Source organism: Panthera uncia, chromosome D1 (assembly GCF_023721935.1).
Source record: "Panthera uncia isolate 11264 chromosome D1, Puncia_PCG_1.0, whole genome shotgun sequence".
In the NCBI taxonomy this organism is placed as follows: Eukaryota; Metazoa; Chordata; class Mammalia; order Carnivora; family Felidae; genus Panthera; species Panthera uncia.
The window spans coordinates 99,204,763-99,276,618 of NC_064808.1; the positions used below are offsets into that span (position 1 = coordinate 99,204,763).

The 71,856-nt window shown below is 41.9% G+C and overlaps 3 protein-coding genes and 1 long non-coding RNA gene across 4 annotated transcripts; 2 read left to right on the top strand and 2 right to left on the bottom strand.

The window, feature by feature from the left end:
• Positions 1 to 5,412: 5,412 nt before the first annotated feature.
• On the bottom strand, positions 5,413 to 15,870 carry REXO2 (RNA exonuclease 2). The gene is made up of 7 exons (XM_049612857.1): positions 15,657 to 15,870; positions 14,547 to 14,630; positions 11,548 to 11,625; positions 10,826 to 10,937; positions 9,266 to 9,374; positions 7,841 to 7,894; positions 5,413 to 5,868 (listed from the first exon to the last, which is right to left on the bottom strand). Exons 1-7 carry the CDS (start codon positions 15,801 to 15,803, stop codon positions 5,739 to 5,741), a joined length of 714 nt encoding a protein of 237 aa, XP_049468814.1. The 5' UTR covers positions 15,804 to 15,870; the 3' UTR covers positions 5,413 to 5,738.
• A 22,016-nt stretch (positions 15,871 to 37,886) lies between these two features.
• Positions 37,887 to 45,004, bottom strand: RBM7 (RNA binding motif protein 7). Its single transcript, XM_049612844.1, has 5 exons — positions 44,909 to 45,004; positions 43,999 to 44,161; positions 42,921 to 43,008; positions 39,978 to 40,068; positions 37,887 to 38,385 (listed from the first exon to the last, which is right to left on the bottom strand). The coding sequence occupies exons 1-5, from the start codon at positions 45,002 to 45,004 to the stop codon at positions 38,023 to 38,025; spliced, it is 801 nt and encodes a 266-aa protein (XP_049468801.1). The 3' UTR covers positions 37,887 to 38,022.
• A 334-nt stretch (positions 45,005 to 45,338) lies between these two features.
• CD1H11orf71 (chromosome D1 C11orf71 homolog) lies at positions 45,339 to 45,791 on the top strand. Its single transcript, XM_049612869.1, has one exon. The coding sequence runs from the start codon at positions 45,339 to 45,341 to the stop codon at positions 45,732 to 45,734; it is 396 nt and encodes a 131-aa protein (XP_049468826.1). The 3' UTR covers positions 45,735 to 45,791.
• A 19,271-nt stretch (positions 45,792 to 65,062) lies between these two features.
• LOC125909604 (uncharacterized) lies at positions 65,063 to 70,780 on the top strand. The gene is made up of 3 exons (XR_007453740.1): positions 65,063 to 65,312; positions 66,726 to 66,809; positions 70,273 to 70,780. It is a non-coding gene; the product is annotated as an uncharacterized LOC125909604 (long non-coding RNA).
• The last annotated feature ends 1,076 nt before the right edge of the window (positions 70,781 to 71,856 follow it).

Consider the following 71,856-nt stretch of genomic DNA (forward strand, 5'->3'; position numbering starts at 1 on the left):
AACAATTTCTGAATGTCAAAACTGGAAAAACAAAGTTTCAAATAAGAAAAGAATTCACAGCATTCTGAGAATCACCTGGAAAGACTGTACAAGATCAAGAATAGAATAAAACACATGGACAAAGCCCTTGCTTTGATGTTCTGATCATTAACCCATCCCACAACTTCACCTCAATATAGACCACAGCAAGTCTTTTTGCCTATCTTTCAATTCCTTTCACTTAATAGCTGTCAAAAAAAAAAAAAAAAGAATTATTTGGGTAGTATAGAATGTACCTTCTTTCTCTCTTCTCTCTTCCAGGAGTGCTTTGGACAGATGTCCCATGCATAAATACACCAGTGATTCCCAAACTCCAATCTGGGAACTGATACAGGCCAAGGATGAAAATGGTGTGTTTTTTAATCTAAAGTGCAATGGAAACAAGGACACAATTGGATTTTTCACAAAGCTAAATGTATTCCACTTAAAGTACCTGTCCCTTATCCTGAAAGTACGTACCTTTGTTAGGTTTTAAAATGACTTTTCTTTTATGAAATGATGGATAGAAGATGGTGTTTTTAACATCCTCATCTGGCAAAATAAAAGTTGGCGATCTCTAGAGAGAGTTAAGAATAACTTAACATTTTTACTGTTTATAAAACCAAAACCGTGTAAAACAAACACTGACAGTCTGAGGGAAAAAAACAAGGTTTTCTAGTATGAGCAGGCCCTGGAACATGTAATGCCAACCAGACATTTCTGGAAGCTTCTATTTAACACATAGTTCTAACAGGCGCTCCCTTTGCCCCTATTCCCTTCTAGGGATGGCTAGGAATTCCCTTCGCCATGTCTCCAACATTTGTCCTACTTTTCTTCTGAAATTGCTTTCTGCTAGCTGTTAAATGCGAACATAAAATGATGGGGCTACCCTATCAACCTGTCTCACGAAGCACGCTAAGGACAGAATAAGGTAGAAGGTAGAAGAAAGTGGTTTAGAACCCCTAGAATAGTACACAAGTGTGTAAGAAAAATAAATGAATGACCTGGGCAAAGTACAACCAAGGGAGAATCAAAGTATTTACTGGATACAGTCTCTAATTTAACAGTGAATCCTATTGCCCAGGGCAGAGAGCTGGTGAGGCAGAATGAAAAGTGGAAAAGGTTTCCCTCAGAAGCAAAACAGGCCTGGACGCCAGGGCAGCCTCCGTGAATGCACAGGACGTCCAGCTGACTCAGGAAGCAGAAGCATCTCTCTGCCACCTCATGTGGCGGGAAGAGGGCTGGATGCTCCTAAAGAGTATTTGTCAAATTTCCTTTGTCCGTAAAAACAGCCATCCCTTATGGCACCTGGATGCACACCTAAGAGAACGCAGCTCCCTAAACTGTCCACTTCCTGCCATTCCAAACCAGGAAAGAAGTTCTTCTTCCCAAGGGGGAACTTTGTCCCCAAGCTCAGCTCCTCCAGGCCGACTTTCATCCACACATTCGTCCTCAGACAGGATCATTCTGAAAATGGGTTGTGTCAAGTTACTCATCTTTGTGTGTGTGCGCGCGCGTGCGTGTGTGTGTGTGTGTGTGTGTGTGTGTGGTAAAATATACCTAAAATTTACCATTTTTGCCATAAGTGTAGAGAGTTCAGTGACATTAAGTACAGTTGACTCTTGAACACATGTCCGCTTATACTGAAATGAATATGTTGGACAATTTTTGGAGATTTGCGACAATTTGAAATAACTCACAAGTGAACTGCATAGCCTACAAATATGAAAAAAATTAAGAAAAAGTTATGTCCCAAATGCGTAGAATATACGTAGTTTTCATCCTTTACTACCACAAAATGTACACAAATCTATTATAAAAAGTTAAAATTTGTCAACACCTACACACTTACAGGTTGTACACAGCACCATCCATAGTTGTATGAATGTATTAAATCATAATTGCATAAAACTGTACTACTGCAGTAATTCCGCAGCCATCTTGGCTATCGTGGTGAGCTCCAGCATTGCGAGCATCCACGTAGAATGTTGTGTGGCACTCAACATCCCTGCATGAGTTCTGCAACAAAAAGTGACCTCTAGAGATTCTATTAGTAAAGTTGTGGGGCAGTAAAGAGTTATATGCAGATTTTGGCTGGGCAGGGGTTGGCACCCCCAAGCCCCGTGTTGTTCGAGGGTCAACTGCACATTCATATTGTTAGGCAGCCCAAATTGTGCAACTTATCGTGGGTCCCCAAAGATTCCACAGGCTGCCGGTGGCAGGATTTCATTTGCACAGGAACGTGTTTTTGGTCCACACTCCCCAACCTTCCCATTTCCAAGGGCTTATTTCTAAATGACAGACTCTTGTTTTCTGTATCATAGAATACCAGTGGTATTACAACTCATGAGCAAAACTAAACGGATTAAATTATCCTGGAGGCCAAGTTAAGTCTCAGGTCAGATGCACTCAACGTGACAAGTCAGTTATGAAAGCAACTCTTCTGTCTGTCTGCATTCTGGCGGAATGGAGATTTATAAATCCCTTCTTTTTGGCAGCCTTTTAAACATATACCTATCAGCAACTTTACTGAGATCTCTGACACACAGTAATGATATATTGAAGGGGTACATCTTTGTATTTTTATATATATGTATACATTGTGAAAAAACCACTGTCAAGCTAAATATCCATACACAGTAACCCTTCTGTGTGTGTCGAGTAGACTGAAGATCTGTCCTCCTAGAAAATTTCAAGTATTCCTCTACTCAGTACAAAATACTCAACTAGGGAGAAACTCTTCATTTACATTACCACCACAGCTGTGGAATAAATCAGGAGCCACCTAAAATTAAAAGGCTTTGTTCACATAACCAAAACTCAATACTCACAACAGACATACAGCACATATCAAAGTATACAGCATTAGTTTGTGCCTCATCAAAAGATACACATTAACAGCTTTTGCTTCCATCAATCTGCTACAAATGGCTTACCCTAAAAATCAATTCTCCACTGTCCCTGCTGCTTATTAATTTTTCAAGATGTAAACACCCGAGTGTACCTAAGACTCTCATGCACTATCACAAGGCAATCAATATATCAAAATTTATTGAACGACAAAATTGCACATGAACATTACAACTAGCTATTATTTTTTTTTCTTTTAGGCTTACGTATCTGAGAACACCGCTTCTCCCAAAGGAAACTATCAATTTCCCCTACGAATTTGTTAACTGGTTTATTGATAAAGAGATCTACTGTTTTGTAAATGAGGAAGCACAGGTGTCTCAGGCTGCATTCTTATCTCCTATGGCTAAGCCACTGGAAAAAAGGTGTCTTTCCTGCCCATACACTCACTCTAAGGGCAAGATTACCATGAGCACTCAAGGAATGCTGACTGGAGACTATCACCACTGTACTAATTCATTCACCTCAGGAGTTTAATGCAGGGGATATATACCTGAATAATCCTAAGAATATAGCTTGCAGGGTAATTATAGCACAGCCCGAAGAACCACCAAATGAAAAGCCCTCAGGAGCACTGGAGCAGCAAACTCTGCTCAACAAACATACTGATCATTCTTAAGGCTGTAGATATATTTAAACCAATTTGCATGGCAGTTCATTTCACAGAAATTACTTCATAGCTTCAGGAATCCCCTGTGAAATCAGTTACCAGCACTACAAATTTAAATTTCTTCTTCTTCTTCTTTTTTTTAAAGCCGACTAATAAATAATGAACAAATCACTGAACCATCATGCCTTCATACAGACCTGCAGCAGACCAGATTTGCTCCTCTCCCAGGCTGCCAATTATTTTGCTAAAACTTAACGTGTGTTCGCTCCATTAGGAGGAGACACTGCGACATTATGGAGATAAAGAACAGAGGATTAAATCAGTGAGCAGGGTCACTTACATGATGGAAGGTTTAAAATGAACACCAGGAGTTAAAATTCTTAAGAAAGCCAAACAGTAGGGCTCAAACCATTAACCTGCTTCCTATGAACGTTGCTCAAGCCCAGTGTTTACATACCCATCCTTGCACTAGAATCTGTAACGTTCCTGAGAGCTGAGTAAGGACAAAGACTCTCTTGCCAAATTTCAGCTGGAAGCCCGAAGACGAGGCAAGGTCACACTGGTAGTGAAACGATCTTCAGCAGCATATAGTCAGTCATAGGTCATTTGAGTGAATACCAATTTACAGTAATGCCCCCAACCACCATAGCTCATCAATCACAGCAACTTCACTCTGCATTAGCTATCACGCGTGCTCGCTGCATGCCAAGCACTGAGCCCAGAACAATAAGAGAAGTATTTCATTCTAACATTATTCTTTGAGTTAGGTACCATCATTCTCATTTTATAAATAAAAAAAATTAAGGCTTAGAGAAATGAACCCGGCAGAGCCACTCAGTAAGTCTCAGAGCTCGGGTTTGAAGCCAGAGTTTGATTCAAGAACCCTGTCTTCAACTATCATACAATCCTGTCGTCCAAACCACTGAAGTCGGCACCTAGGCTGAAACCCATGCTACTCCAGACCGCAGAAAGAACACTGGTCAGAACAGTCAGCAGACTTATGTTTTCATCAGCTTACACTTAACTGCACTTATGAATTTGAGAATTAACTTATTCATTTGGAAAAAGTTACACTAAAGGCTTTCGCCACTCATAAGGTTGTTGCAAAGCTCAAACAACTTGGTAAATAAAGTTATGATAATTCTGTTCTACATTCTAGTGATTTCTTTATCTGCAACTTTCACACATTAGGATCACACTGCTACCTATGTTCACATAATGACCATAATGGACTTAGAAATGCAATTTGAGTCTGCCATGGAAAGTCGTTCAAGTACAGTGGTTCTCTAGGTCAGGCAGAAATCACCTGTAGGCCTTTCCCAATTCTGATTTCTTGCCTTAAGAGGAGTTTGTCAGAATGAGTTGTGTTCTACAGACAGATGATTCTGATATAGCCTCTGGCTAAGGATTCACCTTAGCATCGTGCTGTAAAATAGGCAAATTCAGAGTTAGCATATTCAGACTGAAATCCTTTCTCAAATACTTACTGACCATGAAACCTAGGGCAGCCGACGTTCCACAAAACTAGCAGTGATTGCCTTACACACAGTATCTGTTCAATAAACCTTAGTTATTACTTACAGAATCCCTGTGGGACGACTGACTTGAATTTCTCGGACGCCGTTAAAAGTAGCTATTGCAGAGCTCTGTTAGTTTGGTAACTGTAACAATGAAATTTGCTTCTCTGGATCTATCTCCAGTTATTCTAGTCTTGATGTATGAAGCAAGACAGAACAAGTTCACTTCCTGTTTAACATAAGAGAGTTAATCCATCCCTAATGTCATTATGAGAATTGAAACATTAGCCATACCACTTAGAAAACGCCACCATTTTCCGGTAATCAAACTATGAAAGAATAGATGGTACAAAAAGGTTTGCATTTCAATAGAACTAGCTTTATTATTCTTCTTCTTATTATTATTTTAAACAAAAGAAATGGTCTAAAAGCAAATGCAGATATGTACCAAGGGATGGACGTGACCCGGTACTTACAAAGGAGCTGCTGTGTCATAAATGAAAACAGAGTGTTAGGGGAAAAGTAAGATTTCAGGTGCTGTCTGTTTGGATAATCTGGAGACGCAAGGTAACTGAAAGAAGGCGCTGTACCAAGCAATCAGCAGGAACAGAAAACAAAATGAAACAAAACTGCCAGCAGCTGCTTTTCCAGAGAACTACGTGCTGGCAGTGTGAGAACTGGCATCAACTCACGGTCTTCTCATTTTCCCCATTTTCTATAATTTTCCTCTTCTTCTCATCTGTTTTCTTCTTGAAGATGTTATTGCGGTAAAACTGAAGCTCTTTGATGCTTTCGCTAATGTCATCCAGTGCCCTACAAGCAAACACATCACGCTGAACTGAAATGTCCACGGAGGTTATGAGCAATGGACTAAAGAACTTAAGAACAGGTATTACTGTAAATGCCACTATCTGATATCATTAAGAAGAGGAACATTTCAATAAATCAAATTTAAGGGCTTCATCTAATAAAAAATAAGTTTGCTGAAAAATATTTTTCTAAAACATATCAGATGATAAAGTCTCCCAAACTGTCCTAGAAAATGGTGGAGGGTTCCATGGGGAAAAAAGAACTCTGGGGTCAAGTAAGTTTAGTTGAAAATCTAGGTCAAATATTTCTTGTCTGAACTTCTTTGCAAAGCATTTCATGTACCCATGTGTACCGCGAGTTTCCAAAGGGAGGCTGTACTACATACACAGTGTTTCTAAAACTGAATCGGCCACATTTGTGGAACACTCATTAACAGCTCATGGAACAAAGTCTGGGAAACACTGTGCAATACTTAATGACATCCCTACACCAAATATATACTGGCATGCTCAAACATAACTCGTGACTCAGTCATAATGCACATCGATCACCAGACAGCACCTAACCATGAAAGATCTACTTCTCTCTCTGGTGGAGATTTGTGCTATAACCAGGGGCAGCCTGACTCCATCTAACAGCCTCTCTTCTCCTCCAACATGCTGTTTCTCGTCTGTCGTGGCCTGAGAAATCGGGTAACCGAGATTATTAGAACAGTGTGCAGGTCAATCAGTAAGCCCTGAATGATAAGCCAAGGGCCTCTTCTAGAGAATAAACTGCACAAACGTTAGAGCAGGAGTTTCACGGCGGTTATTGTGGCTAACCTAACAGTTCTGCTTTCCTCCCAGGTCTTGGATATCCAGTGGACAGCTCAAACGATCAAAACTAAAGCCTCTGACTAAATCAAGGTATACAACATCTTATCCACAACACTTAAGTCCATAAAAGATCTTAAAACCCAAAGTACTTTTATGACTCACTGTGTGGCAAAACCTGATTAATCTTGATACAAGGCTATTCATACTCAGTAGTTAGGCTATTTGGTGTGAATATCCCTATGTTTCACTGCAGAAATATCAATGTGTTTGATCAGGGGATGCTTCCTCTGACCTTATTAGGCATGTTATATAATAGTAAACACTACAGATACACTATTACCTTTCTAAAGCTTGAAAAATTCTGAAATCTGAAAGACATCAAACCCTGTTTCAGATAAGGTATTCTAAACCTGTATTATTGTGCTGTAGCCCATTTAATCCTTCCCCCCCAAAAAACACTAGAACACCACACCCTCTAGAGCAGGGATTTGGTCTGTTTGCCTAAAACTGTGCGTGGCACATGGTGGGGACTCCATAAAGGAATGAACCAAATGCTGCCCTTAGAAGCTGCCTGCTAAATCCCCCATCAAATTTTATGTTCCTCCTGAATGATGACAAAATTTAAAAAAAACAAACAAAAAAAACAAAAAAAAACTTTTTTAAAGAGCCAGTAAGTACAGGACACTAGACAAACAAGATCTTCAAATTTCTTTGGTTCCTGGGCCTAAGTCTATAGACATAAAAGAAAGGATCTGAAAAACTAAAAAGTATCAAAGTTAGGCTATATTAATACAACTGTCCACAAAGTGTTGTAATTAATTTCAAATGGCTACAAGTTCATGCTCTTGCTGGGAGGAATATTAATATTGCTCATTACTAGAAAGATTATAGACTGTTTCATCATACCTACACACTAAGCTATCTAAAAGTTTTAAAACTGCAATAAAGACATACGATACTACATATCTCAGAATGGAATAACAGAATCCTGAACAGAGCTCCAGATCATCTTAGCAAAAGAAAGTTGTCTTTACGCTGGTGGACCTTTATTTTTCCCCCAAGAAAACAAGAGCAGAGAACAGACATTATTGTAGGCAGTCAGGAGTTCAAGAGTTATGTGCTCGTCAGACAGCCAAGCTCTTGGAAGGACCCAAACTTACCTGTGAGAAGCAGCCTTCTTTGGTGCAAATTCATATTCTTCTGGATACCAGCGTCTATACACAGCAAAAACGGAACTCTCAAAGGAAACTGTCTCAAATATACTGGATAATTACCTCCTTCAAGCAATTTATCAACATGGAAAAAGGCATTTGGGTCAACTATCAAGTTGCCTCCTTGCCTGGGACTCTCTCTTCCACCCACGCTTCACCCTAGATATTCTCTTTAGGCAAGCTCGTCAATGTGTAAGATTCCTAGATTCACACCATCTCAGCCCTCCCCCAGTTGGTCATGGGCAGCCAACCACCTGCTGGACATCACACTTCTAATCAACATATATAAAACCATACTTATCCTCAAGGCCTCCCTTCTCCCATCCACCAAATCGGCTTTTCCTATCTTCCCCTTTTTCTTTGAACAGTTCCATCAACTGCCTAACTGCCCAAACCAGAAACACTAGAATTGCTTTACCGCTCTTCCTTCCCCCACTCCTTCGTTCATTCGATACCGTGCCAAGGGATGTTCTCAGGTATTTTATCTCCGTACCCTTCTCTGCCACCCAAATGCCATTTCCCTTGCTCATTCTCCTCTCTCCAAGATGAGGGAAAAGCCTCCTTTCTGATCTCCCTCTTTTCTTGCCACCTTCTAATCAGAATGATCTAATTGTTATCACTCATTTCTCTACTTGAACTTTTTTAAAGGAACCCATCCCTTACAATGTTAACCATCTCAGCAAGGCATACAAGCCCTTTGCAAATGGCCTCACCTCCCACCTTTACCAAACATCATGCTTTGCCCTCCAGCATTAGTGAACTGTTTGTAAGGCCTCAACTATATTTTGCCCGTATCTTCCTGTGCCTCTATTTCTTCATACTTGTGCCCATTCTAAAGAATCTTCCCACCTCACCTAGATGCCTAGAAAATGTCCACTCTTCTTTAAATAACAACTTAAAACTTATTTCCTATGCAAAGCTTTCCCCAACTTCCCATTCCTCAATCCGGTACATTTCAGGGCTCCTTCCCCCTTGTGCCCTCGATATTCTCTATGCACATTTCCACGACAGGAGTCATCATAGAGTATATTTGGAGGGTGTGTGCTTTACACATCTGTCACCCCATTAGATTCTAAGCTATTTAAAGGCTTTTCATCTGTATGTTCCCAGCACACAGGCCAACGCGTGGCACAGGATGGGTGCTCAACATGTTTTCTCAACTAACGAAATTTATACAGAAGATTTCTGGCATAATTCCTCGCAATTCTTACCAGTCCAGAATCAATTAAGCAACTGTCCCAGCGAGCGAGGGACAATGTTGCACACCCACCTGGCACCCTCAAGTTCTAGAGTTCTCTTCAATTACTTTCCACAAATTCTCAATTAAAACATGCTAAATGGGGCAATTCAATGGATCCTAAATATAGCCCTTACCTGCACAGTTCTTTAACAGTGCTCACATCAATTATTCTATAATGAAGATGTTTCATGAACTGGGGCATGTATTTGTCAAGAAACTTCTTATCTGCATGAACTGAATTTCCTAGAAAGACACCAAGCATACCGCATCTGTGTATTTCTAGCAATATACAACAGGATATAAAAACTCATTAACTATTTTTGAAATGGAAAGGATTTTTTTTTTTTTTTTAATTTAAACAATTCCTAAAAGCATCTCAAAATCTCTAAATCAGGTTTGAGGGCATGTGATTAGGTTACAAGTGCAGATTTCTGAGTACTTAGTCAGGCTCAAGGTAAATTTATTAATGGCCTCTCTCCGGAAAAAAAGGATAAATCTACCACTCCACATACTTAACACACACATCTATTCGTTACTTTTTCGGATCATACCAGATGTGCAAATTTTCTCCCGTGTCATGAAATCCACACTACTAACACTAAAAACTTAACTGAATCACATTAAGTACATAAACCTTTATTCACATTCCAATTTTAACAAATCATATCCATATTCATGTTTCCATACAGTAATTTATATTAAAAACACTAAATTTTAAATACGTACTTTAAAATAGACACCAACGACACTAGCTAGAGGGAGATTACATATACAACATATGCTCTAGTACTTAATGTCAGAACTTTTTAATGAAATTCAAGGAAAGCATAAGCTATCACATCAATTCACATATACAAATACAAACGCATCTCCACAGACCATTAACTGTCCTCTGACAATGGCAGTGCTTTCAAAACCTAGAACTGGCCTGGTCTCTTTAAAAAGTCAATGTCACACGGGGTGGGGGATGAGGGGGGAGGGGGGAAGGGTGGGCGGGGAGAAACAGGTAAACTTGTGCATGAGTCTTGATTGAGTCCTGGTTCAAAAACAATTAGACATTTCCACATGGACTAGATATCAAATGATGTTACTGAATTATTTTTAATTACCTTAAATGTGATAATGACACTGTGGCTACCAAAGAAAACATCCTTATTCTTAGGAAATACTTAACTGAGAACAAACTGAGGGTTGATGGGGGGTGGGCGGGAGGGGAGGGTGGGTGATGGGCATTGAGGAGGGCACCTGTTGGGATGAGCACTGGGTGCTGTATGGAAACCAATGTGACAATCAATTTCATATTAAAAAAAAAAAAGGAAATGCTTAATGAAGTATTGAGAAATGAGGTTTCAGAATGCCTGCAATTTACTTTCAAATGTCCAAAACATACATGGCACAAGGTTAACCATTATAAATCCCGCTTTTCTGCACATATGAAATTTCCCATAGTAAAAATCGGAGGGAAAATTTTATTAAGTCCGTGTACCCTCGATCTCACACTGGGTTTCAGGGTATTTTTCCAATACTCATGTTATAACGTACACAAGGAAAACAGAACACGAAATTAAGATGTATACTCTAAATCGGGGTAAGTAGAAGGCATGATGGTCTTAGTGGATCTTTCTGGAACTGCGGTCTCTTGAACTACCACAATGGAAGACTATCTACGAGATATACATAGGATCGGATTTTACCTGCAAGCGGACAGAGCCCCGGAGGAGTCTGCTGTCGTACAAAGGACAGAAATTCATACTCTGCCTGTTGCAATGTCATTGTACTCTCCTTCACTGCCTTGGTTAGACCAGACTGCAAGAGAGAATCCCCAGCCCCCACCAGAAACACATCAAGTCAGTTTTCAAAGGCATCCAGAAATGAAACTTCACTTCTAAAACGGGCAAATATAACCACAGATGGACTATTCGTAAAGCTCAAGTTCAAAGTGAAACTGCCATCCTTGCACTGATTTTTTTTTTTTTTTTCTTAAAGAATCCAGGCCCAAAAGGCTATGTTCCTGATTGTTAATAGCATTTCCACACAGTCAGAAAAGACGGTGCTCAGAGTCCGAGGATATAAGCTCTGGGAAGAAACAACTATGAACAGGAGAGCAGCATTCCCCCTTTTCTGAGAGTTGACGTCTAACCTTATCCAAAAGACTGACTTGAGCAATACTTGACAATCCGCAATGCGTTCGCGACAGACTGAATGCAGGAGAGGAAAAGAGAGAACATTCAGGAGATGATCTCGACAGGTCCCAAAGATGACAGGTAAACAAGCAAGTGGTCTCCCAGGCTTGCCAAGCAATCTTCCTCTAACCCTTTTTAAAATCCCATCCAACAATGGTATAGGATTCAGATGTGGGAGCAACACGCTCGTTACTGATCCCCAAAGCAGCACTCCTGTTATTTGGTAATGTTACCTTCCCATGATGCTCCTTACACCAATCTGACATGCTGTCCAGTAACTCATCTGGCTGTTTTATAATCAGGTTAGGACCCTGTGGATGGGAAAAGCCATTAGTCATCCAGAATCAACAGGGACAACCTTGGTGTCTGAGGTAAAGTCTAACCTCACTTTGTGAGGATTAAACACACAGGTAGCAGAGAAAGAGTTGAGGGCCCTTTGTTATCTCTGTAAGTGGTCCTCGTTCATGCCAGCACTGTGTACAATGGTGAAAAGGAATGCACACACGCGTGCGCACGCACACACAAACGCACATACACACACACGCACGGCTCAGATGAGTGAAATGCCCTAATAAGAAGACACTAGTTGCCTATCAAAGGTCAGCAAACCCAGCCCTGACCTTTGGCTTTTTTCTTTTCTTTTTTTTTTTTTTTAACCAGTGAGCTAAGAATGATTTTTACATCGCGAAGAGTTGTACAACAAACAAACATGTGACGGGTATGTGGCACTCTGAGCCTAAAATATTTACTGTTCAGTCTTTTTTAGCAAAGCTTGCCAACCTTTAATTAGGAGTTCAGTTTGGAAAGTGTCTATATTGCCAAGTGAAAGAAGCAAATTGCACAACAGCAAGTATGTGCATGTGATTTCATTTACACTGTATAAAAACAAATAAATAAAAATACACACATTTGTATATGCATACAAAGTATCAAGAAAGTACACAGAGTTTGGGAAGTAGGAGGCAGCAGCAGAAAGGGGCAAAAAACTAACAGGTGACTAGACATACACTTTAGATAAAGTTACACTGTTGAATTTTAATGATATTTTTATATCAAAAAGTTAAAAGGGTAACTGGTAACATCTGGGGGGGTGGGAAACACGTGGCCCTCTAATTCTCCTCTCCATTTAACAGAACATTCAACTTCTGAGTGTCTCAGACACAGTCCCAGCAGAAACAGAAGCCTCACTTGTGGCATTAAAACAGGTCATTTTGGGCGTCGTTTCTCTGTACAATGGAGATAACAAACCACCCCCTTCCCTCAAAGGGCTGCTTAACAGGGTAAAAGAAATTACAGATATCAAAGTTTCTGAACCTTTTTGGAAGAAAAGTACTCTATGAATCCAAGGTATTATTACAATTAAGGTGATAAAAATAGTTTGCAATCACTGAGAGAAAAGGCTAGAGTTTGACTATTAGACATCTTACAACTAACAAGGACTTTCAGCCAAACAAGAAAACTGGTAAAGGCAATCTCCAAGAAGCAAAAAATTCACTGATTACATATATTAAAACACATACACACAACACACACACAAAACCCTCCTATTGTTTAAAAAAAAAAACAAAAAACACACATTCAACAACAACAACAAAAAAACAATTCTAACAAACTCTGATGGGAAAAGCAAACTATTAATCTAAGGCTCTATAACTTATTCTAGGTCCTGGCTCAGAACCCTGCACTATCTACAGAAAAATTTTCAGGGTAGGATGTTTTTTCCTCTACCAGCATAAAACTTTTTCCACAGACTCATATACAAAAATAAAACATATTTTCCACAGAAATGACACTTAAGTGCCAATAGTCCATAAGCATTTTTTTTTTTTTTTAACATTCTTATCCTCATCTGACTGAGTCTATTTACAAATGCCACAGTCATCTGCAGCTGTGTGAATACAGACCCAAATTTCCTCCAGGGTACATATTAACTAACTGGTCCATTAAACTGTCAGTATTTCACATTATATCAACAGACTAAGGGAAAAACTCTTCTTCAGCCAAGAGTAAGGAGGGCTGACAAAATAAAGACACTTCGCTTCACTATTCATTTGCAGTAAATCCCAAGTGACAAAAAAAAAAAAAAACCCAAAACACAGAACTGTATTTAATAAAGTTAAAAAAAAAAAGAGCTAGTTGTTATGATGAGAAACACAAAGTCTCATGATTCTCCTCCAGCTGATGTATCAAGAGGTACTCCAGGATGTGTGCCTAGTACTCCACAAAAGTAGTAATTCATCTATAAATGCCTTCTCCCGTCTCTTACCTACCAAGAGAAGTAGAGGTCTTACTGGAGATTTATGAAATGTATCCAATGTCAGTAACACATCACTACCACCCTCCAGGAACTGACTTTAACAGAACCGCCTTTTCCACAAGCATCCCTACTGTGTTCCTGGAGTTTCTTACTACCTCTGAAACTGCTGACAGTATGAGACCAGGGACCAATTCAAGACCAGGATTTCACCGTCTACCAATCAGAAGCTCTCTCCCACACTTCTCAAATGCTTCACAAGGGGCCAAAGGGCAACAGGTGTGTTGTTTTGCTTAATGTTTCGGTTAAAAGCAGCATGTGAATCATGCCCAATATATCAATAGGAGAATATGCCGATTCTGCATCACCAAATTCTAAAATCTGAATATAGATCTAGGTAACCACACATCCTAGTGGAGAAGGCAGAAAGTGGACATACAGACTCAAGTTAAAATTAAGGTGATGATACAAAGATGACAGTTTGGCATGAGGCACTAATCCTGATGAGACAACAGCTGGTTGTCTGGTTGGTTACCAGTTCTTTACCTCAAATGCCTGGGTGAAACTCCTGGCTCCCCCAAATAACAAGCCAGGTGGCCTTGGGCAAATTACCCAAGATCCCTGCCAAAATGTCCTCTTCTAGAAAATGAGTGTAATCTCCTACCTCGCAGTCGCTGTGAGGACTGAGAGTACGTACATGTAAAGCACTTAGAACTGTGCGTGGTGCACAGTAGGGTCTCAGTAAACGAGAGCAATTCCCTTTGCCATTTGGTGCATGGAATATTGAAAACTAAATAGGTTGTGAGAGACTACTTCGGTTCTACAACCAACCCTACCATGACCTAGCACATTACTTTGGAACTTAACCTATATATGGGCCTCAGGTTTCCTATTTCTCACATAAAGAGATGGGGAAACAATGATTTAGATTTCCAATACACTCCAAATAGTATGACTGTATTACACGGCATCACCTACTTCAGCCAAAATGTTGAGATCAGAGTCAGTTATCAGACACGCCATCTCAATAATCTGGTCCTTCTCAATGTCCAATCCTGTCATCTGCAATCAAAAGTAAATATGTAACACACACAGAACCAACTCTCTATTTACCCAATTTTATTTAACTGGAATCCCCCCAAACATATTCATCTCCCATAGCCAGGATAAAAGAGACAATGATGCTTCCCGGGCTAGCCCTCCAGGCACTAAACATGAGTCATTTATTCAATAAATATTTACCAAGGGCCTACTTTATGTGAGGCACCCCAGTTCTACTGTAGGACAGATGCAAAGTCAGCAAAATTGAGGGCTGACACCATTCAATTTGGTCAAGAGTTAGGCAACTCACATCGCTACATCTCTGCAAGCTTACAAAGTTTTCACATTAATTACACCACTTGATCTTGACCACAATCTAATGGAGAAAGCACGGTTATTAACCACCACTCCCCCCCCCCCCCTCCATTTCATATATAAGAAAACTCAGATTCAGCGGAGGGGGGAGTCCTCGGCATGGGTTTGGAAAACCTAAAGGGATCAAAAGTAGGTTCTAGTCCCAAGTGAGACCCTAACAGCATGACCTTGAATGGGACGAACTCTCTCTCTCGGCCTCAGTTTTCTCGTTTATGGAATGAGAAGTAAGGCTGAGTCATCTCCGGAGTCCCGTCCAGCTCGAACAACCTAGGGTCCCATAAGGCTGCGGAAGGGGAGTGTGGAGGCTGGCACAGCCGGTGCCCCAACCCCCCACCCCGGTGACCCTAAGCCCAGAAGAACCAAAGCGTTAGGGAGGTCACACCCGAGCGGAGTTCGGGGGTTGGGGCGGGGGGAGGGGGCGGGATGCAGCCATATGGATGACTCTTCCCTTTTGAAAAGACACCCCACAAGTCCACCACGGTCCCCAACACCCGCAGGAGTCCAGCCTGTCGACCTGCCCCGCGCAGCCCGCAGCCCGGCGGCGCTCACCTGCCACACCTGAGACCCAGAGACCCGCCGCCGTCCGCGGACAGGCTCAGCTGCTCGGTCTCCGCGCCGAACCCCACTTGCCTCCCCTCATCCCCCCTCCCCCGCCCCGCCGACCGCACTCACCTCCAGGTCCACCCAAACCATCCGCTGAGCCATGCTCTCCCCTGCCGCCATGGCTGCGCCACCTTCGCGGACACCCCGCGCCCCGAACTGCCCGCGACTCCCACCCACACCTCGCAACAGCCTGGAGCCCAGGGAGCCGCCTAGCATCACCCGGCACGAGCCGCCACGGCCCCAACCTCTCAGCCGGCGCTGGCGCAGGCGCGATGGTCGCTAAACGTCGCAAACCCGCGGGGAAGCGCAGGAGCGAAAACCACAAGTCCCAGCATCCAGTGCGCCGGCTCGCCGTGAGCAGCCCGGCTTAGCTGCCGAATGGGATGATGGTATTTGGAGTCTCGCCTGGTGTTCCGACCGCTTTCCCCACCCCCGCCACGTGTTTTCGGATGTTACTGGACGCGCATGTTTTTCAGAACTAAGTTTATTCGTTTCACAGAGTTATTTCCTGAGTTTGGATTAGTTGCGAACCGCCTGGTTGAGAAAGAAGTCTCTTACTTTGTTTGGTCAAGGGAGATATGGTTATCTATTTATACATGTATACATATACTTTTTCAAACAGATCTTTCCTCTTTTTGCCTCTCCCCCTCCCACCCCCAACCTTGTTACTTACCTGCCCCTCCACGCAGGGTATTTTTCTCGTTGACGTAATGCAGCAGGGCGGTGTGCTATTTTTAGGCCAGAAGGCCAATTCCACTGTCAAATCCTTTAGAAATCCTTGAGATCTTGTATCAGTGATCACTTAGCATGTATTAGGTGTTCAATAAGACTTCCTTGGCAAAGGGTCGCTCCTTATTCCTTGTGAAGGGAGGTGGTCGGTGTTTCAGTTCAGCTGTGGTGTATCAGTGCTAATGAAGACGTCCTGCTCCACTCTTACAAGTCCCTCCAAGTTTAAATCTTGTCCTTTTATAACGAATCTGCAGCAAATTAAAATGAACTAAAAACGGCTCTGCCTGGTCTGAAATCTGCTTTGGTTTTGATCAAAGTATCTGTTATCTCCTCTGGGCATAGCTACAGTTTCCATCATTTCCAGGAGCAAAGATGGTCACCAACAGGACCTTTCCACCTTGTAGTGTCAAATTGCAGGAATCCCTTAAAGCTTTGCTATACAGTAGCAAATTCCTTGTGCAGAGTGCAATGTTGTCGCAAACATTGATCTTAGCCTGGAATTATATCCTCTACATTTTTTTTTTTTTTTTTCTGAAAGCCATATTGACACTAATTACTGGAGCTTGTGGTCCATCACATAGTAATTCGTACCCGGTGAGCTGGTTTTGTGAGAGAGAAACTTTGTTGCCTCATCAGAGCTGTAAGGATACTGTAGCGTGCTGGATGCCACGTTCAGCCAACCCCCCACCTGCTCGGGCATATGGAAACAAAATTGTGTGCACAGATTGTATACTTATAAAGATTTTTATTGTGCACAATGTGTATATATTATAACTGCATTGCCTGATGAGTCACATTGTTTCGCTGTAGCTTTTTATTCATTTGTAGCCTACGTTATAAGAGATAGTCTACATTTCTTCCTTCCCCCCCCCCCTCAGTTTTTACCTTGATTCATAAAAAGTAGAATCAGTTGAAGTACAGAAACTTTTACCAATTGGGCTTTTTATCATCATTCTAAAGTATTATTATTTCTTTAAACTTTCACAGAACACTTGTGTTTTCAAAGTTCCCCGGAACACTGTTCAGTTTTCTTAGAAATTCCAAATTAGAAAATGCTATTTAGATTTAAGAACTTATATTCTGAAAATTTATGACCTTAATTTTAAAATGATGTGTAGTTAAAATTATGCGTGGACATTTTTGAAACTTAAGTTTTCGTAGCAATTTACTTTATAACAAGAAAGACCCATTTTAGGTGATTGGCGCTATAATGTAAGGAGACTTAATAGCTTATTGGGTTTTGTGTACAATATCATTACATTGGTGGTCTTAAAGATTAGCATCCCAAAAGCAAACGCTCCAAAATCACAAATCCACACCATGTAAATAAGGAGGACAGACATAAGAACATGGGACCCTAATATTTGAAGGCAGCCTCATCCCATAGTGGACTCAATAATTTATTTCTCTTTTCCACACCATTTTGCTCAGAGACTTTGCTTTCTCAGTTCTATTTGGATCCTATAAAAACTGCTTTTGTTAACTAACAACACGGTTATAGTGCTAAGAAATCTTGTTCTCTGATATCATAGACTATGATAAGCTTTGCTGTGTGAAGTCATTTTAGTGACAATAGACCATGTCTTCTCACTTTAAAGAATCTGAGCCATGTGAGTCAGTGACACAGAAAAGCTGCCTCAATTTCCAATCCAGGGGCAGAGATTCAGATAAAAGGTTGTCAGACACAGCATTCCACATTCATCTTGACTTTTTAGTTTCTAAATGAATAGGGCTCTGATTCAGCTTCTCAACACTGCTGGTAGTCAGACTATGATGTTTCTAACAGAATCAATGACAATGTTTCTAACAGAACACGGCCAAGGCCACACAAACTCCCCTCACTGAGAGATCACTACTTCTTTTTTACATGTTTTTTACTTTTATTTTCTTCTTGGGATAAAATATGCCAAACATAAAATTTCCCATTTTAACCATTTTTAAGTATGCAGTTCAGTGCATTAGAAACAACCACATCATTATGCAGCCATTACTGCCATCCATCTCCAGAACTTATTCATCTTCCCAAACTGAAACTACATATCCCTTGAACACTAACTCCCCATTCCCAACCTCCCTGGCCCTCTCCCCCAGCCCTCAGCAGCCACCACTTTCTGCCTCTCTGAATCTGACTACACTAAGTACCTCATATAAGTAGAATCCTACAGTATTTGTCCTTTTGTGTTTGGCTTATTCCACTTAGCATAATGTCCTCAAATTTCATCCATGTTATATAGCATGCATCAGAATTTTCTTCCTTTCTAAGGCTGAATAATATTGCATTACACACACACACACACACACACACACACACACACCATCTTGTTTATCCTTGATGGACCCTTAGGTTGTTTCCATCCATTGGTTACTGTGAACACTGACATTATTGTTAATATTATTTTTTAAATTGAGCTTTCTTACCAGGACTTCCCCAAGCCTGCCTTGGTCTCTCACTTTATAAGGAAAGATTACAATGATAATCAATCCAGAGGTGATCCCCGCTCCCCCTGGTCCCTCTTTAGAATCATCCCAAATCCTGTCTTTTAAAATGTCCTTTCCTATTACTCCCTCTTAGGAGAGACCCCTGGTTCCTCCTGTTAACTATAGCAGTGGGTTCATAAAACTAACATTGTTAAAATTGTGTTCTAGTAAACTTTATCTGCTATGCTTTATCACCATCCTGTTAAAGTAGACTTTTTATTTCCAAAATCCATTTATTTTTGTACTTTCATAGGACTAGCATGGAGCCACAGAGCAATGGTGGCCGTACCAATCAGTGGTCCCCAAAGTAATGAAACTAGCTCACACCTGTAAACTGTCCAACAGCTTATAAAATATTTTTAAACAGGCAGAAGGTACCTCATGAATACTTAACCGTTGATGATACCATCTCTTCCTTTCCACTGCCTTATGCAACCTTGTCTTGAGAAATACTGACATCAGGTTCACTGCTGATAACTGCAGATAAGTGCTGTTTACTTCCTGCCAGTGGTCTGGGGAGAACTAAAGGATGATAAATCTTTTGCCTTTACCCTTTATCACTGCAAAATAAAGGGGAAAAAAGGTAAAAACAAGGTAAAAATAAAAGCCAAACATAATCTTCAAAATCCACCTTGCACAAAATGGACACTTTATAAAGGCTTTCATGAAATTTGAATCACACTTTATCTCAATTCAGCTCAAAAAACACAAATACTTGGTGTGTATCAAATACTGTGCTAGAATACCAAAGTAAAAACACGCTTATTAAGATAATATTTACTGTACCAGAAACTGTAAGTATGTAAGATATTAAGATAGTCTTAGCTCCAAGAATAAGATGATTCATTTTGAGTTTAGAGTTCTTTATTTTGCAGATAAGGAAACAGCTTTAATTTTTCCATCTGTAAAATGGGTTGTATGATGATTAAACCAAAGCATATACACTATCTAATATATAATAAGTACTCATTGATTTCTGTAAGCAAATCAGAGAATGCAAAACTTAATACAAGAGAGTTGTGCCAATGCCTTAAAGAATTATAAAGTACTATGGGAATATAGGGGAAAGGGATCCATCTTTTCTGAAGAGATACAGGAGGATGGAAACTGAATTAGATCTTTAAAGAAGGTAACTTTGACAACAAATATTATGGGTAAGCCTATTCCAGATAGAGTATCTTGGACCTAAGCAACTAGAGTCATGGGTCTCTAAGAGAGAAACCCAAAGGAGAGTCCAAGTGCAAGAAGAACAGGTAAGAGTTCTGTTTAAGAAAGGCTGAAATCTCACTTTGAGAGGGACAATACATGGAGGGACCCAGCAGGCAGATAGGAAGAGTGCAGGGATGGAGACATGAACTTGGAAGTCGTCCACACAGAGAGGGTAGATGAAGCAACGGGAGGGAAGAAGGTGGCAGGTTGTCCAAACACTGCACCTATAGGCTCAGGCCAGCCCTAAGGTCTTCAGTTTATGCAAACCTAATTTGCAAACCTGGTTAGCATATAAAGAAGATTCTCAGGGCACCTGGGTGGCTCAGTCGGTTAAGCGTCTGACTCTTGATTTCGGCTCAGGTCATGATCTCACAGTTCATGGGATCGAGCCCTGCATTGGGCTCTGAGCTGACAGTGTGGAACCTACTTCAGATTCTCTCTCTCCATCTCTCTCTACCCCCCCCCCAATCTTGCTCGCTCTCTCTCAAAATAAGCTTTAAATTAAAAAAAAAAAAATTCTCAGCTGGATTTGAACATGTTGGCATACATTGAACAAACTGGTGAGGCAAGCCTACCAGAAGACCATTTCTTGGAAAAGTAAGGAGTATCCCGGGAGAGAAATCAACTAAAGGAATAAGTTGCCAGAAACAAAGAGCACAGTGCAGAGAAGAAGCTGACCAAGTTAGAAGGAGGGAAAGGGTAATTCTGACAGCACAGCAACTATCATGTAGTAGATTTGTCTCCTGGCTTAGTCTCTACTGGATGTGTGTGTAAGGTCCACGGAGAACAGAGCGGCTGCACGTATTCTAAAAGAGCTCTTTCAATGAAAAGTACGTATGATAATGGTATGGCACAACACTGCTTGAGTTCTCCACTAGCACAACAAAAAACCAAACAACAACAACAAACTGAAGCAAGGTAGGAGCAGGGATGGGGAATGAAGAGGGGTATTTCTTCTCACTCCTGACTTCCCTTCCATGTGGAGGATGTACCACAGGCCTGACAGTCCTGGCCTCTTGCACCTGGCCTGTCTTATTTCTCACGAAAACATGAAGTAAAATTTCAAGATTTGGAACAGGGCCACCCCATGCAAAGGCAGTGTCCCAGGGGGTGGGCTTGTTTAGCAAGCCTACAGGTACTTGGGGCCTGAGGCTTTGCAGACCTGAGGTCCTGAGTGACTCGGGTAGAGGGCCCCAGGATGAAGTGTGAGTCCTTCCTGTGGGTTCCTCATTGGCACCCACAGCTTGTTCAGAGTTAACTACCTCCCTGTGCTACCAATGTACGTGGTGGTCTGCAGCTATCTTGATGACAAACTTGGATTGATTAGTAATCGTCATGGCAACCAAATTTAGACAACTCTAGTTCTGAATAGTCCAAGGTACATGCTACTGGAAATTATGACATCCAGTTAGAGCAGTCTAATGAATTATTGGACAAAAGAATATGGGCATCAATATTCAGCGTGGGCCATGTATAATGAAAAAGACAATAGGCTTTGGAGACAAACGAGCTGAATTCAAACCCTACCTCAGCTAATTTCTGCCTATATTTCCTTAAACAAGTTGACTCTAATCTCTCTGAGACTCCCTTTCCTCATCTTCGAAACACTGAGAGCACCAACTACTTCCTTTGAAGAATTATTGTAAGAGTTTGAGATACTAGGCACAAAGGCAGCACAATGCCTGGCATGTGGCAAGTCCTTAATAGGATAAATAAATCATTGTTATTATTATTTAAAAGGCCCACCCCACTCACTATTTATAAATACTGATCACGTCCGGTCACGTAGCCAGCATCTGAGAAAACAGACTGTGGCCGACACTAATCATTAACTATCAAATACATTTCTCTCTTGGGGCACTTGGATGGCTAAGTCAAGTAAGCATGTGACTCTTGATTGCAGCTCAGATCATGATCTCATGGTCGTGGGATCAAGCCTGGTGTCAGGCCCTGCATGGATTGTGGAGCCTGCTTGGGATTCCCTCTCTCCCTCTCTCTCTGCCCCTCCCCCACATGCATGTGTGCCTGCTCACATTCTCTCTCTCAAAATAAATAAATAAACATTGAAAAAAATACACTTCTTCATGCATAACATATCTCTGAGTTTCAGCAGGCACTTTGTGGCTAGCTATGGTCATGCGGCTAAGTTCTAGCCAATGATACTATTGGATTTCCACAAGGTTTCTTGATAGGAATTAACTGGGAAGTGTTCTTTGCCCTTTCTGATACCTGGAATTTTGGCGCAGTGGTCAAAGCCTTAGCATCTATGATGTGATCTTGAGCAGGAATAGTGATGAAAATGGTAAAGCAGAAAGATAGGAGCAATGTTGGTGTCTCTATGCATGGTAACTTAGGGGAGCTTCCATATTAGCCGGAAACCTGGGTTAGGTGAAAGAAAAATCCTTACTTTGTTATGACACTATTTTTGAGCCTCCGTTCTTGATAACCTAAAACAATCCCTAACCCCTATAGAACATGCTTTGGAGATTGCCTATATTTAAATGTGAGTGAAGAAAGGAAATCAGAGACAGATAACCATTGGTCAAAACGGTAGGAATGGGAAAAGTGTCAAGAAAATGCAGCATTACAGGGGCGCCTGGGTGGGTCAGGTGGTTAAGCACCAGACTTTGACTCAGGTCAAGATCTCATGGTTCGAGGGTTCGAGCCCCATGTTGAGCCCAGAATGAGCACAGATCCCGCTTCAGATCCTCTATCACCCTCTCTCTCTGCCTCTCCCCTGCTCTCTCTCTCTCTCTCTCTCTCTCAGAAAAAAAGAAAGGAAGGAAGGAAGAAGAAAAATAAAATGCAGCATTACAGAAAATAAAGGAAGAAAAAATATGAAGGAAGGTGTGAAGTCATTGGTATCAAACTCAGGATGAGGCCGGAAAGATGTCATTGTATTTGGCCATTAGAACACAAAATTCTGTTGCAGCTTGAGAAACAAATCAGAGAATTGCAAGTTAACAAAGCGAGTAATAAAGGTTTTTTTCTTGGTGTCTCAGAGAGAATGGAAGAGAAGCAGTCTAGGAGCAAACAAGTTTGTTGAGAAGAAGAACCATGTTGCCACCGATAGCAGGAAGCTTGGGAAATAAAGGGAAAGAGGTGGGGAAGAATGAAACTGAGAAAAGGGTATCTGCACGAGGTTCCAGAAGAACAATCAGAAACAGAGTGGCTGGGACAAGTCTTAGGATGATCACTTTAACAAATGAAACCTTCGAATGAACAGTTTTTTTAAATAATTGTATTGTCCTGACAAAATTTTTCAAACATAAGTGCTGACAGCAATAATTCCCTTTCTACGTGGCAAATTAAGTGCCATCCTCAAACACTTGCATTAAATTTTAAATGAGCATAACAGCACTCAGAATGTAATTTTGAAAGGGGAGAAATCTTGCAACACAGACAAGAAAACTTCATGCGGAAGAAAAGTGATTGTTGGGAAAATTGCATAATTAGCTTAAGTCAAATGGGTTTTCTATACTTTTTAAATTGTCATTAACAGCAAATAAACTAAGAGCAAACTAATACACCAGAAGTGTGTTCATAAAATTAGACTCTCTTCAGAGCTCTCATCATTTACCTTTGGATGTTAGTCACCTCGTGCCACAGCCCAAGCTTTAATGACCTATTTCTCTTTCATCTAATTGTACATCTCTCCTTTTATTTTATAAAACTTATTATTGATACAGCTAAAGTAAGCATTGCTTTAAAAACAAACTCTACAAACCCCTTAGGACTCGTTCATTCTTGGAATTTTTTGTATCTATTTTGCTTCCTAGGAAATGTAGTAAGAAATATGCACTTCACTTTAGAGAATACTTTGATGACTAATCCTAACTATTCAAATAGGAAGACCTCTTCCATTTCCTATCATCTGTTTCTGTGCTGACCTCAAAGTAGCCTTTGAATTCCATCTTGAGAAGAAAAGGTTATGGATGTAGAAGTTATGGACACAAAAAACTAATCAATTATCCCCCCCCCTTTTTTTTTTTTTTGCCCCATTTGTACAGTTATTTCCAAACCATAACACTTCATCTTGGGAGGGTGGCAGAGGGGGATAACTGTGGTACTAGGGTGTCTGAGACCTACATTCAAATTCTGACATACCTGTGGGGCGCCTGGGTGGCTCGGTTGGTTAAGTGTCCAACTTCGGCTCAGGTCATGATCTAATGGTTCGTGAGTTCAAGTCCCACGTGGGGCCCTGTGCTGACAGCTCAGAGCCTGGAGCCTGCTTCAGATTCTGTCTCCTTCTCTCTCTGCCCCTCCCCACTTGTGCTCTGTCTCTCTGTCTCTCAAAACTAAACATTAAAAAAAAATTAAATAATAGCAACAACTGCTTCCTACAACTATTCCCTTAATTAGGCTAAATGAAATCAGCCAGACAGAAAGGGACATATGATGCATTATTTCACTCATATGAAATATCTAGAAAAGGCAAATTCATAAAGACCAAATGTCTGTGGGCTGAATTGTCGGCGGGGGGTGGGAGGGTGATGAGGGGGGAGAGTGGCGGGACCGGGCAGTGTTGGGAAGGACAGCAGAACTGGATGTTACTACTTACTGAGTAAAGAGTGAGTTTGGGATGACAAGGAAGTTTTGGAAATACGGTGACGGTTGCCGAGTGTGAATATACTAAATGCTACTGAACTGTACAGTTTAAAAGGGCTAAAGTGCCAAATTTAATGTATTTCACCACAAAAAAAAATTTTTAATAGAATTATTCCTTTATGAACAGGAACTAAAATTTTTAATTTAAAGTTTACAGATCTCGGGGCACCTGGGTGGCTCAGTCGGTTAAGCGTCCAACTTCGGCTCAGGTCATGATCTCACGGTCCATGGGTTCGAGCCCCGCATCAGTCTCCATGCTGACAGCTTGGAGCCTGGAGCCTGGAGCCTGCTTCGGATTCTGTGTCTCCCTCTTCTCTCTGTCCCTCCCCTGCTCATGCTCTGTCTCTCTCAGTCTCTCAAAAATAAATAAAAGTTAAAAAAGAAATTTTAAATAAAGTTTACAGATCACCAAAGCTGGTGGGAGGGCCATCTTCTTAAAATAGAAACTAAAGGACGTCAAGTCTGTGACCTGAATGTGCTTATAGTCCAGCAATGAGTCATTTCACATTGAGGCCTGAGTAGCAGTTCTGGCTGTTATTAGTGCAAGATTTCACACAATTAAAGTCAAAATCATAATTGGATTCTTCTTCCAACTTGAAAAATTATGTGTTCTTGATTATATTTTGAACTCTGAAAAACAGTTAAATAAAAGCATTTGTTTAATAGTGTTGGGGGGCGCCTGGGTGGCGCAGTCGGTTAAGCGTCCGACTTCAGCCAGGTCACGATCTCGCGGTCCGTGAGTTCGAGCCCCGCGTCGGGCTCTGGGCTGATGGCTCGGAGCCTGGAGCCTGTTTCCGATTCTGTGTCTCCCTCTCTCTCTGCCCCTCCCCCGTTCATGCTCTGTCTCTCTCTGTCCCAAAAATAAATAAAAAACGTTAAAAAAAAAATTTTAATAGTGTTGGAAAGATAGACTAGCAAAAAACTGGTTTGGTCAGAATTTCACACAATACACTGAAAAAAATTTTAAATGGATTAAACACTTCAATATAAAAACAAGGTCACAAAAAAATCCTGAAAAACTATGGCTGTTTGGGGGGTAGGCAAAGAATGCATAAATCTCAAACTAGCAGAAGAAACCACTCAAGAAAAGATAGCTTTCACTCCCTCTGCCCACTTATGTGTGTGCGCGCACACACACACACACACACATTTACTATTTATTTCAGTACTTAAAAAAAACCTCAGAAGCAAAACCACAGCAGTCCTCACTTATCTGCAAGAGATATGTCCCAAGAACCCCAGTGGATGTCAGATAGTGCCTAACCGTATATATGTTATGTTTTTTCTTTCACAAAACATCTGTGATAAGTTTAATTTATAACTTAGGCACAGTAAGAGGTTAACAATAATAACTAATAAGATAGAACAATCATGATATACTATAATAAAAGTTATGTGCATGTGTTCTCTCTCTTCCTCAAAACATCTTATTTTTCTGTACTCACCTTTCTTCTTGCAATGATGTAAGATGAAAACATGCCTACATGAAGACATGAAGTGAGGGGAATGCCGTAGGCACTGTGACGTAGCACTAGGCTCTACTCACACATTGTCAGAGAGGACAGTCTGGTTTCTGAACACCGATGACTGTAGAAAACTGAAACCACAGAAAGAAAAACCACAGATAGAATTGGACTACCATAATTGGGGAAAACATTTACAAGAAACATTTCAAACAAAGCTCTGGTATTCCCAAATACGAAGAGTGTTCACAGTTCGATAAGAAGAATCAAAACCCTAGTAGAAAAATGGTCAAAGAATATGAACGTTTCATGAAGAAATATTATTGGCTGACACAAAGAAGCCAAAAATACCCAGTTTCATTCATGGTAAGAGTGATTTAAAATTAGTAATCACTATTTTGATGGAAATACCAACAGACTGGTTTAGAACTAGACAAGCTAAGTTGATACAGAAAAGTTTACAAAGAAAAATAAGCATCCAAGAATGAGCCAGCAAAATTTGGTGGTGGGGGGGCTAGAAAAACAATTGGTGGGGTGGGCGTGGAAGAAACTAGTCCTGCAATAATTCGGTTCTAGGGTAGGAAGAGCCAGACATTTATAGGTTGTTAGGCCAGAAACAGACAAAACAAAGGGGAAAGTTAGAATCTGGTAATGATACCATTTCTTATAAGTGATGAAAGATGGATTGATAACAAATTGTGTTAGTGACTAGGCAGCTATACCTGAAGAAAAACTTAAATTGGCTCCTGACTTCAAAACTTACACCGAAATAAAATCTAAATGGAGTAAACATTTAAGTGGGAAAATGTTTAAATAAAATAGCTAGAAGAAAACAACAGTAGTTGTTTTTAGTTGTGCTGTTTACCGAATCTAGGTCCTGGAAGAATTGTCTGGTAGATTTAGCTTTTAAAAAATGGTCACAACCATGGTTCCTATCCCACATTCTTCTCTTACAATATGATCTTAAAACTCCTCTCATTGACCATTGGGCTCTCGTTGTCCCCCCTCCATGAACCAGGGTGGACCACTGTGACTTTTTTGACCAACAGAATGCAGCAGAAGTGACTTCTCAGGCTAGATTATTTAGTGCTGTGCATTTGCTCTCTTGGGATGCTCACTGCTAGAACGCAGTCACTGTGCTGAAAGGATGCCCAAGCAGACCTGTATGGAGAGGAACAAAACCACCCAGCTCACCACCCCGGCTGAGGTCGCAGCCAATAGTCACCACCAACTTGACAGCTGCATGAGTAATCCAATCTCAAAGGGGATCATTCAGCCCCAAACTGAGTCACCCCAATGTTGCTAAGCAGAGAAGAGCCATCCCTGTTGAGTCCCGGACAAATGTTGGGGGTTTAACAATGAGTTTTAGGGTAGTTTATTAAACAGCAGTAGAAAACTAGAACAAACGGGATACATGCAAAAGTTTTTACCTTCACCAACAGGAATTGAGTCACATTTTTGTGACTCTTTTAGGCAAAGAAATACTAACCAATGCATTTGAGGAACATTGTAATTATTTGTTCTTAAAAAGAAAGTATAATGCACATTGATGTTGAAATAAAGCACATTAATAAGGCGCATAAAAATGATAATAATTCTGTAAATTTCCCAAAGGAGGTTCTTTATCACATCCATGAAAATTTCATTCAAATAATCACAATTCAAGATCTCCACGTTAGGGGCGCCTGGGTGGCTCATTCAGTTAAGTGGCTGCCTTCCGCTCTGGTCATGATCTCGTGGTTCATGGGTTTAAGCCCCACTTCAGGCTCTCTGCGGTCTGTGGGGAGCCTGCTTAGGATCCTCTGTCCCCCTTTCTCTCTGCTCCTTTCCCACTTGTTCTCTGCCTGTCTCCATCTCAAAAATAAATAAATAAAAATTTAAAAAAGATCTCCAGGTTATGTTAGCAACATTAATAAAAACATTTTAGGCAGTACACTAGTATATCTTTGTATTTCAAGTACCAATATCAAGATAAATGTAATAAAGAGCCTATCCATTTAGTTTTTCATTAAATGAGAATAAAAACTATCTACTACTATAACTCTTGTGAAGCAGTTACACTCCTGGTATCTGCTCTATTATCATTTACAGAAAGAAAAAAATACCAAACTTATAAAAATAAGTAATTTCTTATTTTAAGCACAAAATACAAGCATTCCAAACATCAACCATAAAAGCAATACGGTCTACCTTTGGTGCTGTCACACATAACTAAAGAAGCATAGGGGCACCTGGGTGGCTTAGTCATTAAGCATCTGACTTCAGCTCAGGTCATGATCTCACAGGTCCATGAGTTTGAGGCCTACATTGGGTAACCTCGTGCCCTGCTTGGGGTGAGCTTGAGCCCTGCTTCTGGTGAGCCCCACTTCTCTCTCTGCCCCTCTTGGGATTCTCTCTCTCTCGCTCTGTGTCTGACCCTTGCTCACTTGTGCCCTCTCTCTCTCTCTCTCAAAAAAAAAAAAGGGGTGGGGAGGGCACCTGGGTGGCTCAGTCAGTTGGGCGTCCGACTTCAGCTCAGGTCGTGATCTCATGGTTCGTGGGTTAGTCGGGCTCTGTGCTGACAGCTCAGAGCCCAGAGCCTGCTTCGGATTCGGTGTCCCCCTTGCTCTCTGCCCTTCCCCCCGCTCACGCTCTGTCTCTCCTTCAAAAATAAATAAACATTAAAAAAAAAAAAGAAGAAGAAAAAGAATAGTTAAGAGTTAAGAGGTTGACATCTGGAATCAGACTGACTGGATATGAACCAGGTCTCCACCACTGTGTAATCTTGGGGATGTTATTAACTTCTGTAAGCCTCAACTCTTTCTTCTGCAAAACAGTCTTAAGTAGCTTTTGACAACCCTTAGCACATAGTAAATACTCACTAAATGCTAGGTGTTTGAAAAAAGTTATTCCCATACCAAGACCCAAACCAAATACAATACACATCATTTTAAATTTGGCAAGGGGCACGTGGGTGGCTCAGTCAGTTAAGTGTCCAACTTCAGCTCAGGTCATGATCTCGTGGCTCGTGAGTCTGAGCCCCGCGTCGGGCTCTGTGCTGACATCTCAGAGCCTGGAGCCTGCTTCAGATTCTGTGTCTCCCTCTCTCTCTGCCCCTTCCCCACTCATGCTTGTCTCTCTCTGTCTCCCAGAAATAAATAAAAACATTAAAAACAATTTTTTAAATAAAAATAAAAAATAAATTTGCCAAGTAATGTTGCTTTCTTCTTTAGAAGTATAAGGTAAAAAAAGCTAATTTATTATATAGTATAATAAATAACTTTGTAGTTCTAAAAAGCTATAATATAATATATAATAATGAAGTTGAGAAATATGACCTTAGAGAGAAGATAAAATGTTTAAACAGTAATGGCAGTCTGAAACTAAAACCCGAGAGATTGAGCTTGGAAGGTGGTCTGTATACTCGTGATAGGAGAGATGTGGCAAGGAAGGGGAAAGTGTTCCACAGGTGTTTTCTTGGTGGGGCGCAAGGGGGTCAGGTATAATCCTGTTGTGATGGTTTTGCACTGTGTCAACCAGAATAGCCTCCCCTGTCTAGTTCCATTTAGAGTTGGTGCTCTATAGTAAAGATTTCAACTGGCTTCTGTTCCTGGTCCCTGGGAGAGAGCCTCTCCACATCCCTGGAATTCCCCAAGTGAGAAGAGCATCCTTCATATTCATAGTAGGCCCCTAGATAGTCTCAGGATCGGGGCTGGCCATGCTGGAAAGATCAGCCTTGCGACTGGAGTTGAGGCTCTGAGCCAAATTGATACCAGTCCAAACTCCTGGGGGAGAAGAGGGCTGGAGACGGAGTTCAATCGCACGGCCAAGGATTCAATCAATCATACCTCTGTCACGAAGCCCCAGTAAAACCTCTGGACACAAAGCTTGGATAAGCTTCCTGCCTGGTAACACACAATGATGTGCCAGGAGGGTGATGCGTTCTGACTCCATGGGGAGAGGACACGGAAGCCTTATTTGAGACCCTTCCAGACCTCACCCCAGGTGTCTCCTCTTTTGTCTCATTCTGATTTGTATCCTTTTGCTATAATAAAACCGCAACCATAAACATAGCTCTTAGCTGAGTCCTGTGAGTCATTCTCGTGAATTATCAGACATGAGGGAGTAGTGGGAACCCCTGAATTTGTAGCAGATTGGTCAGGAGTTATGGCCCAGGAATCCCTGAGCTTGTAGCTAGTGTCTGAAGTGAGGACAGTCTCTAGAGAGACAAGCTCTTAGCCTAAGTCCAGGTGGAGAGTGTTAGAATTGCAATGCGGTTTTGACCGCAAGGGAAATTTGCTTGAGACTTGGACCTTGTAAGGAAAACAGCAGCCATATTTTCTACATTCCAGAAGATTAGAGGAGGGTGCCAGGCACCATGGTACCTCACACACGTTGCTGCTGGTCTCCTGGCTCACCTTGTTGGCGTGGGGCAGCGCCCGGGCTGTGGCTCCTCCAGGTTCTGCCACATGTCCTCCAACTTCTCTGAGTCCTGGGCCAAAGGATACGTGCAGTTCTGTGGCCGAGAGTGCCAGCCACAACCGCAGGCATCGTCCAAGTCAACTAAGGCAGGGTAACGAGAGACAGATGCAAGCTCCGTGTTTGTTTTCCACCACTTTCCGGTTTGTCCCTGCTCCTGTTCTTGTTCAGCTTTTCTTCCCAGCTGCTGATCTGGCTGACTTACCATGACTTCAGGCCCAACACCAGATGCAGGGCAACAGATTTTTCCACCAGCGATCACAGTTGCTTAAGGTTAAATCTCTACAACAAGTCCCTTATACTTTATCACTCTGATTTTACCTTGACTGCTACAACTGTTTCAGCCTGATAAAAAAAAAAAAAAAAAAAAAAAAAACTATAAACTTTAATATGATTGATGAGAACGTACAGGAATACACTACAGGAATAGAAATCGTGTGACAGTACAGTTTTCAATCCTGACTTTATACCAGACTCTTTTAAAAAATATTGACACCATGCTTCCTCCCTGAGGCTCTGGGGTAAAGTTTAGGCATTAAGTTGTTTTTTTGAAAGGCTCCTAGGTGATGCCAGTGTGTATCCAGAGTTATTAAACGCTACCCTAGAAGAAAGGGGGTGGGGGGAAAGAAAAGGGGATCAATCCTGGAAACATACCTATGCAAGGAAGTATAGAAGGAAGAAATCAAAACATCCCTTACTATAAGAGGCATGCCTAAAGTCAAGTGACATAGAGGTATTCAAAAGTAATAGTCAAAGACACAGCTGGCTAATACTAACAAAAACAGAGGTGTGAAATAGCAATATGAACCAGAAGAGAACCCAAAGTTAATAGCAGGAGAACGGGTTGAGGATATTTACACTGGTAACAGTTACAGTACATGGTGAAGGAACGTCATGCTTCATTTTGTATCTAGAATAGCTTCAGGATACATACCCACTTCAGGATACATTACTCAGAGAACATCATAAATTAGAATCATCTCTTTCAGAACTAAGAGGTCAAGAAGAGAAAAACATGTAGGATTTGAAACATATAATTAACAGAACTTATCTACCAAATTAGCACATTTCTCTGCTTTGATGCCACTTAACTGAGTTGTTGGATTCACTGGTGTTCCCTATTCTTTCTGTAATAAATGTCTGCGTCCTTGACATGCTGCAGCCTAGGGACTGGTCAGCCACTCCTAGAAGTTCACCCGTGCTTCCTCTTACCAGTTAAGTTGTTCCAAACCTGCTTAAGTTTAGTGCTCATTAATGTAAATTCTCAACCTACACATGATATAAGCCGATGAATAAGAATGTGGATGAATATAAAATACGAATACGAATGTGGAACATAAAAATTTCTAGAAAACTAGTTGAATTACTTTGCAAAGATTCAGGAAGGATAAATCATTATAAGAACTTGCTGAGATTAAGTGTGAGCAAGACAACTGTTAAGGAGGAGAAACAGAAAACTTGAATCCTTCACAAGTTTCTCTGCAACTGCCTTCCACTATGAGGAAACTCAAAATGGAAATTATAGGCAATGCAATCTGGTAGTGATTTATGCAAGAACAGCCACTAACCTCCAATTAGCATACCTAGATATAAGGAAAGGGCTTTGGCTCCACATCAAAAGATTGGCAAGTGAATGTATACTTATGTGTATTAAATTATATGCACACATTTTAATTTTTTTTTAATAACTCCTCATTCTGACATTTTTGATTTACACGTTTTGTCAGGTAAGAGATAATTTTGTCAAAGCAGAGTTTTGAAAAAGAGAAAATCATTGTTTTTCACACATGCATGGAACCATTAGAAAAATTGGAACAGAAACCTTTAGGTGAACACCTGGCGGGTGTCCCACAGGGCAGGATGGAATTCACAGGCAGAAGGGCCAGGCAAGGAGGATGGGTGTGCCTTCCAAGTTCTCCTCTGCAGCCTTGGGACAGGTGTGCCTGGGCCGTGGGTCAGCCCTGTTAGCTCATTGCCAGGAAACCTAAAAAAAAGCCTGTGATCATCCAGCTAGTGATCGGGTTTTATCTCTACAAATTTGTTCTATTTGTTTTTTATTTTATCCCATTGGCCACGTTCTCTCTCCACAGGCTATAAAAAGTCACAATAGAAGGAAAAAAAATCAATTAGAAATTTAAAAAGGAACTAAATAACTCAAGTTAGAAAGAAAAATCAAACATGAAAATACAGACCATTTAACATGAAGAATGGTGAGTACACTATGTGTCAAAACCCAGGACTTAATTTCCACCTCCAGTCAAGATGGGGTAACAAGGATTGGATTTACCCTCCTGCCTGAACAACCAATGCAAAGAAAAAAACACAAAACAGTGGACGTCAGGTGGAAAGGACAGTGATCCTCAGGAGCAGGAGACAGATGAGGTGAGCCTTAAGATTGCCTCAGCTTGCTGCCTTGAGGCAATTTCCAGGCAGCAGTGCGGTTGGGGGCAGGGTAGGCAAAGCCTGGCAAACTCCAGGAGAGTCTCAGGGAACCGAGGCAGCTACAACATCTAGTACACAGGACTGCACGTGGTTAAGTTGCCCAGGAGAAAACTCTGACATCTGCGGGTTTCCTCCAGTTTTCATGAGAGTAGAGATCAGCATACAGGTTTGAAGAAACTATCTAAGGCTGGGAAAAGAATTGTCCCAGAGAATTAGAGGGACTACTTACTACTCAGCACTCACAGAGGACCAGGAATAGTATCTATTCCCACTAGATAGATGGAAACATTTCGTAATTCACGAGCATGTGTTACAGTGTTTGCATCTGTTGCAGTGTTCGAGAGTTTGGCTTTGGTAATGGGGGAGTTAATCCTAAATAGTTGTGAAATCCTAACAAATCTTAAATCATGTCCCAGCTACAATGGTTTACAAGTAACTTACCTGTGTTCTGGAAGAAAGCTCAAGAATATTTACAGAAATACAAACTATCAAGTATCCAATGAGGTAAAATCCCTATTGCCCAGCAACCAGTCAAAATTGCAGGGTGTGCAAAAGCAGCAGGAAAACACATCCGATAACGGGAGTGAACCAACAGAAACCAACTGAGAACTGACAAAAATATTAGAATTAGCAGGCAAGGACATTAAAAATTACTGTAACTTTATTCCAATTGTTGAAAAAATTAAGTAAAGATAGTGAAGATACAAAAAAAAAAAAAAGATCCAAAAGTCATGTGTTAATTTACTCACTGGGGGGACTCTTTCACAATGTGTATCAAATCGTGCTCTATACTTTAAATAGACTACAATGTTGTCAATTGTACCTCATGAAGCTGAAGAGAAAAAAAAACAGAGTACCAATCAGAAGAAAAGCGACGTCAATCAAACTGCTAGAGAGAAAAACTACAACATCTAAGATGAAGATTATATTGGAATTAATTGCTAACTAGCCACTGCAGGGGGAAAAAAAAAAGGAAAAAGTAGTCTTGAGGACCTAGTAATACAACTATCTAAATGAACACACAGAGAAAACAAAATTTAAAAAATACAACACATCAGTGAGCTATGGGATAACATTAAGTAGTCTCGTATTAAGCGTAGTTGAAATTTCCAAAGAGGAAAGTGAGGACAAAAATTTTTTTTCAAACAATGGCCAAAATTTTCCAATTATGATTGAAATTATAAACCCGCAGACCCATGAATCTCAAAAAACTCCAAGCAAAAGGAACATGAAGAAAACTGTATTAAGGCACATTATAATCCAATTGCTCAAAACCAGCCAGACAAAAATGACACATTATGTACTAGCCAGCAGTATTCTTATAGGAAAAAATGCAAGCAGGGGGACAGTGGAGCCACATTTTTAAAATATCAAAAGGGGGAAAAAAACTGTCAAGTTAGAATTCTATACCCAGCAAAAAGATATTTCAAACACAAAGATGAAATATACTTTTCCAGACACAAAAGCTAAAAGAATTCATCACCAGCAAGGCTGCACTACAAGACATATCCCAAAAACTTCCAAGTAGATACCAGATGGATCTACACGGAGGACCAAAGAGCTCCAGAAATGGTTAACTGTCGGAATCATATATAATTTTTACTTCAATCTCTTTAAAAGGGAAGGTTTCAAAAACAGAAACAATGTAGTATGCTGCTTTTACCTAAATAAATGCACAATGTATACCAGCACAGCGAGTCTAATGAAGATGTGGGAGGGAAAGTAAAATATATCGGGAACTAAAACAACTATAACTGCAGATAGAGTTTAACAAAAATTGTAAGAAATACCATGTACAACTGTCAGTTAATTTGGAAAGACAGAGAAAATGGTTTTGTTTTTTTTTTTAGAAAGGTATAAATTATTCAGATTGATTCCTGAGAAAGTAGGAAATACGGATAGACTGATAACCAAAACAAAAAACGGGAGAAAAAACCAGTTACTTCTAAGAAATTAGTTTTACAAAGGAGTTTAACAAGTCTTAAAGAAACAGGTTAATTCCTATATTTTTCAATTTTCTTTCCAGGGCATAGAACAAGATAAGCTTGCCAATTCATTCTATAAAGCTAGCAGAACCATAATTCCAAAACCAAACCAACATAATAAACTAATTTTTAAAAGAAAACCTCATGAATACAGATCAAAACCTTAACACTTTTGGAAAGCAAATAGAATTCTAGAGTGTATTAAAGGCACAATATATTGTAATACAGAGTTTTTATAACAGGATGCAATGATGGTTCATGGTTAGGAAACCTATTAAAAAAAAAAAAAAACTACTACCACTATGATTAAGCCTCCTTTTTTAATTCAATTATCTGACAAACATTCCTTCATTCATTCATCAAAAATTTACCAAGTAATTTAATGCCAGGTACTGGATACTGAGAATTCACTGGTAAGATATGGTTTCTGCCTTCATGGAACTTTCTAGAGAGATACAAATAAAAAGAAAATTATAACACAGTATAAGGCTACGACAAGCGAAATACAGGGTACTATTGGAATACATAAACTGCTACAGTAGGGTGCAGATAGAATAATCTTGGAAGAAGATGATTGCCCCTTCTAGCATGATAGGCAGTAGGTGTGAGGAATATGGGCCTACACAACAGAACTGGAAAGTGGTACCAAAAATATTGACTGATTTGATAGAGAAGGGTGGGGTCAGATTCTTTAGAGGTCTTAGTATATTAATATGTGTTATGTACAAAAGGGTAAAATAAGGGTCAAAAAAGTTCGGAATACTATGTATAAAGATTTCTTTACTGCAGTACTTGTTAGAAGCTTTATGGTGTTGCCACTCTCTGAGAAGGTTACACCATGTCAGACAGTACAGAACGTTTACCCAACACTTCATTACAGAACAGAGTGGTATTTCGTGCCACACCCTTGGGGAGAAACCGTGCTCCCACAAAAACACCTCTTCCTTTCTACTGTAGCTCTCAAGCCTGGGTGAACGAGCTCCCCAACTATGTCCAATTTGTTGGGGCCATCTCGTTCTGTCCCTTTACCTAGTACATTTATGTTTGGTTACTTTCAACTGGGTGGGATTGAAGTGAAAGAGATCCACTGGAACCTCCTAAGGCGTGTGCCCCGTCATTAAAATCATTAAAAAAGATTACCCTGAACCAGGATTACCTATGAATCAATATGAAAGGATCGGACCCAGAGATACCTTGCAATAAAGCAGTACTAATCTTTGTTAATCTCTATAAGCTACCAAATATTCACATAGGTAAGATACTGGAGAAGAAGCTCACTGCAAACAAATCCTTCTACTATTAAACTGTGTAAGCAAACAAACTTTTAATCATGCGGAGTCAATAGTTCCACTTACCGAAAAACGGCATGCATTTACACACAGGGAAGACCTGAGAGTACGTGAACTCCCAGAGACTAAGGAGGGTAACCAGTTCGTAACTGGTAAGAACTATAATCCAGATCACTGAAAATCTGATTCTGAAATATTAATTTCAATATGTACAAAAGGAATATTTCAGGATGCTCTAAGAACCAACATTCTTAACACCAGGCCATCACTGAATAAAAGTATGTTGCTAACTTTGTATACATGGTCTCCAAAGTTAGTAATGTCAAAATAATAAGACACACTCTTTTTTAGATTTTCAATATATTAAAAAAGAACACAGTATAAATGCTGTGGTTACTAATATTAAAAAGGATCAAAATTTTTCAAGGAATGGTTTTTTATAAACAAGTTCTACAATAAATGGGAAACAGCATCTTGATACACAATTCTGTTAAACAAGATTTAAAAATTTTTAAATCGGGGCGCCTGGGTGGCACAGTCGGTTAAGCGTCCGACTTCAGCCAGGTCACGATCTCGCGGTCCGTGAGTTCGAGCCCCGCGTCAGGCTCTGGGCTGATGGCTCGGAGCCTGGAGCCTGTTTCCGATTCTGTGTCTCCCTCTCTCTCTGCCCCTCCCCCGTTCATGCTCTGTCTCTCTCTGTCCCAAAAATAAATAAAAAACGTTGAAAAAAAAATTAAAAAAAAATAAAAATAAAAATAAAAATAAAAATTTTTAAATCAGAAAAAGTTTAAATTGTTTCAAACGTTCAAACAAAAAAGCAATCTGTACAATCTCCACAATAAAACATACCCATGTACACATGTCCTGGGCACTTTGAAAATGTTAAAGTTTTTAAAGTTTTGAGTAACAGAGGCAGCACTTAAACAGTTCATGAACCTTCTTTTTGCAAAAAGAATACTTTCAGTAAAACATTTTACCATTTTACCTCTGCTTTTACATTTTTGTTATTCCTGAAAAGGGGATTTATGTTAACACTGTATTTTTTTAACGTAAAAAAATACATTTAGAGATATTTAACTTCCTGAGTAACTTCAGTTATACATCAAACATGATTTAATGAGTAGATTTAAAAATTTTTAGAATAAGACAGCATGTATAGATTTACAATTTTATGTTCAATTAGAGTAAAACTCAAATGAGCATGTCACAGAACTTACACTAAAAATTCTCTAAGAAGTCAAATATGACTTAAAACCTTAAATTTTTTTTAAGTATCCCCTTAAAACCCCAATAAGTTTTAAGTAAAATGAGTCACTGAAATTACTTTCTTTTATCAACAAAATACTGACAGTCATTTCAGACTATCAAAACTTGAATGTTTTCTATTATATACACCAAAATCTGATTCACTGACAACAAACTTCTTGCCATACAAAAAGATAACAGATAATTAAAATATCTGCTTTATAATACAACCAATCCATATAATACATCCTTTCGTTAATTGTCTAAAATGATTAGAAACTGTGGCACTTTCTTTTGCATAAAACCCTTTCCTCTTCATAAAACCCTGAGGTGAAAGGTTATTAATGTAATAAAACTGGAACCACAATTCTTATTTCTGTATTAGACTGCAGCTATAGGTTTTAAAAATTTTATAAAGAAATGTGGCAACTTGTAAAGCTGCTCTGTAAAGTTAACAAAACACCTCCAGATCAATTCAGCCAAAGGGACCTAGAATGACCCTCTAAAAACATCGTCCTTTTAATACTTGTTAGTGTCGAGACGAACGCCATTTTCCATCTCTACTACTGTCTCTTCTGTTTTCATAATCGTGGCTCCAGCCATCAGGATTCCGATCTTCATGGAAGTAGTCGTCCCTGCCTCCTCTGTAATGATGGTCAGACCCATGATCAGTGTAGCGTTGTTCACGGCTGTAATGTCTGTCCAGGATGTAGGGATGAGAATTCTGTCTGACTTTACGTTGTGAGGATGGCGTCTCCTGGCGCCACTGGGAGCTTGAAGACTGGTTAAAAGTAGGATTATGTGACTGAACTGATGGGGAAAATCCTGACTGATCCAGATGTGGAGAACCGAATTTCCCACCATACGACATCTGTCTCAAAATACTGTTCATCTAAGAGAAAAAGAAGGAAATGTTAACTACAAATATTTTTAGTAGGTCCACCTGCCCAGGTAGATCTTAGGTTAAACAAGTCAAAGTTTGTTCATTCCAATGGACAACTACAAGATATTTGTACATAACTACTATTTTTTTTTAAATGTTTATTTCTGAAAGAGGGAGAGGGAGACAGAGGATCCAAAGCAGACTCTGTGCTGACAGCAGAGAGTTCAATGAGGGGCTTAAACTCACGAAATGAGAGATCATGACCTGAGCTGAAGTCGCAAGCTTAACCAACGAAGCCACCCAGGCACCGGCTCCCCCCCCAACCTCTACGACTACCCCTACTACTCCCTGCCCTCAAGAACAAAACGTAGAAGGGAAGAGGTCATACAAATGATGATAATGTAAATCACTGTCTGATGAACACATAAAGAGTCAAGAGCTCAGTATCATTAGGAAAGGCTTCACGAAGGTGGCATAGGACCTGAGTATTAAAAATATGGATAGAATATTTTAAGGGGGAAGTATATCAAGGAAAGGAAATTACACAAAGATAACAAGGAAACAGAATGTGTTCGCAGAATAGCAAGTAACTCTGAGAGAGGTTACAGACCTCATAAGCACTGATTAATGGACAATTAGGCTAAAAAGCTTTATTGGCATCAGATGATCAGAGTACCTAATAACTAAGCTAGAGACTTCTGACTTTATGTTACAAGATGGAAAGTCAAATTACCAGGAAGATAAGCAAAACAGAGTTACAATAATTTTCAAACAAGTGTGTAAGATGGACCAGTGAGGAGAAAATGGAGACAAGTACGAACTGACTAGACCAGTGGTCCCCCAAATTCTGCCTGCAGATAGCTTATAAGCCAGTGATCATTTTTTTTAAATAGCCTACAGCAAAATGAGAAAAATACGTGATATGTACATAAAAGTGGACATCTCTTTATACTGAGCTCAATTTTACCTTATTTCATTCTTCTATTTTTATTTTGCAGGCCTGCAAAAGGTCAAGGGGTCATAAGCCATGCTTGTGATTGGGCAGTGAAAAAAAGAAGAAATGAATTCAAGAAAAAGAAACAAATAAAGGACGTGACGACAAAATGAAAAAATGAAGGACTGGACACAAAGATGGAACAGTAAAACATATCAAGGATTTTAAGCCTAGTCTCACAGCCTCATATTATAGAAAAAATGGAAAGCAAGAGGAAGATGGTCTGAAGACTCCAATATATTCAATTACTGTTACAAGCATCAAAGAGAGCATATGCTAATAAGTCCTTCAGCCTAGGTTACAAGAACATCAGAGAATAAATTTCCTGTCTTTTAAACACACCACCACCACAACAATGGATGAAGAAAAATACAAATGTGAAACACAGCTCTTCTATTTATCTTCAATCTTTTAAAAATGTACTTCAACCCAGTGAAAACTAAAATGAGTAACCAATCTACAAAGATCATGCTAGTCTAACGAAAACTTAGGACATTACTTAAGAATTATTTGAACATTTCAATCTAAGTGTTTTGCTGTGCTTTTTTGTTGTTTTTTGGTTGGTTGTTTTTTTTTTTTTTTTAACCAAGTTGATAAATCAACCTACCACTGCTTGTCTCTGAAAATTTTCTGGAGAAGAGAAAGACCTCTGAATTATCTGTGCTGATGGAATCATGTTATCCACAGTCCTTTCATGCCTGTGAAAGAAAAACAACATATAATCATTCATTTAACAAATATTTACTACATACTAATCATGAGCAAGACACAGGTCCCAAAGGTAGGAATGAACAAGAAAAACAAGGTATCTGCTCTCATAGATAAGGGAAAGGATTCAGAGAGTAAGACAATTTACCTTGTTCCAAGTGTTATTATGAATAGTCGACTAAAAAGCAAGTAAGGTGAGAGACAGGAGTTCTATTTTAGCTCGCTGGTCAGGGATGGCCTTTCTAAAAAGGAGACATTTGAAGTGAAAACTGAGTAACAAGATCACCTGGAGGCAAAACATTCCAGCTGCAGGAAGAACGAGCACAGGGGTGAGCAAGCTATATAGCCTATGGGCCAATCCAGTTTTTGTAACACTCTTGTGTCTGTATTTTCTATGTAGTGTTACGATGGCCTGCAACGCCTGAAACATGTATGTGGCCTTTATAGAAAGAAAAAAAAAAAAAAAAAACGTCAATCCTGGGACTAGCACAAAGGCTTAGGCTGAAAACTGAAACGAAAAGGATTTGGTTAATTAGATATGACAGATGAAGGAAAAAGAAAAATTAAGGATAAAAACGCAGATTTCTGGCTTGAGCAATTACACACACATTTACTGAGACAGGGAAGAGGAATAGATCTTGGAGAACAAGAAATTAAGAGTTCTGTAACATAGATAGGATATTAATTTCAAGGACTTATATCTTATTCCCCACCTCCTAAAAAGGAAGCTTACTCTACAGAAAAACTCACTTAGCAAGTATTTTAAATTTATTTTAAAATATTTAGAATCATATCACTAATTGATTTGCCTCATAGTTTAGATATTTTCATTGTGTTTTTTGGTTTTTTTGGTTTTTTTTTTTTTGAGGGAGAGAGAGAGTCAGAAACATCAAGCATGGGCACGTGTGTGAGCAGGGAGAGACGGAGGGAGAGAGATCATCTCAAGCAGGCTCTATGCTCAGTGTGAAGCCTGACACAGGGCTCGATCCCATGACCCTGGGATTAGAACCTGAGGCAAAAGAGTCAGACACTCAACTGACTGACTGAGCCACCCAGCCACTTCCCATTTTGGGTTTTCTTAAATTAGTTATATATCCATATGCTAAAGAGGTAAAAAGTATAATTTTCCTTATAAGAAGGGTATAAAAACGATGTATGTTCCAGCCTTAAATTAAAAACAAATCATTTACTTGCATACTTTTTCCCAAAGAGAATTCTGAGGGAGCTAAAAACTCATTTTTCCTCCACCTGAGATACCTTTGAAGCTTCTACAAAAGTGGTTTGAGATGCTTCAAGTTCCGGATGTGCTGAGAAGTATTTAAACACAATTTCAGTTAGCAAGAAAGGATGTGAAGATGGCACCCTTTGTACACTATTCTTTCCCGCAACTTCGCTGTCTAGTCATCTTGTCATATCGAAGCCACTTTGCCCCAGCTCTTGGCACCGCCCTAATCCAAACCATCAACATCATCCCAGGAACTTCCTTGCTATCTTCCAACTAATGCCAATACTTTGCTACCAACAGTTTCCTCATTGGTCTATTTTCAGCCTTGTCCCCCCAATCTGTTCTCCCACAGCAACCAAACAAAGTGTTAAAATACAAACCTGTTCCCGTTATTGTCCTACTGAAAACATTTTGGTATCTTTTGACGGTTTTTAGGATAACGTTCCCAATTTCTAACTATGGCCTAGAAGAAAGACCCTATATCGTCTCACCTCTTCTACCGCACCAACACCATCTGCTACTCTCCATTTCTCATTCATTGTGATCTAGGTACGTTGGCCCCTTTTAGTTCCTCATTCGTTTATATCATCTCTCCTCGCTGGATCTTTTCTCCAAGCATGTTCTACTCTTTCTCTAGAGGACTTATCAAACAGGTAGTCACAAAACATACACATGTCTTCATGAAGACTTGTAAGCTCCATTAGGCAGCCTATCCTAGAGGCTTCGTCACAATGCCTGGGTTTCAATCCCAGTCCACTATTACGAACGGTTCAAACTTGAGCAAGTTAACCTCCAATCCTCATTTTCTTCACATATAAGGTAGAACTAACAATAACCCCTACCTCATAAGACTGCCGTGAGACACGAGAGCATAAATGCAAAGGAGCTGAAGAACCTGACACATGTTTGCTAACTCTTCCTTAAATGAAGCCCATTATGATTGATGGAATAACTCTGTGGATAATCCAGGAAAAAACTGTCCCTGGTGAAATATCGGCTTTCCTAGCGCAAATAAAATTATTTATGTAAATACGGGATCTTTTCTAACCCTTAGTAACTAGAAGAGGTTCTAGACATCAGTCAACTCAGCTTTTCCTGACAAATGGAAGGACAGGATCAGAGAAATGACACTATCTCAAGATTATGCAATCGGTGGAGGCACACCTAGAATCCAATTCTACAAACTCTTAGTCCACTAGTCTGTTTCCAGACAGTTATTTTTAAACTGCAATTAACAACCAACTGGTGGTCAAAACTAATTTAAATTTTTTACAGGAAACAGATTAGAAAATAGAGTATACTGAAAATAATAAGGGCTAAGTAATGTTCTGAGAAGTTTTCTTTCAGTTATGTACAAAAATATGTGGGTGTATGTCTTTCCAAATGAACATATAGTTAACATATGCATCCGTTTTAGGGGTACTATACATACGTGTCTGTCTATAATCCCCTTGAAACCTAATTATACCTAATTATAAGTCAACATACAAATAATATAGCAGAAGAACGAAGAAGAAGGAGCTTAAAGAAGGAAACAAATCACTCATTGTGCGTTTTGGGATCACTACCTAGGAAAATTTCTGACAAATGATTTTAACAATAGGTGTAAAATATTACCTGCTAGGAGATGTAGAGGTAGGGCTTGAGTTTCCAATATGATGCTGGGGATATGACAAACTGACATCCTGTGAGGCATGGCTACTTCCTAAAATAAAAAAAATTGAGAAATTATTGATAGAAACCTTAAGTTGAAATTATGTCTCCCCTACCCCAAATCATGTAGACAGAGGCTACAAAAGAAAACCTCAAATTACAGTAAGACTGCTTTACAATTTCATCAGAGTAAAACTTATGTGTTCAATACCAGATACTTCCAAAACAAAGGGTTCCAAACAAGGTATTATCCAATGTATAAATATCCAATCTGGCCATAATATTCTGATCCCCACACTAAATTTTGAGACTGGATACACAGAAAATTTCACCCTCATCAGGATCCAGAATCAAAATTTGTAAATGTGAATTACAAAGCAGCTAGGAAAAGCGTTTTCAGAAAATAATCCTTGCTCCTTTCAGAGCAAGGACCCAAACCCAAGTCATTCTAACAACAAAGTTTACATTCTCTTCACTAACCCAAATTCAATTTTATTTATTTATTTTTTAATTTTTTTTTTAACGTTTATTTATTTTTGAGACAGAGAGAGAGAGCATGAACAGGTGAGGAGCAGAGAGAGAGGGAGACACAGAATCTGAAACAGGCTCCAGGCTCTGAGCTGTCAGCACAGAGCCCGACACGGGGCTCGAACTCACGGACCACGAGATCATGACCTGAGCCGAAGTCGGGCGCTTAACCGACTGAGCCACCCAGGCGCCCCCCTTTTTTTTTTTTTAATTTTCTTTTTTAACGTTTATTTATTTTTGAGACCGAGAGAGACAGAGCATGAACAGGTGAGGAGCAGAGAGAGAGGGAGACACAGAATCTGAAACAGCAAATTCAATTTTAAAATGACAACTTTCAAAAGCCATGTTGTCAATGTTACCTATTTTCAGGGATATATAGTTTACTATCCACAAAGTTTGAAGTATTTTCATCTAAAAAGAGGTTCTTTAAAATTGAACAAAATTAAAAACAAAGAACTGAGAAACAAACAAACAAAAAGACCCTCTCCCCAAACAATTAACACTTAATAGTTACCTGATCTAAACTGAATTTTGATGGGCCTCCCAAACAGTTTGATTCCATTAAGCAGATTCATCGCATAAGGAACGGACACTTCATGTTTGAAATTCACAAATGCAAACTGCTTTGGTTTACCATCCTTATCTTTCGGAATTTTCACTTTTATTACTGGCCCAGCCTATAGACGAAAAGAAAAATCTCGAATTTTGCAAAGATGAAACACAACAAAAATGTAATCAGAAAGTCTAAAAAAATGGACACACAAGAATTTCCACCTCGGTTACAGATCCTATAGCTACGACCAAACACTTGATTAATTTATGTGGGGGAAGGAAGACCATAAGGAACTGGAAGCAGTCGCTCAATTTACATTTCAGAGTACCTTATGACTTTTTAACAGGGCGACCAACATCCATCATTTTCTCACTCCAGGTAACGGTTTATCAAGACTAGTCCGGTTTTCTCGGACTAAAAATTCGCTTTTTTACCGATTAACCAATCGTTACCAGCTGTTAGAGAACAGAACTGGAGAGAAAAGGATACTCTGAATTTTTAACACATTTTAATGCAAATATTAACACAGAGACACTACAAGCCTGCTTTTCTACAGCGTATTTAGGAGTCTGTTTTAAATATTCTAATGCTGCAATTAAAAAAAAAAAACTTACGTGGAAAACAGATAATGACCAATTAAAATATACTCTACCAATGAGTCACTTCAGCGTGAACTCACCAGGGCTCTTTCCATAAAGCGACCCCCCGCGAGCGCGTCACTTTCCCAGAGTGACCTCCGGCCCCAAGCGGCCCAGCCTTCGAGCGCCGGGACCCACAACCCAGCTTTCGAAAAGAAGGCGGGCCTGGCCGTTGGGCCGAGCCATAAGAGAGCCGGATAAACGAAAGGAAGAGCCGGCTCTCGGCCGCTTACCTGGTGGAAAAGCTCGAAAAGGAGCTCCTCGGTCACTTTCGTTTCAAGGTTGCCCACAAAGAGCGTGCGATCCGCTTCCGCTGCCGCCGCCCCCATCGCAATGTCGCCCCCTCCCTAAAAAGGCCGAAGGGTCGTCGCCGCCGCACTCACTGCGCACTCTCGGAAACCCCACGCCCTCGTCGACCCGGGCGTCACGGACGTAGACGTCATTCACGCTCGCTCTCGGCTGGCGTCGACGTGCGCGGGCGGGCTGCGCATGCTCGAGAGGAGAGCGCCGGTTGAAGGCGGCTCCTCCGTCGGCCGCTGCTGGAGTTAATGGCTTCCGCTGTAGGCGGGGGTCGCGTTCGAGACCGGCTGGACTGATCTGCGTAGCCGCCAAGAGCCTACCTTGACCGAGGGACGTAACAAACACTGCGGGCAGTGTTTGAAGATGGCCCTGAACTACGTGCCCCTGTCGGCCGGCGATCAAAGGAGCAGGATGGCCTACCGCGCCTCCCACGGCGATCTCAACCTGTCTGCCTTAGCCCTGGCGATGGTCTCTGGAGACAGCTTCCTCGTTGCCAGGCGTGAGGCGATTCTTCCAGGACCCGCTCCTCGTCAGGCCGTCCGGCAGAGCGTTCAGGCCGACAGCCGTCGGGCGACTGGGGTCGGCCGCAGCCCGCAACGCTTTAGAAAGGGAAGGGAAGCTGATGGGCGGAACCGCTCCCGTCAGGCCAGATTCTCACCTTATCCGACCCCCGCGGTCAAACTGGATCTCTTAAGGAGTGTGCTGCAGCAGCGTCTGATTGCAGTTGGGAGTGTTGTCGCAGCCCGTCTTTCGGCTTAATATGCAAACCTCCCGTCGGCCCTCGATCCGCTTGTAAACAAGGCCTCTCTCAAATCCTCTCGTGGTGCCATGACAGTCTTATTTTTAGAGATGTATTTAAATTTTAATATAAAAACACGTAGGAGTCCTGTTAATAACGGCTTAATACGGAGGAAATTTTTACTTACTGCTTTATCCCGATGGTTTTAAAGCGGCCGGGATGATTAGATCAGGAAGAAGGTAGTGGAGATTTTTTTTTCTTAGTCGCAAAGCTGAGCCACCCTTCCCAGAGGTCAGCAACCATTTGTTTCCCCTTGTGCACTCCATCCCAACAAAGGATCCAAATTGCTCTGCCAGTCTTCTCTCCTCTTCCTCGCCAATTGTCCTACTTTGAGATTGGCGATTGGAGCTTCCCTAACTGCCTACCTCTATACCCCAGACTATTCCCATTACCTTTACTTTTGTTGGTGGAAAGGAAATGCTTAGTTTTTATTTACCACCCTGGCTCATCCTTCCGTAGGGCCCAACGCTTGGCCTATTATCTAGTCCTTAATCCTTTTCCATCTCCCTCCACTTTACAAACTCCAATCTCAATCATACTAAGAACAAAAGCGAACCTAAACCTCGCTGCCCATTCAAATTATTAAGCCAATTTACATTTCTGTTTTTGCCAAAGTCTCCAAAATGTTTTCACATTTATACTTGTGATTTTATTAGCATTCTTTCCTTGACCTGCGTCTGTTGTCCCCAGATCCAATGGTGGAAACCATTAGTCTCACAGTTTCCTTATTAGAAGCTGTTCATCTATTCACTCTAGCGTCTCCTTCAGACGTTCTTGTTTGTCTTCAGTCATTCAACCGTTCAGCAATATTTGAAGATCTTCCTAGTGGTGAGCACTGTAGACAAACTTTACAGTCAGGCCATCAAAGGGATCAAGGAGTGTGCTCTAGATAGGGAGACTAACCAATGGTAATCACCACACCGGACTTTTCCTTAGGTGCAGCCTTAATAAGCACTAGTAGCAATGACTTTCCATTACCCTGTACTATCCTGGCTCTTCTCTTACCTGGTTGATTGCACCTTATTTTCTGATATTTTTATTCTCTGCATCATCCATTTCCTAAGGTTTAAAGGATAATATTGGGAGACAGTGGGCTTTTTAAGTGCCACCTCTATGTAAGCAGGTAGACTAGCTTTTTCTCAGTGGACTCCTCTGTAATTATGATCAGATAAAGCCAAATTGCCACACGCCATACAGCATTGAGTTGTTAGAACCATGTCTAAAGAAGAATGTTGGTAAATCAGAGCGTGATTAATACAGTGAGAGGTCTGGAAACCAGGTCATAGGAAAAATGGCTGCCTTTTATTGAGTGCTATGTGTAAGGCATTGTGCTAGGGGCTTTTAGTCATTTTATTCAGATATTTATTGAGAACTTACTCTCTTTCCGATGCTACCTGTACAAGGCAGTCAGACTAAAGTGGTGAACAAGATCAATAATGCCTCCATTTTGATAGAGCTTTATATATGTCCTTTATTTCTCACAATGGCCCAGAAAGACCTTATACTTCATCTTATTGCTGAGAAACCAAGGCACGAAGAGATGAAGTTAAGTGTCCAAGATCATACAGCTAGTGAATGATAGAGGCTTGCAGCTGTTCAACCCAGGTTCCTCATTTGAACCATGCAATAGAAAAGAATTATTTCTCAATTCTCCCAAGGATAGTGTATATGTAACACTTTTCTACATACCTAAAAAGTTAACTTCTAATATATGACGGGTGCCTTCCTTAGACTGGGCATTACAAAAATCTATGGTTGAGAAAAGAATCCCAAGTCTATATTTTACGAGTTTTAGACTGGGGAAGAATAATACAATTAAGACTGAAGGTAAGAAGGTTTTCATAAAACTTACAGATGCCTAATAGTGAAAAATAATACCTCACAAAGTAAGATAAATTCAGCCATAAAGTTCAGATAGAGATTAAATTCTATCAAGTATGAAACAGGATTAAATGTCTTCCTAGGATCATCCCCATTTAACCTATAATACTGTACGTTACTTTTTTTTTATTTTTACTTTTTTTTTATTTTTATTTTTTAACGTTTATTTATTTTTGAGAAGAGCGAGACAGAGCATGAGTGGGGGAGGAGAGAGAAAGAGGGAGACACAGAATCTGAAACAGGCTCCAGGCTTTGAGCTGTCAGCACAGAGCCGGATGTGGGGCTCGAACTCACAGTCCGTGAGATCGTGACCTGAGCCAAAGTTGGATGCTTAACCGACTGAGCCACCCAGGTGCCCCTATAATACTGTACTTTAAAAAATAAACATGTCAGGGCACCTGAGTGGCTCAGGTGTTTAAGCGACCAACTCTAGATCTCAGCTCAGGTGGTGATCTCACAGTTCGTGGATTCGAGCCCTGTGTTGGGCTCTGTTGACAGTGCAGAACCTGCTTGGGATTCTCTCCCTCTCTCTCTGTCCCTCCCCCATGTTCTCTCTCTTCCTCTCTCAAAAAAAAAAAAAAAAAAAAACATAAAAATGTTTAAAAAATAAACATTAAAATTGGAAATGAGAAAGGCACCTGAGTGGCTCAGTCAGTTGAGCATCCAACTTTGTCTGGCTCACGTCATGATCTCCCAGTTTGTGGATTGGAGCCCCTTGTCAGCCACAGAGCCTGACAGGGTGCTTGAACCCACAACCCGCGAGATCTTGACCTCAGCTGAAGTTGGACGCTTAACTGACTGAGCCACCAGGTGCCTCTATAATGACTTTTTAAAAACTTACATAAGTATTGATTTTGTGGACTATTTTTTGTATTACTCTTTTTTTTCAAATGTTTATTTCTGAGAGAGGGGGACAGAGGCTCCGAAGCAGGCTCCAAACCGACAGCAGATAGCCTGACACGGAGCTCGAAGTTGCAAACCACAAGATCATGATGAGCCAAGTCAGACACTTAACCAACTGAACCACCCACCGCTGAACAGACTTAACCACCCATTTTTACTCTTAGAAAATGCATCTACTGGGGTGCCCAGGTGGCTCAATCGGTTAAGCGTCTGACTTTTGATATCGGCTCAGGTCATGACCTCACAATTATGGTTTGTGAATTCGAGCCCTGCATAGGGCTGTGTGCTGACAGCGTGGAGCCTGCTTGGGATTCTCTCCCTCTTTGCCCCCTTCCCTGTTCATGCACATGCTCTCTCTTAAAATCAATAAATAAACATGAAAAGAAATAAAGGAAGATGCATCTATTTTAGAATGACAACATGCTATACTTAACCACTGTTATTGACTAAAAATTAATTTTGTACACTAACAATTTTAATGACATGGACTGCTCATGGGAAAACTTTGTCCCTGCTTCTAGATAATCTCATCAACAGAGGTTTATGTTGGTTCTCTTTTCCATAATACAGTCTTTGTGACTCTAGGAACACAGTGTGACTTGGACAGTAGTACAGATGTTAAGAAGGAGAATTTAGATTTTCGTTGGCTCAGATTTAAAATGATGGAACATTTATGTGAACAAGGTTCTCCTCTTGTCAGACAAAACACAATAAACCACACTATTTTCTTCCGCCCCACCCCCCCACCCCCTCTGGCACATATACACCGTTATTCAAGCAGAGCCCTACTCCTGATGACCCCACACCTAAACCAACAAATGAAGTCACTCCTGGGTGTTCCTTTTCTCAAGTGCACTTTCATGCCAGGCTTTTGTTTCTTCATTTACAAATCCCAGCTTTTTCCTGAAGCTAAGAAATATGCTTTGAAGGCATAGTTAGGGCTGTACCCCCTCCTATGGTTAGATGGTCCAACCCGTCTGCTTGGAACAGTATGCCTGTTACCTCAGCATAAGTGAGAGCACCCTCTTCTATTCTCAAGTATTCTGGTTTGCACAGTAAATATGGTCATTCTATGTATTATACCTCATTTTTCTCTTCTCATCCTATTCTCATTTCCAGTTAAAAGTTTTTTAATGTTTATTTTTGAGAGAGACGGAGTGCGAGTTAGGGAGGGGCAGAGAGCGAGGGAGACACAGAATCCGAAGCAGGCTCTCCCTTTCTCTCTGCCACTCCCCTGATAATGCTCGCTCTCACTCTTGTGCGCGCTCTCTCTCTCTCTCTCTCAAAAGTAAACATTAAAAAAAATTTTTAAAGCCAGTGTAAATTGCTGTTTTCTATTGTCCCATATTTATTATATCATACTCGGTAACTGACTAGCATGTGTTGAAGTGGAGTCTTATTAGTATACTTACTTCCTCTATCAGCACTAAAACTGTTAAAAAGAATGCCGATTAGGGATATAGAAAATGGAGGCCAAGGAGACTGTTTTCCCTCGGTAACCAGCTTTCATGATAAGCCTCTGTAAGAGGGGTAACTTGGAAAGAAAAGCAAGGAGGGAACAAAATCCTACAGGAAAGATGAGTAAGTGAACTCGTGATGGTCAGAGAGGCTCAACTGTCTGGCAAGCAAAATTGTCTTTCTTTCCTTCAGTGAATCTATCCAGGGGCTGCTAAGGTGCACCTTTGTCTACCAATTTCCATGAAAAGTGCTCTCATTTTCCTACCAACCAAATGTATGTCTGAATACCCATGACTCCATACCACCTATTTCTTGTCCTTATTACCTATGATCATTCAAAAGCAAAGTCCTGCCCATTTTATCTTCACAATGTATGTTTCTGTAATCACTTTCATGACATGGATTTTATTTACCTGGATATTTAACCTGTTTTCTTTGCCTCTGGCTTTCTACTTCATCCTAAATGTATACAGCCTCAAGGCTGATGAGCCTAAAGCATATCTCTGATCACAGTTTTTACTTCAGTGTTTCCCAAAGTGTCTTCCACAAAACTTCCACTAGAAATAATAAGATACTTCATTGTAAAAAGACAAGAGATCCCCTATTACCCAGCGATTGCACTACTAGGCATTTATCCAAGGGATACAGGTGTGCTCTTTCAAAGGGGCACATGCACCCCCATGTTTATAGCAGCACCATCAACAATAGCCAAAGTATGGAAAGAGCCCAAATGTCCATCGATGGATGAATGGATAAAGAAGATGTGGTATATATGTACAAAGGAGTATTACTCAGCAACCAGAAAGAATGAAATCTTGCCATTCATAGCTATGTGGATGGAACGAGAGGGTATTACGCTAAGCGGAATTCATCAGTCAGAGAAAGACAAACATCACGTGACTTCACTCATATGAGGACTTTAAGACACAGAACAGATGAACATAGGGGAATGGAAGCAAAAATAATATAACAACAGGGAGGGGGACAAAACAGAAGAGATTCTTAAATACAGAGAACAAACAGGGTTGCTGGAGGGATTATGGGTTGTGGGATGGGCTACATGGGTAAGGGGCATTAAGGAAGACATTTGTTGGGATGAGTACTGGGTGTTATACATAGGGGATGGGTCACTGGAATCTACTCCTGAAATCATTATTGCATTATATGCTAACTAACTTAGATGTAAATTAAAAAAAAAAATCAATAGGTGCGCCTGGGTGGCTCAGTCGGTTAAGTGTCCGACTTTGGCTCAGGTCATGATCTCGCGGTTCGTGAGTTCAAGCTCCACGTCAGGCTCTGTGCTGACAGCTCGGAGCCTGGAGCCTGCTTTCGATTCTGTGTCTCCCTCTCTCTGACCCTCCCCCATTCATGCTCTGTCTCTCTCTGTCTCAAAAATAAATAAACGTTAAAAAAAATCAATAAATTTGATGAGTGGTGTATGTTTTATCACCTTGTCAGGGAGTCATGATGTATAATCACAGGTTAACTATTCTGATAATTCCTTTACAAAAAAAAAAAAAAAAAAAGCTGTTTAACTTCATTTTAACCAGTGTTTCACAAATTTATTTGTCCATAAAGTTTTAAATTTTTGCATACTAACTATCTTCCCGAGGAGCCTCAGTTCTTTTTTTTTTTTTAATTTTTAAAAATGTTTTTATTTTTGAGAGACAGAGAGAGACAAAGCATGAGTGGGGAAGGGGCAGAGAGAGAGCGAGACAGAATCCAAAGCAGGCTCCAGGCTCTGAGCTGTCAGTACAGAGCCCGACTCGGGGCTCAAACTCGTGAACCGCACGAGATCATGACCTGAGCTGAAGTCTGATGCTCAACAGACTGAGCCACCCAGGCACTGCAATGAGGAGCCTCAATTCTACAGAAACATCATTCTATATGCTGCCTCACTTAAGAACTTTCATTGGCTCCCCACTTTGGGTATTAGATATGGATTTTTATGTAATGTAGCAGAATTTAGTAAGTTTCCAGAATGTTATTAGGCAAACTGGTTGGTTTCCCCACTCATGGTTGGATAAGGTTCAACCCCATCTTTATTCCATATGATGACTGACTGGTACCTGCCATTGTCTTTGGTGAGTGGTGTGGGAGGAGGGAGGCAGGCATGAGGCTGCACACTCCCTAGCTACAAGGATCAAGACGGGCGTCGTTACTAAGGAAAAGCATTAGGAACATCCCCTGGGGAATACAGGTAGATGCAATTATCTCTTAAGTATGCTAATAATGTAATATATTTTTTAATGCGATTATTTACAAAAGAAAAAAATGTAATGACTTACTTGGCTATTACTTCACTGGAGTAAGTGAAGGCAGCCTTTCTTAAAAATACACTTCTTCTAAATTGGAGGAGAAAAATTCTGCCTTAATAAGCTTCGCAAAGACCTGAGAGTAACTGAAGGAACGCAACTCTTAAAAAACATTGCACACTCCCTACACAGACCTTTACCTTCCATAATCTGAACACGCTACACGGCCAGCCTTCTTTCTTATTCATAATATGCCCTGGTGGTTGCTGCTCTTTTCTGCCTCTGTGTCTGTGCCTATTCCTGTCCCCTTAACTAAAATGTTTGTACTTCTCATTTTCTGCCAGTTAAACGTGTATCCATCTAGATTGGTCAAGTTTCTTTACGTTGCAAAGGACACACCCATTTTAACCAGGTTAAGCAAAACATGGACTGTACTGATGCACAGTACAGAGCTGGAAAAATGTGGTGAATAAGCTGATGTTCTGTCTACCTAGCAACTGCTTATCCCCCATCTAACAGCACTTTGGTTTTGCCATTCCTTGGAGCCCCTCCCTCCTCCTCCTTTCATGTATCTGGGGAGAAACTTCACACCTACCTCCAGAGATAGAGCTATCACCTAGGTCTTACATGCTCTCCCACACTGAAGCTCCGGGAAAGCAGACAAACACATCCAAATTTATTTTTATATCCATTTGTCTCTGTTATCCAAAGACTAGATATTTAATGAATGCCTGTAAAAGGAATTAATGGATGAACGTCACATAGACTATCTTTCCTTGGAATCAAAACCCAGGAGCATTCCAGGAAGGCAAGGGCAGGAAGTGTAGTCCCCTCAGTCTAAAATTATCCAGTTTGCTGGGCAGGTAAGAGTAGTATGGCAAGACGAAATAAGCTTTGTTTAAAGGTTTTGCTTCAATATGGAATCAATCTGCCTCCAGAAATATAACCTAAAGATAAATCCTAATCCAAGATGTAGACAAATATTTATGCACATAAATATTTCATGCACTTTAAAATGTCCCTTTTTATAATTTTAAAAACATGGAGTTTATATGTACAAAACAGATGATGAGTAAAGAAAAAAAAAATGAGTGGTTACTGTATACCAGGTTGCTACTAACCACATTCACAAGGATTATTTTATTTAATCCTTATAATCATTCTATGACAGGAGGTGGCAAACTTTTTGTGTAAAGACCCAGGTAGTAAATATTTCAGACTTTGCAGACCAAGGGACAATTAAGGGTATTTTGTGGGTACTTCTGTAACGAGAGAAAACAAATTTCCACAGAATTTGTACTGATGAATTTCAAAATCTAATAGCTGATACTTTTTTTTTTTTTTTTTTTTTTTTTGGTGATGTTTATACTACTAAAAAGATGGAATTCTTTTTCCAGGGGTGGGATGCATTTTGCTTTACTGAAGTTCAGAGTGAGTGTTCTCTGTCATCAAAATCAGTAGGAAATGTTCTTCTGTTAATGTTGATTTTTAATGAGATCTTATATATTTTATCTTTGAAAATGTCTTTGAAAATTTCTTTTCATAGTACTGCCAAATACTGATATCAACCCGTGAGTATATGGTTTTAATTGAGCATATTCATTGCTTGGAAGGCATTTACGCAATTCTGTTAAATTCTTCTCTTGATATTTGCCTTTTAGTGTATCATTATGTTGCAGATTAATTGCTTCCATTTGAAGGTGGAAGCTCTCCTCAATTGCACAGTTGAATGGATTTTGAAATATGGAAATTTTTTTGCATTCACATCCAGGTCCAAAAGATGCTGCTGGAACTGTAGTTTGAACTCAGAAAATATATCTACTACAAGTTTGTGCGGGTAGGGAGACCTTGCTTCTAAACTTTTTAACAGGAAGTATATGAAGCAGCTTGAGGTCACTTGTGATTCAAAGATAATTGTTGACATTATCTCACCACAGTGTTAAGTTTGGTGTGTACAAGCCATTTTGCCTTATAGCTTTAGAGTTAATTCATCAAGAAACATTAAGCCTGCAGCAAAAGCTAATTTCCTAAGCCATTCATGGTTCAGTGACAGTGGTGGAGGGCAGTTCTTCCTACCCCTGAAAAACGTACAAACCATACTTAGGTGGAGGGCTGTGCAAAAATTGGCAAAGGGCTGGATTTGATCTGTGTGCCTTAGTTTGCAGAGAACCTTATTTAGGGCACAGAACTATTGTTATGCCCAGAATTCGTGATCCCCAAAGACCACCAGGGAGCCGGGTCCGATGCAAAAGCAAAGAGCCTTTATTCGAGCTAGCTCCAGCTCAATCCCCTACCTGCACCGACGCAGTGGTGAGATGCCTGGGAGAGAGAGCGAGTTTCAAAAGCACAAAGGTTTTATAGGGGTCTAGGGGCTGTTGGCGAGGTAATGGCTGTGGCCTCAGCCAATTGGCTGGGGAAGGGTCGGAGTCCTGTTTCGAAGGTCGCTAGGCATGTTTTGATCGGGAAGTTTGAACGTTTGAACGGGTGAGCGGGTGAGCGGAGGTTACTTAAGGGGAGGAGGCGTGGTCTGAGGTTTCTGCGATTTCCCGGAAAGGGGGCATGTCGAGGACATAGTCACTCAAGGTGGAAGACACAGAACAAGATGGAGTCGGCCGGCGTAGGTCCGCTCTTTCATTCCCCCCTTGTCATGTAGCTTGTGGACCCAATCATGGGACCAGCTGCATTTCTATTTTGTCCTCTTCTGTTATTAGGTGCTTGCACTGAGCACAGAGGACCGTTAGACGGCCCCCACGTCGTCCCCGACAAACCGGACCAGTCTGTTGATTATACAGGGTCCGAGGGTTACTAGTAGGAGGAGGATGGTGAGGGGTCTGGCAAGGGCTGAGACGAGGGTATTTAACCAGGGAGACCAGTTGAACAAAGACTCGTACCAGGACTGAGATTGTTCTAACTTTCGTTTTTGCAGCCCTTCCCTTATGAGGGCCATAGATTCTTTTACGACCCACGAGTGATCAGCATAGAAGCAACATTCTTCCCCTAGAGCTGCACATAGTCTTCCTTGCTGCAGGAATAATAAGTTTAATCCCCTTCTGTCTTGGAGTACTACTTCTGATAAGGAAGTAAGGGATTACTGGTTCTGCGCATGGAATCCGGGGGTGTATGGTGACAAGGGGAACGGAGTTTGGAGGTCTACGCAGAGTTCTGGGAACCAAGTGTCCCTGGGGTGGCTCTGGGAGGTCTGATTAAGTATTGTCCCCGAGCTGGTGTCTATGGTCTGCCAGGTGATGTTCTGGGGGGCGTGGGGACTCCCGGCAGCATGAGCAGTGACAAGCAGAGCTAACAGTTACCAATATTAGGTGGGTCGAATGCGCTGTAGCTTGAGCTTGAGCAGGTTGTGTTGGTCCCGATTGACAGCCCATCGCGTGACGAAGTCCTTCCGGATCGAGGAGGGGTCCACTGACCGAACGTGGGTGTGATGGACCCAGGTCACAATGCCATCTACTTTGAGAGCGGTGGGGGTTGTCAGCAGCACGATATAGGGTCCCTTCCAGCGCGGCTCAAGGGTCTCTTGGTGGTGTCTCTTGATGTAGACCCAGTATCCTGGCCTGTACTGATGAGGTATCGGGGTCGGGCCAGCCTCGTGGATGGCACAGAGGCACAGCCAAATGTCCTCCTGTGCCCTCTGGAGCCCTCTCAAGGAAAGAAAAAGTTCTTGATCTTTAAACTCAGCAAGTTCAGCTCAAAGGTTGGGAATAATAGGGGGTGGCCTGCCAAACATGATCTCGTAGGGAGTAAAACCCAAGGTGTAAGGGGTGTTCCTAACCCGGTAAAGGGCATATGGTAGGAGAGTCACCCAGTCCCCGCCAGTCTCCATGGTTAATTGGGTAAGGGTCTCTTTTAGGGTTCTATTCATTCTTTTTACCTGTCCTGAGCTCTGGGGCCTATAAGCACAATGTAATTTCCAGTTTGCCCCCACCGCCTTGGCTACTGCCTGTGTTACCTGCGAGATAAAAGCTGGTCCATTGTCTGATCCTACCATGGCAGGAAAACCATACCTGGGTAAGATGTCTTCTAGTAGCTTCTTAGCCACCGTCTGAGCCGTTTCATGCTTGATTGGGTATGCCTCCACCCAGCCAGAGAAGGTGTCTGTAAATACTAAAAGATATTTATAACCATACTTTCCTGGTTTGACTTCAGTGAAGTTGACTTCCCATTGGGCTCCCGGTCTGGTGCCTCTGAGCCTGGTTCCTTTTTTATTTGAAGTGGCTCTTGCGTTGGTGAGTTGGCAGGTCTTGCAGGCAGATACACCTTGCTCCATTTTGGTGTCCTGTTGGTGAATCTTGATTCTGGCTTGTCAAATTAAGTCTTTTAATTTTCGGGCCCCCATGTGAGTAGACCGATGCATGTGCTCTAATATTGAGACTCCGAGCCGGTCTGGCAGCACGAGCTCCTTGTTAGGTGTATACCACCTTCCCTTTATCTCCTGGGCCATGGGGAGTTTCTTGATCTGCTGTTAACTCCTCCTGGGATTATTTGGGCTGGTCTGATAAAACTGGGTCTCCCAAGTCCGGTAGTTGTTAAGCCATTTTCTAACCCCCAACATTAGTGCCTTGGTAAGGGTGACGAGCTCTGCTCACTGGGCTGACGTTCCGGAGGGTAGAGCCTCCGCCCATACGGTGTCCGTTTCGGTGACCACCACTGCACCGGCATACCTGTGTCCGTCTCGCACAAAGCTGCTGCCATCAGTGAACCAAGTAGCCTCGGCATCGGGGAGGGGCCGGTCGGTCAGGTCCGTCCGGAATCCATGTACTCGTTCTAGGATTCCCTCACAGTCATGTAGTGGAGCACCTAGGTCAGGGTCGGGCAGCAGGGTTGCAGGATTGAGGGCTGCACTGGGGTGGAACCGCACCCGTGGAGGGTTGAGTAGGAGGCTCTGGTAATGAGTCACACGTGTGTTGCTCATCCATCTATCAGGAGGCTGTTTCAGGACCCCTTCAATGGCGTGTGGAATCGTGATCCAGATCTCCTGTCCTAGGGTCAGTTTGTCTGTATCCTTGATTAGGAGTGCTGTCGCTGCAATAATTCTTGGGCATGGCAGCCAGCCGGCAGCCACTGGATCTAGTTTCTTGGACAGGTAAGCCACGGGGCAGTTCCAGGGGCCTAAGGCTTGAGTTAGAACCCCTTTTGCTATTCTCTTATGTTCGTCTACAAAGAGGTGGAAGGGCTTCGTAATGTCTGGTAGGCCCAGGGCTGGGGCACTTAGGAGGGCCTTTTTTAACTGATTAAAGGCAGTTTCTTCTTTTTCAGCCCATTTCAATGTTTTCCCCTCTTTGGTAGCTTCATATAGGGGCCTGGCGATCTCAGCAAAACCTGGAATCCAGAGGCGGCAGTAGCCGGCTGATCCTGATCCTAGGAGTTCCCTTACTTCTCTTCGGGAGGTGGGAGTAAGGATCCTTAGGACAGTTTCTTTTCTGGCATCTGATAACCGCCGCTGTCCGCCCTCCAGGATATATCCCAGGTAACTTACCCTCTTCCTGCATATCTGAGCCTTCTTCGCGGATGCCCGATGCCCGGTACCCTAAGGCCCCCAGGGTAGGCAGCAGGTCCTTGTTCCCTCACTCACAGTCTTTGGCCTTGTCGGCAGCAATCAGGATGTCACCTACGTACTGTAGGAGGGTGAGGCCAGGGTGCTCCCTTCTGTACTCACCCAGGTCCTCGTGTAGTGCCTCGTCGAAGATGGTGGGCGAATTTTTGAATCCCTGAGGTACCCGTGTCCAGGTGAGTTGCCCACTGTAGCCCTCCTCCGGATCATGCCACTTGAAGGCGAACAAGGGTTGGCTCTGGGGTGCCAGCGGCAGACTGAAGAAGGCGTCCTTTAAATCTAGTACAGTATACCAGACCCTGGAGGGCGCCAAGGATCTTGAGAGTATATGGGTTGGGAACAGTTGGGTGTATGTCCGCGACCCTCTTATTTACTTCCCGGAGGTCTTGTACGGGTCGGTAGTCATTTGTGTGAGGCTTTTTGACCGGCAGTAGGGGGTGTTCCAGGCAGACTGGCAAGGAACTAGTACCGCTAGGCTTCGTAGTCTCCAGATGTGTGGCTGGATCCCCTCTAGCAGCCATTTGGAGACCCCCCATTAGAGTCTGGCGGTAGACCCGGAGCCTCTCCTTACCTTCTGCCATGTTGAAATCCCACTGGGGCCAAGTTAAGGGGAAGGAGGCATCTATCTGAGCCTGGTTGGTGGTGGGATTCCCGTCTGTGCCCGGAACTAGTTTTCGGGCCTCATTGAGGATTCTTTCTCTTTCTTCAGTCGTGAACAGGACCTGCAAAAGCTGCTGGCAATTGTCCCACGTGGGCTGATGAGCAAAAAGAACAGAGTCTAATAAATCAATAAGCCCTGCCGGTTTCTCGGAAAACTTAGGATTCTGAGCTTTCCAATTGTAGAGGTCACTAGTGGCGAAAGGCCAATAGTGATGGGGCTGATTCCCCTCCGCGTCTGGGGGTCCCGTGGCTCGCGGGGGCAGAATAGTGGAGTCGGCGGTGGAGGCGGATTGCTCCCTCTGAGCCCTTTGTCTGGTAAAGGGCGGGCTTCCCACTGGAGCGTTTCCGCCTCCCGCTCTCGGAACAGCGTCTGCCTCCCCCAGAGGGGGAGGATGGTGTTCTTCCAGCATCCTAGGGGAGTTATACGGGGGAGGAAAAATTAATTCAATCATAATACTTAGAGGAGTAGTCTGAGTCTGTCCCATAATGTCGTCCAGTAAGTCCACAGAACAAAACAGAGAAACAGAAACGGACAAACAGAGGGCCCCTAGAAAGTCTTCCAACTCCATGGAAGCAAAACTGAAAGCTAGACAACGGCCTTGCGCCGACCGGCAGGAGCGACCTGCCTCATCTCAGACCTTTGAGGGGATTCCACATCCCTCCAAAACCGATGAGGGGATTCCACGTCCCTCCAGAAGGGAGGATCGTAACGTCTTCCGAAACTTCCGGCCCGTGGTCCTCCAATGCATCCACTTAGACCGCGTCGGGCACTACCAGAATTTCAGAAATGAGCTCACACAGAAAAGACAGAACGAACAGACACTAACCGTGGCCAGTCAGGCTCTCCGGGTCGCGGGTCCCTCGGGGGTCTTGGGGATCCCGGGCGAGCCCCCAAATGTTATGCCCAGAATTCGTGATCCCCAAAGACCACCAGGGAGCTGAGTCCGATGCAAAAGCAAAGAGCCTTTATTCGAGCTAGCTCGAGCTCAATCCCCTACGTGCACCGACGCAGCGGTGAGATACCGGGGAGAGAGAGCGAGTTTCAAAAGCACAAAGGTTTTATAGGGGTCTAGGGGCAGTTGGTGAGGTAATGGCTGTGGCCTCAGCCGACTGGCTGGGGAAGGGTCGTGGCCTCGGCCGATTGGCTGGGGAAGGGTCGGAGTCCTGTTACGCAGGTCACCAGGCGTGTTTTGACCGGGAAGTTTGAACGGGTGAGCGGGAGGTTACTCAAAGGGAGGAGGCGTGGTCTGAGGTTTCTGCGATTTTCCCCGGAAGGGGGCATGTCAGGGACATAGTCACTCAAGGTGGAGGACACAGCCAGCGGCTGGGGTGGGGTTCTTTGCCTAACAGTTGCAGTTTTATCTTAAAAAGATACATTGTGCAGTATTTACTATGCACAAAACAGAGTAAGTAAAATGCAACCACTCTCAGTGTACTTCCCAGTTAACTTCAATAATAAATCACTCCACATTAAAAATCCTTTCTGTCGACCTTACTTTGATAACATTGTGTCCATACCATTTCCTGAGTAATCACTGTTCTGAATTTGGTGTTTTGCACTGCCTCCTTTATTTTTAAAAACTACTTTCATTGCATATGTATCCATAGTGTATCTCTAAGGGTAACATAGAATTGTTTCACCTGCTTTGAAACAATATAAATGGTGTTATACTAAACATGCTCTATGGCTTGCTTATGTTTGCCACTTGGTTTTGCTAGCACATTTAAAAATAAAAGTAAATTTTGGGGTGCCTGGGTGGCTCAGTCCCTTAAGCGACCAGCTTCAGCTCAGGTTTGTGAGTTTGAGCCCCGCAGTAGGCTCTGTGCTGACAGCTCCAAGCTTGGAGCCTGCTTTGGATTCAGTGTCTCCTTCTCTCTCTGCCCAGCCCCCCCCGCCCCGCCCTCCCCCCAGCTCATACTCTGTCTCTCAAAAATAAAGAAATGTTATAAATAAATGAACAAACAAACTAAATTTGAACGCTTTTTGATGGGATATATATTTCAGTTACTATCACCTCCTATGTCTTACACCCATCCATTTCACATATTTTAATTACCCATCAGGCCCCTGAAGCCATTTGAGCTTGCAGTCCCTGATTTAAGAAGGCATCCTGTGTAGCCATTCATATATAAAGTTTTAATAACATGGGAATTTACATGTGTTATATTGCATTATAATAACACTTATGTTCTATTGGACAAAAATGATATAAAATTGTATATATTATGCTCTCACCTATATGAACAAAATATGCATAGAAAGGCTAGAAATAATTTTGCCAAAATGTTATTTTTGGCTGGTGGCATTTTGTGTGATTTGTGATATGCACTCATTATATTTTTCTGAATTTACAAAATAATTGTTCATTTTTGTCAAAAAACATTTTTCAAAAATCTAAACCATCGGGGTGCTTGGGTGACTCAGTCAGGTGAGTGAGTGTCTGACACTTGATTTAAGCTTGGGTCATGATCCTGCAATCAAGCCCTGCATTGTCTGTGCTGAGCCTGGAGCCTGCTTGGGATTCTCTCTCTCTCTTCCTCTGCCCCTCTCCTGCACGCGCACACTCCCCCCCACCCCAAATTTAAGTCATCTATAAAATATTTTAATAGGGCCACTATTGTTTCCCTTTATTCCTTAATCATATCAACTTCAATTAGGTTATGTTGATATTTTTAACTACTTAACATAAACCCATCAGTTCTTGCATTGTCCTCTTAGTAGATCACAACACAGCAATCTGGATGAAATATAGGGGTGACAGCCAGGCACAATGTATAGTCTAGATTAAAGAATAAATATATTAGCTCTGCTGACTCATTTGTCTTAAACCCTATCAAACAAAGATTGCATTCACAGAAGGGAGAACGTGTGTGGTATTTCTAAAAAAGCAATCCAATCGATAAGAATTTGCCAGATTTTCTCCTGTCAAAGGAAGACGATGGCCCGATGTGCACCAATACGTAACCTGTAGAGATGGATATGTAGCCAGATAAAAGTGACAAGGGACGATCTGTCAGCTCTTCTTGCTTGGGCTCCAAGCTGACCAAGCAGACACATATTTAGCTTGTCTACCAGCAGCTTGCCTGAGCATTCCAAGTCCCATGATTGTTGGCATTCTGCTTTATGTATCTGCTTCTTGTGAGTTTGGTTAGCATGAAAAGAGTCCCAGACAATCTGATTACATTTGGAGGCTCTTACGAAACGTTCCTTGACATATGAAGCCTGAAGATTAGATCCTGTAACACAGCATCCATGCCAATGTACCGCTGTTCTAGAAAGCCTTATCTAGACGGTCCTCTGGTTCAGCATTTCTTAGATCACATCCCCTTCACATCTTCTGTGCCTCATGGGTGCAATGACAATACCTCAATGCCATTTCAGTTTTTTTCAACTTATTAACAAGCCTTGCATTGCCAAAGGGAAGACTTGGCAATCGCAGCTGCCAATTTAAGTATTTTCCAATAAAATCCTAACTTTCTCTCAGTTAGCTGGTAAATGAGCACAATACACAGGTTTTGTTTTTTGTGTTCATGTTTTGTTTTGTTTTGTTTTTTGTTTTTTTGGCCTGGATTATCTGGTTATGTCTGGCTTCTGACAGTATTTCACATATAAATTATTTTCATAGCCTACTTCATTTTAGGCAAAGCAAAAGATATTGCCACCCCACAGAGAATTTCAAGATTGTTGTGGGGAAACTCTGTAGAACTTGCCAAATGTGGACATGCCAGCAATTTTGAAAATAATCCAGTATGTTGATGTGGGAAGACTGTGCATATAAATTCTTTAATTATCTCTCCTTTTGGCTAAATGTTAGCTCTGTGATGTGAGAGTGGGTCTGAATTTTGCACTGCTGACATAATATTTGATGGCAGTTCCACCTGGCTCCATTCTCGGCCTGAGTTCAGAGCAATACGGCAGTTCTGTGATGTGGACACAGTTTCTATGCTAAAGCCATCCATTTTAATAAAGTAAAGGTCTAGCCCATTGAGCCTCGTTGAATACAGCTATTGCATTGATCTCTTCTGATGCTACAGCCGTTGAGTTCATTTCCTTAATCACATTTTCCATACGGGTGAAAGCATGAAACTGCTTGGTATCTTCCAGAGTGCATGCATTCTAATTTCAGAATTTAATCAAATGGAACTGGCTTCCTGACAGAGTAAACAGACCAAAATACTGTATCCAGACCAGCTGCCAACCTAGCAGCCTGAATTTATTTTTCTTTGCTTTGCTAAATGCATCTTGAATTTTTGAAAACATAGTCCAGGTTCAGGAAATTTAGCATTTTTGAACCAAGACCAGTCACCTCTAATATTTTTCCGTAAATACATCCATTAAATTTCAGAAGTCAGGTAGCTGAGTTAATCTTTTCTCACCTGTCTGTGGCCAGAGAAGAAAACATATTCCTCTCTTCTGTTGAATGCAGGGATTGTGTTTACGTAGCCCTTGTCATTTGGGCTCATCTAATAAATAGGGAATACTTGTAAATATCTATACATGTTTTTTTTTCTGATTACTACTTCTGTATTTCCTATGCGAGTCTTATATTACTCATATCTGAAATCTTTCCAAGTATTTTCGGTGCCATTTTTATATATCATTCCATATATTAATATCAAAGCTTTATTTATACTATAGACTCAGTGTGGCAATCAGGACACAGGAAGAAATAAAAGAGTCAGCTGGGTAGACTACCTATTTCTCAAACCACTTGGTTTGTGAAAGAGGGCTTGAGGAGGCACAGAACATATTACCAATTCCTTTGTTGTTGCTAATTCTTTTTTTTTAATTTTTTTAACGTTTATTTATTTTTGAGACAGAGAGAGACAGAGCATGAACAGGGGAGGGGCAGCGAGAGAGGGAGACACAGAATCGGAAACAGGCTCCAGGCTCTGAGCCGTCAGCCCAGAGCCCGACACGGGGCTTGAACTCACGGACCGTGAGATCATGACCTGAGCCGAAGTCGGACGCTTAACGGACCAAGCCACCCAGGCGCCCCTGCTGTTGCTAATTCTAACGTATCCATCTTGGAAACAGACTCTTTTGTAGTATATGTGTCTTTTATTGACCAAAAATGGTTTCTGTTTCAATATCCTTGAACACCAGACCAGGGATGGCATTTGTTATCTACTCAGGAGATACTCAGAAATGCGCACCATCTCACATCAAACGGATACCACTTTCCACAAGAGTGTATGGACACCCTCACTTCCTACAGGCCCGGGAATGCCCCGCCACCCCCACCCCAGTTCAGATCCTCAGTTCCCTCTTCAGGCTGGTCATGTGTCAACCTTCAGCTCGGCTATCACTTCCTCCCAGAAGCCTCTCTTGCTCTCTTCTCTTCCCTTTTCACACTCTTGGTTTCAAATACCGTCCATATGCTAAGGCCTACCACATTTAAATCTCCAGTCCAGCTTTCTTCTGAGCCTCAGACATGCATGTACAACCATATACTCAGTATCTCCACTTGGGTGGCATCTTAAAGTAAACATGCCCAAACCAAACTCATGACCCCTCCTTCAAAAAACCCAAACCTAGCCCTAATGTTGCATTACATATCCACTGCTGTGAAAAAATGACCACAAAATCTAGTGGCTTTAAACAACAATAAATATATTACCTCAGAAATTCTGTGGGTCAGGAATTTGGCATTAGCTTAGCTGGCTGATTCTGGCTCAAAGTCTCTCAACGGTTTGCAGTCAAGATGTTGACCAGGGCTGGAGTCATCTGGGGGCCTGGATGGAAGATCCCCTTCCAGGACGGTTCATTCCTATGGCTTTCAAGTTGGTGCTGTCTCTTGATAGGAAACCTCATTAGATCTTCCTTTCCCCTGTAAAGAAGTAAATGACACTCATCTCAAAGAATGGTCAGGCGATCACAGGCTGGGAGGAGAGGCTGGGCTTTGGGAGAATCAGAGCCTAGGGCAGGGGGAGAATTTCAAGATCAGAAGCCAACAAAAGTGTGTCAGAAAGTTGGGGGGAAAGGAAAAGATCTCTGCTTCTAACAACGCGTCGAAAGCATTCAGACTATGCCTTGTCTGGTATAAGCTTGTCAGTTTGGGGGTTGCGTGTGAATCAAAGGTAAAGCCTATGTACAACGTTTTTGCAGGGGGCTGCGATGTCAGAGCGCCCAGATCAGAAACCTGCTTGTCTCCTGCGTCCAGGGGTGCACACTCTTTCTTTCTCTCCCCACCTCACATTTCTGGGGCTATTGGGAAAGATTCTGTCATTTGCACTGCTCAGTGACCAACAGGAAAAGTCTGAATGAGGAGACAATAAAATGGGGAAAATGAGACCAACAGAAAAGCACCTGAAGCAAAAATCTGTGTCTGGGGAGGTTAAATCGCAGTAAACAGAGGGGATTTAGAAATCGGGATGCAATTAATGTTCTTGACTTGCGTCCCCCTCAGCTCTGGGGACCAAGTGTGGCAAATGGAAAGAGCATGCCTGGGCTTTACTGTGGGGAAAGAAATGGCTTCTGTCATTGGTAGCCCCTCCTCCAGAGGCTCCAAGCCTGCATTGTGACTCAGCATCTTAGGTAATAAAGAAACACGGAGCCCCTCCCCCAGGACTTTTTCCATCTTGAAGGAAGAGAATTCCTGGGAAATACAAAGGAATGAGTCTCTAATCTCCAACAGTGGGAATGCCAAGGACCTTGGCCCAGCAGGGGCAGAAGGGACACATATTATAGGAAGAAGGTGGGCCAGGAAGCCCTGGTCAGCTGCAGATGCCCAGGGCACCTGAGTCAAGTTCTCCTCTGCTCCTGGAGGCTCTTGTGTGCTAGCTAATTCCTTCCCCAAACATCTGCTTGCTGTCAGGTTAGGAAAGACATACTTGCTTTCCACTTTCTCAGGGATGTTGAGAGGATTCGTGAAGGGCTGTAATGAAGGGAACTGGGAGATTCTGGAGACAGATATTGTTTAATTGCTGAAGTTCTGTCTGTGAGTGAGCTCAGATGTGGAGAGCTGACAGCCGCCTGGGGCATGAGCCAAGGTTCTTGGCAGCAAAGGGCAGGCCCCAGGCACAGTCCGGTCCACCTCTGCCACTCTGAAGCATGATGGACATGAACTCCAGCCATCCTCATGTTAGGTTGGTTATATGCAGAAGCGGGGAGAGGGGATGTGGCCCCTCAGGCTTCATGTCTTGGGAGGCCACCTCCAAGACTCCCCAAAGAGAAGAAGAGCTGTTAATAGGAAGAGAGGGTTGACGCTCAGAGAGCAACGTGTGTCTATCACCCTTGCTTCCTTTGCTCAGTGTAGTAAGATTAGACTGGATGATTGCATTTGCCAGTAGTATGTTTAGTTTTTCAGAGTTGTTGCTTCCACTGATGGCTCATTCAATTATGTGGCAGTCATAATCTACTTGTAAGACACATTAGTTTATAAGGGGATATCACATCCTCTATTTTCTTTGATTTCCAACAGTTTGGTGAAATATACCCAACCTGGATAAGGTTAACCTTTGGAACCTCCAAAATGCAATACCTCACACCAGATGCTTTATATCCTCCCCATGTAAATGTAAACAGACTGGCTCAGCATGCAGTTCTCCCCACAATTATTCAGGGACCTGGATCCTCTCTATCTACTTTCTTTTTTTTTTTTCTTTTCCCTTTCTTTCTTTCTTTCTTTCTTCCTTTCTTTCTTCCTTTCTTTCTTTCTTCCTTTCTTTCTTTCTTCCTTTCTTTCTTTCTTTCTTTCTTTCTTTCATTCTTTCTTTCTTTCTTTTTTAAAGTAAGCTGTATGGTCAATGTGAGGCTTGAACTCAAGACCCCAAGATCAAGGGTCACATGTTCCACCCACAGAGCCAGCCAGATGCCCCTCCATCTTGTTTCTTCTAATTTTGAGAGGGTACCTCATCTGGGTTGCAGCAAGTGGAAAGGGGAAAGCCTATGACCCCTCCTGGTCTGGTCTCAAAACCACACTGGGAATTGGACCCATCACTCCCATCACACTTCACTGTTGAGAACTTTGTCACATCTTCATCAGAGAAGGTGGGGAAAGGTAGGACAGCCTGTCAGCACTGTGTCTTGCTAGAAGAAGGGCAGAGTGAGCCATCAGTGTGTCACACAGAGTGTAGGGATTAGTTCCTTTTTCTATAGTCAACGAAAAAGATAAATAAGGAGACAAATGGGCTCATTCAAAGGCACACAACTGGCTGAGGGTTAGCATGGGAGCAGTAACACTGGCGTGGTTCCTCAGCCCTTTTCCTTTTCCCTACCATCCTCCCAGGCCGGCAGGGCAGACCCTTTAAAGGAGCACTGCCCTGGAAGACCTGGGACAGATCCTTAACATCAGTATGTGGAGCCAACAGAGGTAAATGCAAGATAGCACAGACTGTGTTCAACTCCTCTTCCCTACGCTCAGGCGCAGAGACAGAGGTCATAACTGCTCTGCCTCCTGGGTCCCCAGCCCACGGGGAGTGGATGTGTGCAGGCATAGAGAATCCTACATAGTGATAACACCCTCTTAACAGGCCATTTCAGGTTGTGGATCTCGGCCACAAGTGTGTGCCTATGCTCATTCCAGGTCCCACTGGCTTCTATTATTCTAGACCACCTTTTGCTTTTGACTGCTTGCTTCCCCAGCATGATCAGTCTATGGAGATTAAGAATTCAGTGGGCAAAGAGGTCCAGACTGCAAGAATTATGTTCGGTCATCTCTTGCATCGGCACGCACAGCCACCCCCGACCCCGGCCACCTCCCTCCCACCAAGACTCCTCCAGGAAATCAGTGATTTTGTACCATGTGACTCAGATCTCTCCAAGCATCATCAACCTGTGGGCTCAAGCTTGGAGTTCCTTAAGATTCACACCGAAATCTTGTTCATTCTTGGTTTGGATAACTCCTAAAAATAATCCCGGTTCCTTGTAAAACTGTAGCCCCAAAGCCCTTCTGGGAGTCTCTGGAAGTGGGGCAAGGGGTTCCATATGTTCATGTTTCAGGCCCACCCCCTCGGTGGGTCCCTGCCCTTCGAGGTTACAATACTCAGCCCCTGTTGCTCCAGTTTTCTGTGCCTCAACCCTCTGATCTGCCAAGGGTGGGGCCAGAGAAACATTTTTTTGTTTCTCTCCCTGTGGGGAACAACCACGGCAGGGTTTCTTGGGCCCCAGGGGTTGCTAAGCCCAGTGAGAGGGCTCTTTCCATTACGCCTACTTCCCAGAGTGTGGTGTGCCCCCAGGATGACGGGGCGTGGGTAGGTCCAAGCACCAAGGTCTGAATATACCTGTTGACCCTGGACACAGATGCTCATTCACTATGTCCTCTCATCTCACGATGAACTTTTGTGCCCTTCTCTGTAGTTTGGCTCCCTTAGTGCATCCTTCCACTCCTAGTTTGCCAGACAATTCAGTGTGTATCTGATCCCCAGGCACTGACAGGATGTAAGCTCTTTTTCTAGGAGGAACTTTAGCTTATAGAGCCCAGGGACTCAGGTGAGGTTACAAAACCTTACTCCTATCTGTATCCAAATCTCAACTCGTCTATTACAATATCAGTGCCACCCCCTCAGGTCTCTGGGCACTGCTCAGATGAACAGTTTCCTTTAATGCTTTATTAGTGTTTTAAGATGCATGATCTTTCAGTCATGGCTATTGCTGTATTTCTGGGTCTTATCCTCAGATACATTAAAAGAAAAAGGAAGTGTTTATGCACAGACCGCATGACTAGAGAAATTACCAAGTAGCCGAGACATCTGTTGTTATGGAAAATTATTGAATTGTTCTGTCAATCCCCAAAAGGGCCACCAGAAGAAACCTTCAATCAAGCAAAGCTAAGTTAGACTTCCTGAAATTCAGGGAAGTACCATGTTGACGGTCTTAGCGGTTTCTCAGGGGAGGGAAATCACGGAGGGATATTTTTGGTATTTCAGGGCAAGGGCTAAGTGATTTAGGGCAGCTCTTGCAAATCAGGGAACTAGTTAGTATAGAGCAGAGTTAACGACATGAGAGCTTTGGACTGGTGACCACACAAAGCAGAGGTTCTCAGTAATTCATCAGAAATTACCCTCAAGTTCTCAGTAATTTCTCAGGACTTGGCTCACCCCACGATTTCCATGCGTGTCCTCTAGGGCAAGATGGGGCTTTCTTCCCTCATCTTTTCCTCCTGTATCCTTTCTTGGAAGGGGATCTTCAGCAAAACAGAGGAAAGAGATAAGGATGGGGTTCATGTAATAACTCATGGAAGTTTATCCTTGAGAAGCACAGTAGCAAAACCAAAGAAAATACCTGTCCTTATGAATGTGAAGGAATGAAAAGCCTCTTAGCAATTCCAGACATTCAGGATTGAATGCTGTCCTCCCCCCGCCTCACCACCCTCCACATCCCCCACCCCCACTGCCAGATGGATCTGGGTCCTGGGGAGAAATTGGAGAAATGGAACCAAATCAAGGATACTTCCCGTAGGGAAGAAGAGTGAGGAACATAGAGACAGAAAGGCCACCCTGATACCTATAGGCGGCCGATGGGTGACTCAATGGAGAAAGAAGAATATTCTGCTTCATCCTTCAAAGCATCATAGGCCTGTGTGCCTATTCCTTCGCTAGACCGAGGTCCAAGAAGGTGGGCCAGGATTATGACTTCATTGTCATATCCTTCCTGCCGATTAAGGTGACATCCCTTCCGAATAAGGAGTTTTAAAGAGAGTGGATTATGAGTCCAACTTTCCCCTGTTTACAGAAGAACAATCAGCCTTCCTGTCAACTGCATCACAGTTGGATATATTTGTTGTTTAGAGGTCCAAAATCTTGGACAAAAACGGCAAAAACGGCTGTACCCTGTCGTATCTATCTTTGTGGTTTAAATCTGGCAGTCGTCGATCTTAGCAGCCCCGTAATCCACCTCTCTTCTGTCCTTCATTAAGTGGCTCCTCAAAATGTCTCTTGCAGTGCAATATCATTATATCATCTTTACAGATACCAGTCTCAGGACCAGTTTGCCCTCTGGCAGTTTCCTTAATTGGTGATTTGGCAACATTGGGGTTTTTTTCTTCCAACCTGCCAGTTTCCTTCATTTAAAGCAAATTCTGTCAAATGAGTAAGTGCCCATAGCACAATTACCAAGCACAAAACGAAACTGCAAATACGCATTAGCTTACCAGGGTAGCGCCTGGTATATTAACAAGAAAGAGACAAGCATATGAGATTGACAAGAGAATGGAGCATTTCATTTTTTTATTCTGTTTTATTGCTGCAATATCCCATTTGATGGCCTCCAGCTTTCAGAGCATCAGCTTCCTGCAATGACACTAATGAAGAAATGCTGCTTTTTGTTCATTCTTTAACCAACTGTGTTGCTCTTTAATGGGAATATGGCACTTTCCCCCCATTCATGCAGAGTTATGAGCAGTTGAGTCTCTAGGGGACCTATGATGTGTACAGCACTCTTTTCCCTCTAAGATTTCTCTGATTAGATGGTAAGTACACTTTCTGTCGATAAATTCAACATTCTAGATATTTCAAATTATGGGCAGAAACAGGGATATTTTTCGCGCCTGGAAAAAAATTAAAGAACCCGAGAGGCTTTTTGAATAACATTTCTCTGTGCGATATACTGTTTTAATTATTTCCCAATCATTTTCTTCAGTCTGTTCTTTATGAAGGCACCCGCACTGACAACTATTTTTGTTAATCATTCACACGTAACTGACTTCTAAATAGTTTCTTATTTAAGCAGAAAGTTATTCTGCCATTTTGCCAGAATGTCCACTCAGGGTTGATCTCCCATGGGGCTCATTTAATTTCTTCTCTGTTTTCTTCTCTGGGTTCCTTCCGCTTGCCCAGAAGCACGGAATTTGATCTTATGTCAGTTCTCTGAGACTCCACCATAATTGAAGGCTGGGATTAAGCTGCCGGGACAGTGGAAGCAGTGAGGTGCATGAACTGTTTTCAACTGAGTTTGATCCCCAATCATGAAATGTAACTGAGTCCTAGGTTAGGTCCAAACCAGCTGGGACATGACCTAAAATCACTCACAGAGCAGACCTGCTTCAAGATCCAGGAACGACGGAAATATCTTCTGCAGAGTAGGAAACAAATTGGATATCCATCCTCCCTCCCCCCAGTTTCGGGAGCATTTCATTTCTGCAGAAGACTGGACAGATTTTGATGTTACCACATAATAAATGAATCTATCACACAGATCATCAGACTGGATAGAAACGGATCGGTATTTCAAGTGAAGCTTCTCATATTCCATCAAAATAGGTGAACAGATTAAGAAATTTCAGTTGTGGGAAAAGAAAAACTGTTACAATGTTTTTAATTTAAAAACTGTATTTTTCAAACATGACTGAAACTGTTGAGTATTTTTTTCATGTTTATTTATTTTTGAGAGAGAGACAGACAGACAGACATGAGTGGGGGAGGGGCAGAGAGAGAGAAAGAGACACAGAATCTAAAGTAGGCTCCAGGCTCTGAGCCGTTAGCATGGAGCCCAACACGGGGCTTGAACTCACAGACGGTGAGATCATGACCTCAGGCAAAGTCCAATGCTCAATCGACTGAGCAACCCAGGCACCCCTGAAACTGTTGAGTATTAATGGCTAACAAAGACTTGCTAACATTGCCATCATGATTACTACTGCCGTTATTAGCCATTCAGACCAACAGTTACTTAGGCACTGTTATAAAAATGGGATGAAAACAATGACAGAATTAAATGACCTAGTCTTTGAATGGAGGCCACTGAGACCACAGGAGAAAGATACATGTAAATAGCTAGCATGTAAATTGCCTAAGCAGGCAATCCAGTGGAAGGGACAGGTAATTCTGACTTAGGGTGCTGGAGAAAGAAGCCATCGGTAAGGCTGGCATTGGCAAAGGGCTGTGGGTAGTGTTGGGTGTTTAGACTGAGGGAAAGGCATAACCAAAGCCATAAGGGCAGGAAAGTGAATCCACGTGTCCAGGGAATGATGAGTCACCTGGTGTGCCTGGGGCAGAGGGTTGTAGAGGAACGTGCAGGGAAATAAGCCTGGAGACATAGCTTAGGCTTGGCCTGAATGCCATTCCAGTATTTCCCATCTTAAGGAGGTACGGTGGTGTATTACAAGGAGTATGGCAGAGTGAGTAAGCCATGAAATTCCAGCTCTGACATGTGATAAACTAGCAAACTTGGGCACCACTTTTTGCATTCCTAAAATGAAGATGATAGTCATCACCACCTAATGTGAAGGTCAAATACATGTGAAAGAGCTTAACCTAGTTCCAGGTGCAAGGGAATCTCTCAGTAAAGGGTAGCTATTGTTACTGTAAGTTCTTTAATAAGATAGATCATCGTAGCAGAGATAAGAATTCATTGGAAATATAAGAAAGGGGAAGAGGAGGGGTACCTGGGTGGCTCAGTCAGTTAAGCATCTGACTCTTGGT

Excerpts from the sequence above, each read along its gene's own strand:
- REXO2 (XM_049612857.1), bottom strand. The coding sequence starts at position 15,803 with ATGCTAGGCGGCTCCCTGGGCTCCAGGCTGTTGCGAGGTGTGGGTGGG. Across the intron at positions 9,375-10,825 it reads GGGGCTCTGTCCGCTTGCAG|GAAATTCAGTTCATGCAGAT; the intron begins GTAAAATCCGAT and ends GTGTCTTTCTAG. Across the intron at positions 7,895-9,265 it reads ACTGTTAAAGAACTGTGCAG|ACGCTGGTATCCAGAAGAAT; the intron begins GTAAGGGCTATA and ends TGCTGTGTATAG.
- RBM7 (XM_049612844.1), bottom strand. The coding sequence starts at position 45,004 with ATGGGGGCGGCGGCAGCGGAAGCGGATCGCACGCTCTTTGTGGGCAAC. Across the intron at positions 44,162-44,908 it reads TTTTCGAGCTTTTCCACCAG|GCTGGGCCAGTAATAAAAGT; the intron begins GTAAGCGGCCGA and ends TTTCGTCTATAG. Across the intron at positions 40,069-42,920 it reads ACCTCTACATCTCCTAGCAG|GCATGAAAGGACTGTGGATA; the intron begins GTAATATTTTAC and ends TTTCTTTCACAG.
- CD1H11orf71 (XM_049612869.1), top strand. The coding sequence starts at position 45,339 with ATGGCCCTGAACTACGTGCCCCTGTCGGCCGGCGATCAAAGGAGCAGG.